Source organism: Amblyraja radiata, chromosome 22 (genome assembly GCF_010909765.2).
Source record: "Amblyraja radiata isolate CabotCenter1 chromosome 22, sAmbRad1.1.pri, whole genome shotgun sequence".
Classification (NCBI taxonomy): Eukaryota; Metazoa; Chordata; class Chondrichthyes; order Rajiformes; family Rajidae; genus Amblyraja; species Amblyraja radiata.
Window position 1 is genome coordinate 37,114,286 of NC_045977.1, and position 56,661 is coordinate 37,170,946.

General features: G+C 42.3%; 3 protein-coding genes across 4 annotated transcripts; 2 read left to right on the forward strand and 1 right to left on the reverse strand.

The window, feature by feature from the left end:
• Positions 1-8,832: 8,832 nt before the first annotated feature.
• meiob (meiosis specific with OB-fold) lies at positions 8,833-31,175 on the forward strand. The gene is made up of 14 exons (XM_033041065.1): positions 8,833-8,901; positions 11,862-11,942; positions 12,748-12,805; positions 15,495-15,626; positions 16,012-16,084; positions 17,179-17,374; positions 19,673-19,773; positions 20,952-21,004; positions 21,114-21,209; positions 22,153-22,245; positions 22,745-22,898; positions 24,625-24,814; positions 26,240-26,326; positions 29,780-31,175. Exons 2-14 carry the CDS (start codon positions 11,874-11,876, stop codon positions 29,906-29,908), a joined length of 1,431 nt encoding a protein of 476 aa, XP_032896956.1. The 5' UTR covers positions 8,833-8,901; positions 11,862-11,873; the 3' UTR covers positions 29,909-31,175.
• A 1,331-nt stretch (positions 31,176-32,506) lies between these two features.
• Positions 32,507-33,844, reverse strand: fahd1 (fumarylacetoacetate hydrolase domain containing 1). Its single transcript, XM_033041071.1, has one exon. The coding sequence runs from the start codon at positions 33,650-33,652 to the stop codon at positions 32,975-32,977; it is 678 nt and encodes a 225-aa protein (XP_032896962.1). The 5' UTR covers positions 33,653-33,844; the 3' UTR covers positions 32,507-32,974.
• A 111-nt stretch (positions 33,845-33,955) lies between these two features.
• hagh (hydroxyacylglutathione hydrolase) lies at positions 33,956-55,674 on the forward strand. 2 transcript variants are annotated; one of them, XM_033041070.1, is made up of 10 exons: positions 33,956-34,105; positions 44,534-44,700; positions 46,497-46,561; positions 47,537-47,654; positions 48,377-48,485; positions 51,239-51,342; positions 52,014-52,115; positions 53,163-53,242; positions 54,023-54,129; positions 54,743-55,674. In XM_033041070.1, the coding sequence occupies exons 1-9, from the start codon at positions 34,042-34,044 to the stop codon at positions 54,120-54,122; spliced, it is 909 nt and encodes a 302-aa protein (XP_032896961.1). In that variant the 5' UTR covers positions 33,956-34,041; the 3' UTR covers positions 54,123-54,129; positions 54,743-55,674. The 2 variants fall into 2 exon arrangements, with proteins under 2 accessions (XP_032896961.1, XP_032896959.1); XM_033041068.1 differs by having other exon boundaries at positions 54,023-55,006.
• The last annotated feature ends 987 nt before the right edge of the window (positions 55,675-56,661 follow it).

A 56,661-nucleotide genomic window follows, 5' to 3' on the forward strand; every position in this document is an offset into this window, starting at 1 on the left:
TTAAATGTCCTGACTAGCAGAATGTAAAAAGATTTATGAAAGCCACTTCAAAGACCTTTTCCACAATTTTTCTTAGTTTGGTGTCAAATCACAACAGAATCTCTGTATATGTTAGACGGAAGGCAGGTCTTAACTGACTGAAACACTCCACCTAAAACAGGGTAGCACACCCTTGATAATTTGAGTATATGTTAAACCTTTGTATAGTTTAGTTTAGTTTACTTTTGTTTAGTTTAGAGATAGAGCATGGAAACAGGCCCTTCGGCCCACCGAGTCCATGCTGACCACAGATCCCCCACACACTAACGCTATCCAACACACTAGGGATAATTTACAATTACACCACGCCAATTAACCTACAAACCTGTGCGACTTTGGACTGTGGGAGGAAACCGGCGATCCCGAAGAAAACCCACGCAGGTCACGGGGAGAACGTACAAACTCCGTACGGACAAGCACCCGCTATCAGGATTGAACCTGGGTCTCTGGCGCTGTAAGGCAGCAACTCTATCACCGTGTCACCCTTTGGAGTGGGTTATGAATTCACACCAATCTGTATCAGTGATAGGAATGCTACTACTCAGTACAACTTAAAAGATATATTCATCAGAAACCATCAGTAACCACACCTGTAGGCTTAATCTTCAGTTTTCTCGTCAATCTTTCTATTGTAGCTGTTTTAATCAAGACTTATCTTCATAATTTCATTCTGTGTAAAAATAATCACTTTGATTACAACTTAACGGATATCTGGTAAATAAATTAATATTCAAAAGAAATAACTTAAATGTAAAGAGCATCATTTAAGGTTTCATTGATTCCATTTCACTGAACTAATATACACATTAGGTTCATTGCGCATGTACAATTAATATAAATTGTTGTGTTCTATTGCAATTATCATCATGGTCATCACATCAACATTAAGGTGAAATCATTATGCTGATATGAATTTTCAGATATGTTCAATTCACTGAAAATACTTCATAAATGATAACGCAGCTCAAAAAAAAATAATCAGAGGAAAATTGAGTTAGCATGCTACATAACAAGTTGATTATTTTACTATATTGTACCCAAATTATAATGAATATCTTTGTTCGTGTTTTCAAGATGTGTTTAGAAGGATTCATTTTAACTACAAGTTGCAGTGACATCTAGTGTTCATGAGCTACATAAAAAGCTATTCTTCCATCGAGAGAATTAGAATAATGGGGTGAGAATAAGTTGTTGTGGATGCTACATCATAGGAGAACTAGAATAGTCTTGTAGATAGTGTAATCTAGATTTACCAAAATGATATCTAGACTCCAAGGAAAGATTCCACAAACTAAGATTGGGAATTCAGAAGGTGATAGTTTAAGGATCAAAAGAAAAACAAAGTACTGGAGTAATTCAGCAGACAGGCAGAATCTCTGGAGAACATGGAGAGGTGATGTTTCAGGTTGGGACCCCTCTTGAGATTCTGGTCAGCACAGTGACACAGCGGAGGAGTTGCTACATTAGTGTTAGAGACCCGGGTTCAATCCTGATCACAGATGCTGACCGTACGGGAGTGTGTACATTCTCCCTATGACCGCTTGGGTTTTCTCCAGGTGCTCCCCTTTCCTTCCGCATTCCAAAGACATGCAGGTGTGTAGGTTAATTGCTTAACGTGTACTTGATGTTGCATTCCAAGAAGCACACGGTCCTTCACAAATCAATCAACTAATTCCAAAGGCAAGGGAACCAAGACGATTGGGGCTGATAGATCTGTTGCAGCCTTCGTCCGCCTTCACAGCCGTTGAGTTCAAGATAACTTGGTCCGCCGTTGAGGTTTTGCAGGTTGGATCGTTCTTAGTCTGGACCCTCATCCTCGACCGTGCCGCCATGGGTGGCCCGACCAGAAGCTGATGGGAAGGCAGAGAAGGCAGGTACAGGATACTGAGTTGGATGATCAGCCATGATCATATTGAATGGCGGTGCAGGCTCGAAGGGCCGAATGGCCTACTCCTGCACCTATTTTCTATGTTTCTATATTTCTAAGCTGGTGCTTCAGAAGGCATCGCTTTCGGAATCATGGGGTCAAACAAGCCTCTTCACCACGACAAGGTCAACGATCCGAAGAGGCCTTGAGTTATAAGGAGAGACTGAATGGGCAGGAACTTTTTTTTAAATTCTATTTACTTTTTTTTCCCCTGGATCGTTGGAACTTAAATGGTGAGCTTATTGAGGTTTTTAAAATCACAATGGGTATAGATAAGGTGCATGGTCACAATCTTTTACCCAGGGCAGGAGAATGAATAACTGGGGGACATAGGTTTAAGGTGAGAAGGGGAAGATTTTTGGGGGCAGCTTTTTCTATGGAGGGCATTGGGTATATGGAAAGACCACACGAGAAAGCTGTAAACGGGGGTTTAAGAGACATTTGGATTATAGACCTGGATGGATATAGACCAAACGCAGGCATATCTCTGCCTTAGAAATTGGCTTGGTGTCAATGTACAATTTCCCCTAGTGTGTGTAGGGTAGTGTTAATGTGGGGGATCGCTGGTCGGTGTGGACTCGATGGGCCGAAGGGCCTGTTTCCGCCCTGTATCTCAAAACTAAATTTTTAAAAATATATTCTGCACCAATTTTACATCAAAAATGGACATCACTGACCCATATTTCTATTTGTGCATTCAGTTCTCTTTGTGTAAAACATAATGTTCAGTGTTGTTAAGTTTTCTGAAATTTAGATGATTGAACAGATGAATTTCATTGATCAGAACATTTATATAAGCCTCAGCAAAATAATTAGCAAAAGCAACAAACTATGACATGAAGCAAAAACTGTGATAAACGGCAACAGTGCCACACCAAGGAGTTCTTGTGGATCACAGTAAACAAATGCAAGAGTTAAATAAATATGAAGGATATGTAAGGTCATAAGGTTAATATATAAGGTCATATGTAAGGTCATAAGTGATAGGAGCAGAATTAGGCCATTCTGCCCATCAAGTCTACTCCTCCATCCAATCATGGCTGATCTATCTCTCCCTGCTGACCTCATTCTCCTGCCTTCTCCCCATAACCCATGACACCAATACTAATCAAGAGTTTATCTATCTTTGCCTTAAAAATATCTCTGCCTTAAAAATGTACTTGATGGGGTTATCCAGAGTCCACTCCCTGGGTTCATATCATTATTATTTCAAACTGAGAGTTAAAATAACATTTTAGAACATCTTTTTTTTTAGGTCATTGCCTAGCAGACCTGAACTAAGTGCATACCATGCAGGCTTTGAAGTCTGATGTGTGATGAAACCTGGGTTAAACCGATGACACAGACAGCTGTTTACCAGCAGGAGCTCATTATCATCCTGGGAGCACAGTTTAAGATAAATATATGACGTTGGCCTCAGAATTCTTTGAGAAAATATTACATAGAAGAAATACTGAGTTTGCATTTGGAAAACAGCCATTCATTTATCAAAGACAGCTTCAATGTTCTCATGCCCATATTATTTTATTAGTTTAGTTTAGTTTAGTTTAGTTTAGTTTAGAGGTACAGTGCAGGAACAGGCCCTTCGGCCCACCAAGTCTGCGCTAACTTGCGATCCTCATACACTTTCACTATACTACACACAAAATTTACAATTTTTACTGAAGCCAATTAACTGTCAAATCTGAGCGTTTTTGGAGTGTGGGAGGAAACCGGAGCACCCAGGGAAAACCCACGTGATCACAGGGAAAACGTACTAACTCCGTACAGAATGCACCCGTAGTCAGGATCGAACCCAGGTCACTACCACTGTAAAGCAGCAACTCTACCGCAGCGCTACCATATTCATTAGACAACCATGAAAATATTGATTATAGACATAATGAAATTATAATGTATGAACTAGGCATTTACTATTAAATGTCATTGGTGAAATAATCAAAAACGACTTCAATCGTATCGTATATTTTTTGCAAAGTCTGACTATTACAATTTTTTCAAAGTGGTAATTGTTTGTCACAAGCATTTTGGAACCAACTATCTGGTAATTTAGTCCAGACTCACCTTGGTTTTCAGCTTGGTTTGTGTTTTACACTGTCAGAAATCACAAGCCAAAATAAATTTTACTGTCACTGAGAGGTTGAAAAAGACATGAAGTTAAATATAATATCATTTTTTATTTCAAAAACGTTAGTTGGATTGTTTTACTTTGAGATACACTGACTGTAAAGACAAGTAGTATCATAGGAAACTGGAGAAAATATTGACCAAATAGCTCATTAAGTCTGCCCCAGAGACACACAATGACATAGGAGCAGAATTAGGCCAGTCAGTACATCGAGTCTACTCCATCATTCAATCATGGCTGATCTATTTTTCCCATTCTCCTGCCTTCTGTCCGTCATGTTTGATGCCCTTCACGAACCTATCAATCTCAGTCTTAAAAATACCCAATGACGTAGTATGTGGTAATGAATTCCACAGATTCACGAGCCCCCTTATAAAAAGAAATTCCTCCTCGTCTCCATTTTGAAGATACGTCCTTTTTTTTTAGGCCGCGCTCTCTGGTCCTAGACTCTCCCATTACTGGAAACTTCTTTCCCACATCCTAGATACATAACCAAGATGGATCTCCATCTCATGGGGAAATAAAAGTGAAAATGTGACTGAAATTCAAGAACAATTAGTACATTACCAAGTAAGCAAAATTAGATTCAGTGCTAAAACCTTCGGAGTTAATTTACATTGGTTGTAAAAACCTCAGCACCCATATGCCCTTTAAAGTGTATTTAAAGTGTCACTTGTCGCTTCAATTGTTTTTACCTTTTTATTAGTTTTATCATTAGAACTAAAGAGGAACCATCTGGGCCAACAATTACTTCCTTTGTGCTTTCTCCCCTTTCAAAAAAATTTCAATAAATTTGTTTCCAGGTGAATGGATTCTAAACAAGAGTATTGAATTAACAATAGTTGACCGGGGTTTAAGAGGAGACCGTAAGATCAAATATCGAACTGTGCATATTGCAACTGTTTCATGAAATCAACACCTACTGTAGATATTTGTCATCAAATGTTGAGGGTATCCGTCAATTCCCCTCACTCACAAACAGGTCAGATATCACCTAACAAACAGTGAATAAATTCAATCATTACTGCAGTTTCACAGCCTAAATGTTCAATTAGAGAGAATGATATCCATTGTCTGATGTCTATCAGTAACTCCTCAATAACTTATGGAGCACGGTAGAGATACGGTATGGAAGCAGGTTCTTTGGCCCACCAAACCTGCACCGACCAGCGATCATACATACACCAGTATGTTCTACATACTAGGGACAATTTACAGATACCATTTAACTTACAAACCTGTAAGTCTTTAGGATGTGCGAGGAAACTGGAGCACCCAGAGAAAACCCACGTGTTCACAGGGGGAACTTACAAACTCCGTATAGACAGCACTCGAGGTCAGGATCAAACCGGGGTTTCTGCTGCTGTGAGGCAGCAACTCTACCACTGCGCCACCGTTCTGTCCAGAGTGGTCCTTAATTTCAATTATATGAAAGAGAACAGAGATAATTAATTGGAAAAATAGTAGAATATAAATAATGAAGAAAAATAAGATATATATTAATACCAAACAGAAAATTTTACGTGAAATTCTTTGCCTTTCTGGTTAGAAGAGGGTACCGCAAGAAATGAATGAAAATATTAAATTAAAGAGGCTTAAGTCATAGCCATTTTTAAAATGTAATTCTCGTCTGGAAAAAAATAGTATAGGGAAACAAAAAGATTCCAATCTCCAAGGTTCCAATCTCCAAGGTTCCAATTTTTTTGGATATATCTTGGGATTTTGCAAAGTACTAACAAAGGAAAAGGATAGTTTATTAGTGAGTGAGATAACAGAGACAACGTGTACTTGAAAGCAAAGTACTATTGACAATAAAGTTTGAATCTGAATCTGAATTGTTAATCGGTATTTTGAATCAGCATTCGTGGAACTATGAACTATGGTAGCTTGTACTTGAAAGGAAAGGACTGATGGAATTGTTAATAAATATTTTGAATCACCATTAATGAAAGAACAGTAGGCCAGAAGAAAAGTAAAGTTATAGTTCTGTTAAATATCTGACCAAAACTTAGTAAATTATTAGCAATAAAAGATGAAGCAAATCATAAATATGTCATGCATGTTAACATTCTGTATGATTTGCCATTGCAATTTATAGAGACATTGCCGTTTTAATCTTCAAGTCTCAATTACTGGCAAGGAAATTCTTTAATGCCAATCTGAGTTTGTCAGCTGTGAACCTCATGAACACTAATCATTGTCAACCTACGAACCGAAAATTCTGCTAAAAATCATATGTCATAAAAGTCATATGAGTCAGATAATACATTTGACATAACAGATATAAAAGCAATGGGGATATTAATTTTCATTGTAATAACTGCTGTAATGAAAGATCTTGTAACATGAGGTTACTTGAAACAAAATATCAGTCAATATAAACATTTGTCACACCAATAATCTTAGAGCTATAACCTTCACCTGGGTAGTATCAACAAAAAAAAATCTGTTCATTTTGTTATGGTTTAATTATTATTGATTTAAACCCTTGAGGCAATGAAGAACGATGGGCCATGGCTCTTTGCTCTACTGTAATAGAATAGTGCCATACTCATTTTCTTGGGAATTAAATGACACCATAGCAATAAACAAATCAATTGTATATTATTTCTTACGATTCGACCAATAAACAAAGGATTGGCCTATATTAGATAAGATATGTAAACCGATTGGAAAACTATGAAGCAAAAAAAAGAAAAGCAGTGTATGATTGGCAACATTTCAGTTTCAATTTGGTTTATTGGCACGTGCAACAAGATACAGTGAAAAGCTCAAATCAAGCAAGATTTCACAAGATTAGTACTGTTTAAATCCTGGAAAGACTGATTGAAACTGACAAACATATGACCTACAACAGAAGTGGCTAATACTGAGACAAACCGAGAAAGTGAGTTATCTGAAGTTGCAGAATTTGTTGCAGAGTCTGGAAGGTTGTAATGTGGTCTGTCCTCTCTAGGGACTGAAAGCAAGTGCTCCACAAAGTAGTTTTCCAATCTACAGTTGATTTCACTAACGTACTTTGATACCCTATCATGAGCACCAAATGCAATGTACAAAATTGGAGGAAATAAAAGTGAATCATTGCTTCTCCTGGATGGGTCGTTTGAGTAGGAAGTGAAGAGGTTGGTGTTGCATCTCTTGCATAGGAAAGTCCTATGGGAAAGACAATCGTTGGTGGAGATGGAACAACGGACCAGGCATCTCAAAGGGAGCAATCCCTTCAGAATGCTGAAAGGAGAGGGAGGAGGAAGATATTGCAAGTGGTACAAGTTTGATTAAATTTGCACATTGCAAAGGAAATTGCAAAGTGATAAGCATCCAGTGCTTGCCATTTTAATTCTCAACTCCATTCCCAATCTGATTAACTTGGTTGTGGCCTCCTGTGCCTAGACAGAAGATGAGAAATACCACCTCACATTCTGCCTGGGCACGTTGCAGCCGTCTGGAATCAATATTGAAATCTACAAGTTCAGGATGTTACTTTTTCTGCATTTATCAGAATTGTCCAGTTCTGCTGTTACAAAGTCATACATCCCTAAGCACAGAAACAGGAGCTAAACGCAACTCGTCTATGCTGCCCAATATATGCCCATTCTCTTATGGAATCACCGTGTTCAACCTAGATCATTCTAAATCTTTCCTATCCACACATCAGTCCAAATGCCTTTTAAATGTTATTTCACCTCTCAATATTATGTGTAGGAAAGAACTGCAAATGCAATAAATGCAGTCTGAAGAAGGGTCTCAACCCCAAACAGAACCTATTCCCTCTCTCCAGAGATGCTGCCTGTCCCACTGAGTTACTCCAGCATTTTGTGCCTATCTTGCTTCAATACTACCATTGTCAACTCATATTGCCCTCTTTGCAAAAAAGTTGCCCCTTTGATTGATCATTCTTCTGTAACATTGGGTCAATTATTCTCCCTCCATGAGCACAATTTGACTTGTTGAGTATTTCCTATAGCTCTGCATTTTGCAACTGTTAATGCCTTTGTTTGTGTTTTCACCTTCCAGCTGCCCTTATAATATAGTTTTTATATTGCTTTATTCACACCCACCTCTCTTAACAATTATCAACTGAGGGGGACCTCATTGAAACGTGCCAAATAGTGAAAGGCTTAGATAGAGTGGATGTGGATAGGATGTTTTCACCAGTGGGAGAGTCTAGGACTAAAGGTCATAGTCTCAGAATTAATGGACATTCCTTTAGGAAGATGAGAAGAAATTTCATTCGACAGGGGGTGATGAATCTGTGGAATTCTTTGCCACAGAAGGCTTTGGAGGCTGTGTCAAATTATATTTTTAAGGCAGAGATAGATTCTTGATCAGTACGTTTGTCAGGGGTTATGGAGAGAAGGCAGGAGAATGGGGTTAGGAGGGAGAGATAGATCAGCCACGATTGAATGGCGGAGTAGACTTGATGAGCCGAACGGCCTAATTCTGCTCCTATCTACATGACCTTATGAGCCTGTGATGGACTGGGTTGTGTTCACCACTCTCTGCAGGTTCAGACAGTGAAGAGGAGAGTAGTTGCCACACCAGGCTGAGATGCTTCTTGCCAAAATGCTCTCCACATCACAGTATATTTCCTTTTTCCTTCGCTCCATAGATGCTGCTGCACCCGCTGAGTTTTTCCAGCTTTTTTGTGTACCTTCGATTTTCCAGCATCTGCAGTTCCTTCTTAAACACAGTATATTTTGTATTATTCTGTGGTGCTTCGGTCACGTGCTCCAGGGCGCTGACGTCACTGCATAGCAACGGCCGCCATTACCGCCGCGTCTCTGACAGACCCACAGAGCAGTCACAGGTAACCCCCCCCCCCCCCCCCCCCTCACACACACACACACACACACACAACACAAAATAAACATATGTACCTCCTTGCCCGGTAGATATTAAAGCTCCCTGAGGCGCCGGGTAAAGATCAAAGGACGTCGTTAACCGACGAAGCGGCGGGTGGTTAGAATTGGCGGGCGCGGGGTCTGGCGGACGGCCCCGCGCGCGTTCACGTCAGCGTTTGCGCGTTCACGTCAGCCTCGGCGCGCTCACGTTAGGGGATTCGCGCGTTCACGTCAGGGGCTTGACGCGTTCACGTCAGCGTTGGCGCGCTCACGTTAGGGGATTCGCGCGTTCACGTCAGGGGCTTGGCGCGTTCACGAGAGAGAGAGAGGCTTCATGCGGCCCCGCGCGTTCACGTCAGCGGTTGCGCGCCACCCGGCTGAGGTGAAGCGGGTGCTCGCTGCCGACGCTCAAGGTCCATCAGTCTGAAGAAGGGTTCAAAAGGGAACTGCAGATGCTGGAAAATCGAAGGTACACAAAATTGCTGGGGAAACTCAGCGGGTGCAGCAGCATCTATGGAGCGAAGGAAATAGGCGACGTTTCGGGCCGAAACCCTTCTTCAGAGTCTGAAGAAGGGTTTCGGCCCGAAATGTTGCCTATTATGTCCTTCGCTCCATAGATGCTGCCTCGCCCGCTGAGTCTGTCCAGCATTTTTGTCTACCTTCGATTTTCCAGCATCTGCAGTTCCCTAAACAAATCCATTGATCTCCTCCTCACTTATGGAGGAAGGAACAGCAGCAACTCATCCCCATGTGCCTAACAACCTGTGTGTTTGTACACAAAGCGACTGAGTAACTCTAGGTGGATACAAAGCGCTGGAGTAACTCAGCGGGACAGGCAGCATCTCTGGAGAAAAAGGATGGGTGGCGTTTCGGGACAGGATCCTTCTTCAGACTCACTTCTTCAAAGCAGGCAGACCTTATGGCGATTTTACAGTGGAGCAGACAACATGTAGAAACAAAGATCTGCAGAGGAAAGAACTGCAGATGCTGGTTTAAATCGAAGCTGACAAAATGCTGGAGTAACTCAGCGGGACAGGCAGCATCTCTGGAGAGAAGGAATGGGTGATGTTTCGGGTCGAGACCCTTCAGTCTGAAGAAGGGTCTCGACCCAAAACATCACTCATTCCTACTCTCCAGAGATGCTGCCTGTCCCGTTGAGCTATTGCAGCTTTTTGTGTCTATCCAAAGATCCGCAGATACTGGTTTGTACCAAAGATATACACAACGCACTGGAGTAACTCAGTGGGTCAGGCAGCATCTGTGGAAAAAAAGGATGGGTGACGTGTCAGGTCGGGTCTGACGAAGGGTCCCGACCCCAAAGGTCACCCGTCCCTTTCATTCTACCCTCTGACCTTTTTTATATCTCTCAGCATCTTAACAGAGTCCCTCCCTCACAGGTTGCTATGACAAGTATTCTAAGAGGAGACTAAACAGGGAAGAAGAATCCCAAAATAAAAATCTTCACTCTGAAGCTTATACTCAATTATTGGAAAAATAATGTGACAGCCATGCCATCAGTCATAATATTTCACCCTTGCAATCTTCTGCTGCGGGGAATTGTTTTTTAAAGGAGTGGAATCAGTTACTACATAGTGATAGGAATGTGTAGGAAGGAACTGCTGGTATAAACTGCAGATAGACACAGAAAGCTGGAGTAACAGCTGGACAGGCAGCATCTCGAGAGAAGGAATGGGTGACGTTTTGGGTCGGAAGAAGGGTCTCGACCCGAAATGTCACCCATTCCTTCTCTCCAGAGCTGCCGCCTGACCCGCTGAGTTACTTCAGTAATTTGTGACTATATAGCGATAATCAGATCATTCTGTGAACATGGTGACATAAAGAGTTTAACATTACTAACCTTCAGGTTAGGCATTGCCAGGCAAGCAACAATGCCAACCACTGTTATACCAGTGTCATTTAAAATGTGCAGAAATATCTCCACTAAATAACAACATATTTGCACATCATTATATAGAATCATTATTTATTGCGCATCATTATTTATCATCACCGTCTTTGGCCTCCCCACCATCGAAGGCATCTATCGAAGACGCTGCCTCAAAAAGGCAGCCAATACCATCAAAGACCCACACCATCCTGGCCACACACTCATTTCACCATTGCCATCGGGAAGAAGGTACAGGAGCCTGAAAACTGTAAAGTTCAGGTTCAGGAACAACTTCTTCCCTGCAGCCATCAGGCTATTAAACACGACAACAAATAAGCTCTGAACTGCAACAGACTATCATTATTATTGCACTATGTTTGTTATTTATTGAGGTTAAGTATGTGTGCATGTGTATACACACACTGAATGTTTTTTCTTCTCCTGTTATGTACTGAGTTTACATATTCTGTTGTACTGCAGCAAGCAAGAATTTCATCATCCTATCTGGGACATATGACAATAAAACACTTGACTCTTGATCATTTAGAATAATGGAAAACCCAACAGTACACAAATGGAAAATAATGGTACTTGTCTTTAAAGTTCCATGTCCTATTTATCAACCTCATAGATTGGTGGGTTACCGCCTTCACACAAACTCCCCAAAGGCACCCTTGACGCTCTTAGCTAGACACAAAATGCTGGATTAACTCAGCGGGTCAGGCAGCATCCCCGGGTGAAAAGAAGAAAAGCTCTTAGTATGGACGGCCTAGCTTCAGAATGCTGCCCAGAGCCATTTAGTGGAATTACATGGAACTTGTCTTTATGCAATAGTTTTATTTGTTAGTTCCAATGAGGTAAATTAGCTGGGAAACAAATCTTTTTCCTTAGCAAAAATGAAATTGCTGGAGGAACTCAGCAGGTCAGTCAGAATCAGTGGAAGTATGTTTTAAACACAGCCTTGGGAGAAAATGCATGGATAGGAAATAACTAGTTGAATTAAACATATATAATATCAGAGCTTTTATTAAATTTCAGACAAAGAAGACAATGGATTTTGGTTCCGTTGCCCAGAACTTGGTTCCCATCTCCGATCTTCATCCAAATTCATCACGCCCTGTAGGTACCAATTATAGAGCCGTTTTATACAATTTCAAAAGGCTGTTCAGGAAAGTTTTCAGATTAAGCCAGATATTTAATATTTGCTTGAAATTATTTGTTTTCTTATAAAGCAAAATAATTTCAATTTAAGATTTTTATAGATTGATCTAAATTTCATCCATGTTAAATCTTGCTCCAGAAGTGGGTGAATTGTAGAAGCAGCGGTAATGGATGGAGGAGGGAGCTGTAAAAGGCATTGTACTGTTTAGACTTTGGAGACACAGCTAGATGCAGTGCGGAAACAGGCCGTTCAGCCCACCAAGTCCACGCCAACCAGTGATCTGTACACCAGCATTAAGGATAAATTTTTTTTTTTACCAAAGCCAATTAACCTACAAACCTGTATGTCTTTGGAGTGTAGGAGGAAACTGGAGCACCTGGAAAAAGCCCACAAGGTCACAGGGTGAACGTATAAACCGCGTACAGACAGCACCTGTAGTCAGGATCGAAACCGGGTGTCTGCCGCTGTAAGTCTGCAGATCTACCACTGTGCACAGTGCCACCACTGTGCCACCTAAGTCAATTCAGTAAAAAGAGCAAGATATCTTAAACTAGTGGCATGGCCAGTCATCCAGACAAAACGCCTTTGACCTGGAATAAAAATTATATGCAGACTTCAAACTATACGTTGGTGCCAATAAATTTGATATTCCTGTAATGTAGTGCACCGCTATTTCTTATAGTTATTTAAACTCTTATATCCTTACATATATTGATGTTAGTATCAGATTCTGGATTAATTCTGTTGTTTTGTGCATTTCAGAGTGTAGCTGGAATCGTGATTGGAAAAATTGATCCAAAAGGATTTCCTGACCGAAAGAGTTGAGTATTCCAGTTACTATTTGTGTTCTTCTGAAATAGGTCATAGATTAAACATGATTCAGTCGTACGTGTACAAGTACCATAGATAATTCTGCAAAAGCAAATATCTGTTTTGGAGCCTAACACTACATCCTGTGAATGAAAGTTAAAAAATACTGACGCAATATTAATGTGTTAGTTTCCTTATCTTTCTGTAAATAACATGTGAAGTTTTTGTAAACTATAATAACCCAAAATGAATGTTAGCTCCAACCTTTAAATTAACAGGCTGTCTAAATAGATAGATATCTATGAACTTTTGTAGGCCATTTAATCGTAATGTCTATTGACAAATGACATGCTAGATGGGTAGAACACACAATGTTCGACAGGTCAGGCAGCATTTCTGAAGGATATGGACAGGCGACGTTTCGGGTTGGGACCCTTCTTCAGACATTGTAGTGGGGCAGAAAAAGCTCGAAAAGAGCTATGCTAGATGGTACATCGGTAGTCTCATTTGTGTTTGAATTATTTGCATTTAAATCATGCTTTTGTTTAATGATCCTATTACTTTAGATTCAAATTATTGGCAACTTCAGAAAAGTTATTGGAGATAAATTGTCAATTTTGTGTACTCAAGTCAAAACCACCCCAGTCTCCATTTTTGAAATACTGTTCAAGAGCGTGTGCCCATACTATGTTGCCTAAGTTTTAAGTTAACCTTTGTTCTCTTCAGACCTTGATTTTAGTTTTGCTGGACTTTTACTTTTACTGGACTTTTTCATTAAAATGGAAAAGTACAAACTTAACCAGAACTGAACAAGATATATCTCCACATAATCTAGAATGATATTGCAGTAAAGAACGGAAGGGGCACTGTTATTTGAGGTGATATCCAATGGTTGAGATATTTTACCTATATGTCTCTTTTTTTCAAGTGGATATTAATAAGCGTATAGTTCATGAAAATGATTAATGCCTAGAATTTAAACTGAACAATGCTAATATTTTTCAGAAGTGAACCTCAAGATGTTAGTTGTCATACATAAACATGCATACACTTGTATAAAATGGACAGTTTTTCTTTGACTAATTAGAACAGCTTCCCCACTGGTGCAATGTATTTTATGTATATGCAGCATTTAGATTTCAAAATTATTTATATATTTTCCAAAATTCACTTCTACTAAACCTTTTGGTATTAGAATATTTGGTTTAAAGTGGAAGTAGATTAATTGATTGACACTGAAAGACATTAATTATAATTTAAAAAAAATTCTGCAATTCATTTCTGAGATGACTGAGCGACCTCTTAGCAATCATTGATAGTGTTTAAATTATTGTTAACTTCTTGATGTTTTACCTATTTAGTTTTTTAGCTGTGCTCTCAATTCTGATGTGTAGATCAGAATCATGTGCTGCTCTGATAATCCTTTCCACTTAAGCACTTTATTAGATGTCTGCCATAATACTGATATTAATGAAGGAACGTAAGCATTAATAATGATATGATAATAATGAATAAAGTACAAGTGGCATATGGATATGCAGGGAATTGAGAGAGTGCCTGGAATGCGCTGCTGGAGATAAAGTAGTGGTATTTTAGAGACTTTATAGGCACATGGATATGCAAGGAATGGAGTGATATGGATTATGTGTAGGCAGATACGTGTTGGTCTTGGCGTCATGCTTGGCACAAACATTGTGGGCTGAGGGGACTGTTCCTGTGCTGTACCGTTCTGTGTTCTAATGATTACAATTCGAAAGTCTTAACACTTCAATCTACAGAAAATAGAATTGAACTGAGTGAGTGTCACATTTATTTGCCTTTTTAGCATTAAAGCCTGATCATTTTAATTTCAGGCAACAGCTTTTCTACATGTGTTAGCAATTTGCAGTTGCTAGTAACAGGGCTGACTCAAATGCAGTGAGGCAGTCTAGTCGTTTGAAAATGGAGAGTAGATATAATACAGCATGAAGGGAGTTCAGTTTTGCTCACTCCCTAGTCATAATCAGAGAAGCAATTTCTAGTTCTTGTTGAACTATTGAAATAGTAACTGCTAAAACCCACTCCCACAGTCTTTTTTCTTTGACTTATTGCAAGTGAATTGCAACTGAAGTTTCATGCTTTTCATTTCAGTTTAATCTATATTTAAAGGTATTTTCAGGACATTCAATATTTCTGAAATGGCCTGTCTTGGTGCATCTTGAGACCCATGCTTGATGCCATGAATGAGTATCATCATGCACTTGAATCTCTCACCCTCTCCCTCTCTCTCTATCTCTACCTCTACCTCTGTACCAGCTTACTTTTTCTGTTGCTACATTCGTCTGTGGTTCCACTTTATCCTTCGCCACATCTGGAGATTTTCTTTTATCCTTTTAGATATCACGGGTTGCAAACTACAACAACTGAATTCAAACATAATCTTACACTTTAAACTATTCCTTCTGAGCTTCCCTCTTTGAACTGAATGATGAGCCCTCCGCCAAGCCCTCAGTTCCCTCCCCCCACCAAGTCTTCATCTCAATGAATTCCATGCTGTGAACATGAACTCCTGGCATGAACAAGTTGGGGTGAAGGGTTTGTTTCCGAGCTGTATAACTCTTTGACTCCTAACAGAGCTTCATTAGATTTTATTGATATTATGTAGATATTGAATACATTTATCTTGGAGTATAAATATATATTCTGTTTAATTTCTTTAGACATTGGAACAGAAAGATATACTTTCACTTTCACAATTCGAGATGATACAGTTTACTTCATCAATGTAGGTTCCTGGGGGAGAGAGGAATATGTGAGAAGTCTATCTAACAGCTTCAGAATTGGGGATTGTGGTATGTTTTATTGAATTGATTTTTTATAATTGTAAGACATTTTATAAGTAGTGTACTCAATATTGTTCTGTAATCCACAGGCACATTGGCTCATTCAAACATTATTTCCTTAATTACTGTCATAATCAGCTACTTTACCCTTTTGTTAACCCCTTGTCACCCCTTCTTTGGGCCCATTTTACACTCAAGAGCTTTGAACCTAAAAAAATCAGTTTCAAGGACAGATTTAACAACATTGAGAAATCATGGTATATTATATATGATAGAAAATACACAGAACTCACATCAGTTCACTAGCTGAAATACTAATTTATCAATTGATGTTCATAATTAACATTGATAATTTGCAACATTACGTATTTTTAATTTTGATATTGTCTTGTAGTTGTGATTGAGAATCCACTAGTGCAGACCAAAGATGTAGAGAAGGAAGAAAAATTCAGCCCATCTACTTCAAGGTATATTAAAGACACGTCATAATAATCCAATTGTCATACATATATTTGCAATCATTTGTTATAATTACAATTGCTAAATTATTAATTATTTAATTGATATAGTTATAGAGTCATAGAGCAATACAGCACGGAAACAAGCCTTTCGGCCCCAACGTGACGATGTTGACTAACATTCCCCAACTACACTAGCCCAACCTGCCTGTGTTAGGCCGATATCCATCTAAACCTATCCTATCCACGTACTTGCCCAGTTATAGACAATAGACAATAGGTGCAGGAGTAGGCCATTCGGTCCTTTGAACTCACTATGATCATGGCTGATCATCCACAAACAGCACCCCGTTCCTGCCTTCTCCCCATATTCTTTAAGAGCTCTATCTAACTCTCTCTTGAAAGCATCCAGAGAATTGGCTTCCACTGCCTTCTGAGGAAGAGAATTCCACAGATTCACAACCCTCTGTGTGAAAAAGTTTTTCCTCATCTCCGTTCTAAATGGTTTACCCCTTATTCTTAAACTGTGGCCCCTGGTTCTGGACTCCCCCAACATCGGGAACATGTTTCCTGCCTCTAGCGTGCCCAAACTCTTAATAATCTTATATGTTTCAATAAGATCCTCTCTCATCCTTCTAAATTCCAGAGTACACAATCCCAGCCGCTCCATACTATCAACATTTGACAGTCCTGCCATTTCGGGGATTAACCTTGTGAACCTATGCTGCACTCCCTCAATAGCAAGAAATAAACCTCTCAAAATTATCTGCATTGCTTTGTCTTCACTGGGGTGGGGTTGGGCTCCACAAAATTACAACCACCGTAATTTTGATTTCACACCGAGATGCCATTCTTTTGGTTTCACTCTTGCATAAGAACACAAGAAATAGTAGCAGGCAGTTTGATTATGTACACTTATTCTGAATTTCAGTAAGAATACAACAGATTTAATTACTAATTAATTAGAATAAAGAAAGTGCATTTTTCCCCATTTAAATTTTTATGATTTGAATAGTTTTGAAATTAATGCTTAGAATTACTTAAGATTATTTTCTCTGCAGATAAACATTTGACATTAATGTTATTTGTTGTTTCAAATTTAGTAGCTATAAGCTTTTGGTCAGTGAGAACTTCTCAACGGTCAAGTTATGCCATGATCCGGAGGTTGAAGCTAGGCTTCTCTCCTTGCTGCATTTGCCAGTGAAAAACCACCAGGACTACTACTCACTTGGAGATATTGCCCACAATGGGCAGAGCCTAAATGGATCCCTTATCAATATTCTGGCATCAGTCAAATCGGTGGGTTTCTTGTAGTTAAATCAAAACATATTTTTTCTTTTGCCATGATGGCCAGCGGCATAAATTAATTGATGTGTATTTTGTGTTAGATTATCCGAGTTAGTAATCTGAGTTTCACTGCACCTTAATTGGTACACGTGACAATAAACAGACCTTTGAACCTCTATTACAAGAAAACTTTGCATTGAAATTCATTATTCCAATTGGTAGTACGAATTATGCTTTGTACTCGTCAGTATTGCATCCTTCCTTATCAATTCATTTAATTGTTGTTAGTGAATGAATTCGAAGGCCAAACACAATGTATTCAAAAATCTACATAGAGAGTTCAGCCATTAGCCAGGGATGAGTTTCTTGACTATTATTTTTATATCTCTGAAATTTCCCACAATTAGAAATTTACATGAATAGCAACCTACACTAGAAATTCATTCATACAACACCTTTGTTTACCATTATGCAAATAAATTTGCATGATTTTATGCATGAATCCAAAAGTTTAGTCTCGCACTTTCATGCGCTGTACATATTAAGGCGTGTAAGTAAGCTTGTCAAAAAATAAGCTGGTGGAGGAACTCAGTGGGTCAAGCAGCATCTGTGGAGGGAAATAGACAATTGACCTTTCGGTTCAAAATCTTTTCTCAGTCCAGTTTCTTTGCTCCAGATTTCAGTATCATCTCCAGTGTGTCTCCAAGAGGCTTGACGGAAAGGATGCTGAACTAATAATGTCACTTGTAATGGAAAAAGTTGTTAGCAGCATTTGCAGCTGAAAGTAGGTCAGATTTCTCTAGTTCAGAAATATCATGGGAACCAATTTTTATACTGTAGTTCCTTCATTTGCTGCAGTAATTCAATTTAATGAGCTACTCAACACTATGATACTGGCTTCTGAAGAGTTGGGGTACTGCCTGTGGTCATGATAGGTGGCTATAAGCTGCATCCGATCTGCACAACCAGTCTTCAAGTTATTACATCTTTACCTCGATTGTTTGTTTGACGGTCCCGCTGAGTGTTCTGCACAACAGAAGCATTGGAGGCAGAGCAGACATGCCCAGGGGGTATATAGGGGAAGCAAAAGCTGGTCTCGAGTCAGTAGTTAATATTTCCACTTATGCTAATATTGCGCTTACTTCCAGCTTCCTGAGGAGCTGTGCATCTACAAGCCAAGCTGTTCTACGTCAAAAATGGGCATGCATCCACGCCTGAACTGGTCTGCCTATAAAGATCAAAGTCACAATCACCCTGCCCATGTTGGCCTACAGATCATTCTGAGTAGTGAATGATCATCATATACTTCTCAATTTCCTGCCCATTGTAATGTTAGGAAGGTCACTGGCCTTCCTACTCCTAAAAGATTTCTTGAGCAGTAATCAGCAGGTGGATTTGGCAAAACATTTTATTAGTACGGGTGTTGGGTTATGGGGAGAAGGCAGGAAAATGGAGTTGAGAGGGAAAGATAGATCAGCCATGATTGAATGACGGAATATACTTGATGAGCCGAATGACCTAATTCTGCTCCTGTGATGTATGAACTATGAAGATTTCAAAATTTCAAAGTTTCCTAAATTTTAAAGAATAATAGTGTGCTTCATGATCCCCAGAGGAACCTTGAGTTGTACAACTAGCGCACAACCATAGTAAGAATGTTTTCATGGTTGGTATCACAGTTGGGGAGCTTGCTTGACTCTTTCATTTTGAAGCAGCCCATATTCCTATATATGCATGATGATTAGTGTAAACAGCCAAGGACAGATTTCTGTTTACAATTAACATCCATACCAATACAGACTTGGGTTTTATTTTACTTTTCGTGTTCATAACTTTATGTTTAGTTACCACAGCATATTAAGCTTTAAGCTGCAGTTCCTTCTCTCTCCAATTACTCATTCACCATTACATTCTTTAAGCTGTCTCTTTCCCAGTTCTAACTAATCTCTGCTTGTCTGGTGACACCTCCTTTTTCAATTGAAACTCTTTCAGTGTATCCCTATCTGCTTTAGTGCTCTTCATAAATCAGAAGAAGCAGCAGAGGGAGTTGATCTTGTTGGATGAATCTAGCAGTCAGCAAATTTATATATCAAAAATTAATGTATTTATTACTCTGATGATAATGCCTTTTTCTTGGTTTTAAGTAATAGCTCGGGAAATATGCCGAAGTGAAATTCAATTTCAGGGTGAGATCTTCGATTTAAATAAGATTGGATCTCCAAAGAGCACCACTTTAATAATAATCTCTCGATATTTATATTGAAGGTGTAATTATGACATTATATTAGTTTAAAATACTTTTGTTTTAAGATAGGGGAGCAGAAGCATTTTACTACAGCTGACAAAAGAAAAGGGCAACGATGTGAAGTAAAACTGTTCGATGAAACTGTACCTTCATTCTTAATGAACTGGTCAGTGTATTTTTCAGTAGATTTATCAGTAAGATTGGAAGTTTCTAATGATGAATCCTAATAAGGGTGGCACAGTGGCAGAGTTGCTGCCCCCTTACAGCGCCAGAGACTCGGGCTCGATCCTGACTATGGATGCTGTCTGTATGGAGTTTGTATATTCTCCCTGTGACCGTGTGTCTTTTTTCTTTTATCCTCCCACATTCCAAAGACAAGTAAGTTTGTAGATTTATTGGCTTTTGTAAATTGTCCCTGGTGTGTAGGATACAACTAGTGTATAGGTGATCATGGTCCAAATGGCCTGTTTCCACGCTGTATCTCTAAACTAAACTAACCTAAACTAATTAATTAGAATGGGTTGTCGACAAAAATGCTGGAGAAACTCAGCGGGTGAGGCAGCATCTATGAAGTGAAGGAATAGGTGACGTTATTCAGTCTATTTGTAGATTTTCAGAGTAACAATCCTTCCATCCTTGCACAAAATTATAAAAAGGTTGAATGCCTTGCCACAGCAAGTGAATACCTTTGTGTTAATTAATCTGCACAAAGTACTTTCAAATTCCATGATTCTCTTGGGTGATTTTGACCTCTGTCCTACTCGATAGTAATATGTAACATTTATTAAAATTAATTAACTCCTTATCTGTTCTGTGAATTCTTTTTAGTGACATTCTTTTCGGGTTGACAAATCCAACCGTGTCAATTTAATCTAATTGTTTTCTCAGATTCTAGGATCCAACCTCAATTACTTCTCTGCAGTTCGTAAACTGAAAAATCTTATTATTTTTTATGTAACCCCAAGCAGAATTGAGCAGTGTCTAGTGATACGTGGTTAACACACAGTCCAATTTTAGTATTATTGGTGGATTATCTGTGCCTGATTGCTTAGCAATAATTTCTGGTTTTATTGCAAGTTTCCAGTACTCTTGCTACTTTGTTGTTTTACAAGGGGCTGTTTTCACCCTGTATCTCTAAACTAAACTAAACTTTTAAGGTTACTCCCACCCAGTGAATTAGAGGATAATTACTAGGATCATTTAGGATTCTATTTCAATTCATAATATTTAAACCATCAGGCCTGATAGTGGCTAATTCTGTAAAACAGAAGAGAAAATAGCTTTCACCAACATAAACATTCAGTTATCTTTTTAATATCTAACTACTATTTGTGATTCTCATAGCTGGGATAATGAATCTATACAGCTTGCACAGACATGGCTACCCAGGGAAACAGGTATTGTATATGTTAATTTGAATGAAGGATATCTTCCTTATCTCAAACTTCATAATTCTGCAGAATGCCTTAACATATTTTATAGGTTAGATCTTTATATCTTTTACAGTATTGTTCATAGCCGATGCTCGAGTCAATTACGATAATTATCGCAACTGCATGACTGCTGCAGTGGTTGCTAAAACCATTATTACAACAAATCCTGGTAAGGTTTTTCAGTTTTAATGCCAACATCAAAAAAAAACCAGTGAATATTTGAAGTCTGATTTTCACATGCAACTTAAACATGTAACTTAATTGGATCCTTGCCCTGCCCATCAAAGTAACTAGCACACACAGCTGATACTGCACGTGGAAGAAACCTACATTAAGGGATCCAGATTGATTCCAGATTTGTTTTGATTGAAAAATAAGAACAGAAAATGTTGGAAACACTCAGCAGATGGGACATATCTGTGGAAAGCGAAAATGTTAAACTTTTAGGTCAAAGATCTTAAGATCATCAACAAAGTCGATCAGCTGTGTATCTCCAGCATTCTATGGTTTTATTTTAGATTTTTTCATTAACGATGATCAGTGATCCTGAACTTATTGGCTTCTAGATAATATCTAGCTGGTATCTGCCGTAGTCTCCCAAGGACCTGCACACCACTAGTTCTGTGACAGAGGAGAGGGACCTCCTCAAGGAGAGGAGCGTTAATCTACTTTTCCTGCAATTGAGAGCAGCTAACACCATGAGTTTATGGTTTTAATTATAGTATACTTTAAGTTCAACGTGTGAATCTCGAACTGTTCATAACAAAAACATCCATCAAAATGTTTATGACAGATAACAAACTTCTAACTGGTTTATCTTTAGCATCTTTTAGTCTGTAAGTTGCTTAAATACATTTTTGCCAGTTAATCTCTGGTAATGTGTAGAATTTTTTTAATTTTTTGTTGGAACAGCTACCAGTATTCTTTATCATTTCATCAAGAAATTAGAAGATCAAGTTTTTCCTTCGTGTATTGTGATTGGATTGGATTATCAGCTAAAGTATAAATTCTTTTTTGGAATGGACCTTCCAGAAAATGTTATTGTAATTATTTAGAATATTTACTTCATGAATTAATGTTGAGTATTGTCTTTCTGCCCTGGGAATATCAAGACACAAAAGAGGCCAATCTGTTGTTTAATTTTGCCAAAGATCATGCAGGAAATGATGATGAAGATCCTGAACAAATTGATGAGTTGATAAACTGTAAGTCGTTGAGTTTTATGTATGAAGTATAATTTAGTTTAATTTAGCAGGCGGCACGGTGGCACAGCGGTGGAGTTGCTGCCTTACAGCACCTGCAGCTACAGAGACCCGAGTTCGATTCAGACTATGGGTGCTGTCTGTACGGTGTTTGTACGTTCTCCCTGTGACAGCGTTGGTTTTCTCCGAGTGCTCTGGTTTCCTTCAACACTCTAAATACATACAGGTTTGCAGGTTAATTGGCTTAGTATAAAATTGTCCCTAGTGTGTGTAGGATAGTGTTAATGTGCGTGGCTCGCTGGTCGGTACCGACTCGGTGGCCTGAAGGGCCTGTTTCTGCGCTGTATCTCTAAACTAAAACTAAACTCTTTCATTATTTGTGATTCAAAAATTGTATTAAACAATGGATAGCTGGTACGTCACTTCTGAAGTGTAACAGGGAATGTTTTATTATCTTTTGGAATTATCCCATGCTTTACGTATTTTCATTTTATGTTTGCAGTGCATTCCATTGTGGATGTATTCACTGTTCAGCAGTTCAAAAACAAAGCAATAGACCACTGTGGCAAGTCTGAGCCTATTTATGGAATCATGTATGCTTACATTACAATGTTTAACATTGATTCTGACAATTCAAAGATAATAAAATCCAGATGGTAAGAATGATGATTTATTTTTATTCGAACTTTATTCATAAATGTTAGAGATACATTTTTTCTTGGTATTGTAATTAATTTGTTCTTGATAATACTCTAAATGTGTTTGGTCTAATATGTTTAGTACACAGTTCGGAATCATAGTTCCTTTCAATCGCTTTCTAGCGAAAATATTTAAGAAAATGTCGATTCTGAGCCATTCCCCACCATGCAATTTGCAATTCCAACTGTTTATCCATTTGCAGAATTATTGCTAAATCATGGAATTTCATAGTTTCATAATGGACTACAGATAGAGATCTGGAGCATCGATCAAGAAGTATTAGTTTGGATCCCAACATGAAAGCTGAAGTATTTAAATTTAACTGCAGCTACTATTTTGTATAAAAACATCAGATTCATTGATGTCCTTCAAGGAAGGAAACCTATTATCCTTATACATGACCATGTAATCACAAAAGCAGCACTCAGCTGCCTCAGGCACTTAGGAATGGACAATACATGCTAGATTTTTACTCTGACATGTGCATCCATGATCAAATGTTTAAAAAACAATCAGAATTGACATGATATGCAAAGAAATGATTTGGACCATTTAGTTCATATCAGGTCCCCGAAGGGCAGTTATTTCAGTCCTATTTCCTTACTTTTCCCCCCATCTAAATTACTTTATTCAAGTGCCAATCCTATTTTATTTTGAAAGTCCTGATTGACTCAGTTTCCTCTACTCTTACAGGTAGCTAGTTCCAGATTATTCCCATTCTCAGTGTAAAAACACACATTTTTTTCATATTTCCTGTGTTGTTTACTCTTCAGATTAAATACATATTCCATTGTCTGCTTCTACGTTCTGTTGTATTCATAGACATAGAAAATAGGTGCAGGAGTAGGCCATTCGGCCCTTTAGGTCTGCACCGCCATTCAATATGATCATGGCTGATCATCCAACTCAGTATCCTGTACCTGCCTTCTCTCCATACCCCCTGATCCCTTTAGCCACAAGGGCCACATCTAACTCCCTCTTAAATATAGCCAATGAACTGGCCTCAACTACCTTCTGTGGCAGAGAATTCCACAGATTCACCACTCTCTGTGTAAAAAATGATTTTCTCATATCGGTCCTAAAAGACTTCCCTCTTATCCTTAAACTGTGACCCCTTGTTCTGGACTTCCCCAACATCGGGAATAATCTTCCTGCATCTAACCTGTCCAACCCCTTAAGAATTTTGTAAGTTTCTATAAGATCCCCCATCAATCTTCTAAAATCTAGCGAGTACAAGCCGAGTCTATCCAGTCTTTCTTCATATGAAAGTCCTGCCATCCCAGGAATCAGTCTGGTGAACCTTCTCTGTACTCCCTCTATGGCAAGAATGTATTTTCTCAGATTAGGAGACCAAAACTGTACGCAATACTCCAGGTGTGGTCTCACCAAGATCCTGTACAACTGCAGTAGAACCTCCCTGCTCTTATACTCATATCTCATGTTAGGAATCAGAAGTTTTGCATAATAATCTTTATCTGTAAGAGTCTTATTGATGCTGCGTTACTTTTTAAAATACTATTAAAATCCAGGTATGGTAAGTAAGAAAATTCAGATATGATCAGAAAAAGGGTAATAGTGATAAAAGAGACAAAAAATGCAGATTTGCAGAGGTACTAATTATGAAGTCATGTTCCAAAAACATTCCATGAACATTTTAAAACACATCAATTTTGTTTATTGAAGTGGTAGGTGCAGAATTTTGGTCGATATTGGTTCAGACGTATGCACAAATCCTTCTTGTTCATTCGGCGCAATGAACTCTTCAAATATCATTACCAATTTTGATTTCTGGGTGGATGTGTCCGACCATACAGGCACTCTTCCGTCTTGTAACTTAGCAGGAAACACAGCTGAAAAAACTCTTGGCTACACAGTGAGTATTTAGTACTTAGAACTTTTAGATTAAAGTTGCAGTGTAATAGTTACTGTGTTTTCTCGAGTGCTTTATGCTGCAACACACATTTGAGATAAGCTTTCATTGTATGGACCAGTCAGTCAGGCTGGGAGAGGAAGACACGTGTTAAGGAAGCACGCAGACTGAGCAAAATATCGTACCTTGAAATCATCTGCAACAATTAATTTACTTGCTCATCCATCTCAAGACATGCAGGAATATTTAACTTCTGCATTTTTATAACCTGTTTATTCAAAAATTCCATTTGATGTTTATTTTTCCTTCCAAAATTCTTACATGATCCCACTATATTTAGTTTTGTTATTAAAAAGAACCAAAGTAGATTAAATAATTAGGTACAGGCTGAGAAAGTCCCAGGTTGTAGAATTCAGAACTGGATATCAAGTTCAAGTGAGTTTATTGTCATGTGTCCCTGTATAGGACAATGAAATTCTTGCACACAGAAAATAGTAGGCATTTACTACAAAACAGATAAATGTGTCCATATACCATGATATAAATATATACACACATGAATAAATAAACTGGTAGTGCAAATAACAGAAAATGGTTGCTAATAATCAGAGTTTTGTCCGAGCCAGGTTTAATAGCCTGATGGCTGAGGGGAAGTAGCTATTCCTGAACCTGGTTGTTGCAGTCTTCAGGCTCCTGTACCTTCTACCTGAAGGTAGCAGGGAGATGAGTGTGTGGCCAGGATGGTGTGGGTCCTTGATGATACTGCCAGCCTTTTTGAGGCAGCGACTGCGATAAATCCCCTCGATGGAAGGAAGGTCAGAGCCGATGATGGACTGGGCATTGTTTACTACTTTTTGTAGTCTTTTCCTCTCCAGGGCGCTCAAATTGCCGAACCAAGCCACGATGCTACCGGTCAGCATGCTCTCGACTGTGCACCTGTAGAAGTTAGAGAGAGTCTTCCTTGACAATCCGACTCTCCGTAATCTTCTCAGGAAGTAGAGGCGCTGATGAGCTTTTTTGATAATTGCGTTAGTGTTCTCGGACCAGGAAAGATCTTCAGAGATGTGCACGCAATGGAATTTGAAGTTCTTGACCCTTTCAACCATCGACCCGTTGATATAAATGGGGCTGTGGGTCCCCCTCCTACTCCTTCCAAAGTCCACAATCAGTTCCTTGGTTTTGCTGGTGTTGAGGGCCAGGTTATTGCGCTGGCACCATATGGACAGTTGCTCGATCTCTCTTCTGTACTCTGACTCATCCCCATCAGTGATACGCCCCACAATAGTGGTGTCGTCAGCGAACTTCGTTGAAACTGTAATCACCCTTCCCACCTTTGGGGTTATTTTTAACAACAAGGAATGAAAAGGATATAATTAATGATTTTGGATTACAAAACTGATGTTATGTATCTTATGCTATGATTCCTAGATTGAAGAGTTTTGCAGTTTAACAGAAGAACAGAAAACATTGTTAAAATGGAAGTTTATTTTGGAGAGATGTAAAATCTATCTAAAGGTTTGGATTTTATGTATCCTAACTAAACTATGTACTCATGAAAATATATATTTTTAAATGATTTACAATTTACTGAATAACACTACTTCTCACACCTTTGGGCTGAATCTTGTTGGCTATGGCCAACGACTCCAAAGGGAATTGCAGGCTTCAATCATTCCAACGAAAGCGTTGGACACCCCGTAGAGTATAACACTGAAGATAGACACAAAATGCTGGAGTAACTCAGCGGGTCAGACAGCATCTCTGGAGAAAAGGAATAGGTGACGTTTCGGGTCGAGACCCATCTTCAGACTGAGCTCAGTTTGAAGGATCTCAACCCGAAATGGCACCTTTTCCTTTTCTTTTTCTCTGGAGATGCTGTCTGGCCCGCTGAGTTAGTCCGGCATTTTGTGTTTGTCATCGGTTTAAACCAGCACCTGCAGTTCCTTCCTACACACAGAATATGACACAGGTCTGGTCTTGTGAGGATTCCAGACCATTATATTAGGAATGGCTCTCAGATTGTGTGTCTGACGAGACAACACATGAACTGGAATCCTCATTTATTTTAGTCAAGAGTGGTTTATTGTCATATGTCCCGGACAGGACAATGAAATTCTTACTTGCTGCAACACAACAGAATATGTGAATATGTAAACATTGTAAATAATGGGGGGAAAAAAGAAATGGTTCAATAAATAAAATATAGTGCAAATAACAAATAATAATATAGTCTTTTGCAGTTCAGAGCTCATAGCTTATTCATTGTGTTTAATAACCATATAACCATATAACAATTACAGCACGGAAACAGGCCATCTCGGCCCTACAAATCCGAGCCGAACAACTTTTTTCCCTTAGTCCCACCTGCCTGCACTCATACCATAACCCTCCATTCCCTTCTCATCCATATGCCTATCCAATTTATTTTTAAATGATACCAACGAACCTGCCGCCACCACTTCCACTGGAAGCTCATTCCACACCGCTACCACTCTCTGAGTAAAGAAGTTCCCCCTCATGTTACCCCTAAACTTCTGTCCCTTAATTCTGAAGTCATGTCCTCTTGTTTGAATCTTCCCTATTCTCAAAGGGAAAAGCTTGATCACATCAACTCTGTCTATCCCTCTCATCATTTTAAAGACCTCTATCAAGTCCCCCCTTAACCTTCTGCGCTCCAGAGAATAAAGACCTAACTTATTCAACCTATCTCTGTAACTTAGTTGTTGAAACCCAGGCACCATTCTAGTAAATCTCCTCTGTACTCTCTCTATTTTGTTGACATCCTTCCTATAATTGGGTGACCAAAATTGTACACCATACTCCAGATTTGGTCTCACCAATGCCTTGTACAATTTTAACATTACATCCCAGCTTCTATACTCAATGCTCTGATTTATAAAGGCTAGCATACCAAAAGCTTTCTTTACCACCCTATCTATATGAGATTCCACCTTCAAGGAACTATGCACGGTTATTCCCAGATCCCTCTGTTCAACTGTATTCTTCAATTCCCTACCATTTATCATGTACGTCCTATTTTGATTTGTCCTGCCAAGGTGTAACACCTCACATTTATCAGCATTAAACTCCATCTGCCATCTTTCAGCCCATTTTTCCAAATGGCCTAAATCACTCTGTAGACTTTGGAAATCCTCTTCATTATCCACAACACCCCCTATCTTGGTATCATCTGCATACTTACTAATCCAATTTACCACCCCTTCATCCAGATCATTGATGTACATGACAAACAACAAAGGACCCAACACAGATCCCTGAGGCACCCCACTAGTCACCTGCTTCCAACCCGACAAACAGCCATCCACCATTACCCTCTGGCTTCTCCCATTCAGCCACTGCTGAATCCATCTTGCTATTAGTGCATTTATACCCAACAGTTTAACCTTCTTAACCAACCTTCCATGAGGAACCTTGTCAAAGGCCTTACTAAAGTCCATATAGACAACATCCACTGCTTTACCCTCGTCAATTTCCCTAGTAACCTCTTCAAAAAATTCAAGAAGATTAGTCAAACATGACCTTCCAGGCACAAATCCATGTTGACTGTTCCTAATCAGACCCTGTTTATCCAGATGCTTATATATATTATCTCTAAGTATCTTTTCCATTAATTTGCCCACCACTGAAGTCAAACTAACCGGTCTATAATTGCTAGGTTTACTCTTAGAACCCTTTTTAAACAATTGAACAACATGCGCAGTACGCCAATCCTCGGGGACTATTCCCGTTTCTAATGACATTTGAAATATTTCTGTCATAGCCTCGGCTATTTCTACACTAACTTCCCTCAATGTCCTAGGGAATATCCTGTCAGGACCTGGAGACTTATCCACTTTTATATTTTTCAAAAGTGTCAGTACTTCTTTTACTTTGAAACTCATAGTATCCATAACTACTCTACTCGTTTCCCTTACCTCACATAATTCAATATCCTTCTCCTTGGTGAATACCGAAGAAAATAAATTGTTCAATATCTCCCCCATCTCTTTTGGCTCTGCAGATAGCTGCCCACTCTGTTTCTCCAATGGACCAATTTTATCCCTCGTTATCCTTTTGCTATTAATATAGCTGTAGAAACCCTTTGGATTTACTTTCACCTTCCTTGCCAAAGCAACCTCATATCTTCTTTTAGCTTTTCTAATTTATTTATTAAGATTCTTTTTACATTCCTTATACTCCACAAGCACCTCATTTACTTCATGCTGCCTATAATTATTGTAGATCTCCCTCTTTTTCCGAACAAGATGTCCAATTTCCCTTGAAAACCAGGGCTCTTTCCAATTTTTACTGTTTCCTTTCAACCGAACAGGAACATAAAGATTCTGTACTCTTAAAATTTCCCCTTTAAATGTCCACCATTTCTCTTCTACATCTTTCCCATAAAACAAAATGTCCCAGTCCACTCCTTTTAAATCATCTCGCATCTCATCAAAGTTAGCCTTTCTCCAATCAAAAATCTCAACCCTAGGTCCAGTTCTGACCTTCTCCATAATTATATTGAAACTAATGGTATTGTGATCACTGGACCCGAAGTGCTCCCCAACGCATACCTCCGCCACCTGTCCCGTCTCATTTCCTAACAGGAGGTCCAGCACTGCCCCTCCTCTAGTAGGTACCTCTATGTATTGCTGCAAAAAAAAAAATAGCCTGATGGCTGTGGGGAAGAAGCTGTTCCTGAACCTGGACGTTACAGTTTTCAGGCTCCTGTACCTTCTTCCCGATGGCAGTGGTGAGATGAGTGTGTGGCCAGGATGGTGTGGGTCCTTGATGATTTTGGCTGCCTTTTTGAGGCAGCGACTGCGATAGATCCCTTCGATGGTGGGGAGATCATACATTTATTATGTTAGGTATCAGGACTACAAGCTTTAAAAAAAATTGGAATTTCCCTTGTATGTATTTGTCTATATCATTATAAAAATAAAAAATCTTTTCTATCATTGCATGCAGTTGGTTCCGTCAAGTAACGCAAGAAATGGAATAAGAACAAGTTTTCTATCCTGCCAAATAGCTGATCCTGAAGAGGCTAGTCAGACTTTGTCCAGCATATCAATTTCTTCCAGCAGCTGTTTATTATAGATGAACCCCAGATCAAATACTTACTTCCAAGCAAAACTGGTAGACAAAATCTTAACCAAAAATTCAGCTGCCAGTTTATATTAATATTTAGGTGTAAATGTTTACTGTTTTGATTATGATGCATTATTAAATTTCAAAAAAGTGTGCAGAAGTTTGTCAAATCAGTTGACTGTTCATGCATGGCAAGGGAATGACATTGAGTTAAGGTAGAACATTTTATTTTAGATACTGAAACTTATGGTTATATTTTCTATGTTTGCTCTTTTGCAAAAGGCCCTCGACACATTGGCTCAGGGTTAAATGTTTACAGTTAATCCAGAGATCTCTTTGTTGGTCCTTCTTCAATTATCTAACTTATCTGCACTTTTCTTGCTCATAAATCTTCTTAATTGAATATATATTATAAAATACCGATTGTAATTTATCATTATTAACACAAAATGTCACACTTTTTCAGTAGAGCAGTTAGAAATAATCTTTTTTTTAAGTTATGCGAAAGATGACAGTTATTTTAAAACATGTGTGATAATTAAACTCTTGTGACATCACAATAATTGCTTGTCATCTTAAAGAACTGCATGGAATTTGTCGGTTTATATTTAAGCAGTCAGTGATGATATAATATAAAGTAGGTGGAATTTTCCTATGCTAAATTTGCCTGTTTGTCATCCCATTTTAATAGCATCATTTATATGGGTATGAATACTTTTTGAGACATGTTTAAGTAAAGTTACTTGCTTCAAACGTTTGAATTTCCTGTTACTCTCAAACACTGCATTTGTTGCCATGTTATCTTATCACATTTTCATTATTGTGAACCAGTCTCAAATATATCTTTAAATGACAATAGAAATGTAACTTTAAGTCCACTTGGAGATATAATTACCAAAACGTTACAAGTAAAGAGTGAAAAATCACAGTTTAGTGGTTTATTTCACACTTTCATTATCCTTGTCAGCTTGTCAACGAAATCTTGGCAAATGTATTTCCTATGGTGGTATTTATTTTGTAAATAGCTTTGAAAACAATCCTGGAATACCAGCATTGGATTTTGTTGTGTAGTACATTAAAAGTCTTCTGTTGTACATACTTCCTGCTAGCTTCCTTAATATTACATTTCTGTGTTAATATTTATAGTGGAATCTATTTCCGTACCAGATTGTAATAGATGCTAAAACCCAGTGGTAATATCAGTGCAATTCCACCGTTGATCTGAGACTATAGTTATAGAGTGTGACAGGCATGTATTTTCATTATAAGAGTGGACAAAATAAAATATAATTATAAAAACAAGTTAAAACTGTAACAAAGAATACAATTCAACATGTGTGTTCTTTAGTCTAGTTATATATTTTCTTATACAATGATGGTTCTTGTGGTCGGGGTATGATATTGACCAGGCACTGCCCTTACACACACTTGTTTTTCTTTGTCAGTCATGCACACAATATGCTGTCATTGTGTGCATGTGTGTGTGAGGGAGAGTGGGTGGTGGTATTTAGACCACATTATTCCAGAAGTAACCACACTTGAACATCCCCAGGACAATCAGCCTTTACAATGTCATCCTGGAATGAGACCCAATAAGATCCCACACTGCCAGGCAACACCTCCCATCGGCCCACCATGCCACCTCTAATCCCTTTTTTCACCCTCTTTCAACTTGCTAGTCAGCTAAAACTGATTCAGAGGCTTTTTATAGGCACATGGATGGGCAGGGAATGGAGGAATATGGATCATATTTATGCAGAGCAGATTGGTTTAATCTGGCATCATGCTCAGCAGACATTGTGGGCCGAAGCACCTTTTTGTGTGTCAGAAGGAACTGGTTTATACCGAAGATAGACACAAAATGCTGGAGTACCTCAGCGGGTCAGGCAGCATCACTAGAGTTGAATGGGACCTTTTGGGTTCAGACCTTAAATCCTTCATATCCTCCCCTACCCATTCCCTCTCTCCAGAGATGCTGCCTTTCCCACCGAGTTATTCCAGCATTTTGTGTCTATCTTCACAATCATTGGTAAAGTCTTGACGCAATTATATATAGCAAGGAAAATGTTTCCGTACATTGTGCCATTGACAAGTTCGTTCAAAGGAATTTCAGTTCAGTTTAGTTTATTGTCACGTGTACTGAGGTACAATGAAAAGCTTTTGTTGCGTGCTATCCAGATAGACACAAAATGCTGGAGTACCTCAGCGAGTCAAGCAGCATCTCTGGAAAAAATGAATAGGTGACGTTTCAGGTCGGAAACCTTCTTTGGCATTTTGTGTCTCTCTTCAGTCTGCTTATGTGGTGAGTACATAGTACTGTATGTACTATGTTAAAATGCACATTGATGGTCATAGCCTCCACAATGACCACACTGGCCCCTGGCAATTCACCTGTTGATCACATCAGCAAACCTGATCCACTATTGTCTCAGGCACAATGCTCTAATACCCGATTCCACTCCTCAGCCTGCAATCACCAACCCTCTTGCCCTTACATTTCATGCAGTACTCTGGTGCAATGTCGTTGCTTCAACGACACCGATCCACCCAGAAAACATCACCTTTGGTCCAAAACTTTGTAAATAATTGACAACTATGGCAGACGTGAATTTGTGCCAGGCTAGTATTTAATTATCAAAATACCATTTTTGAAAGCTTCAAATACATTGATTGGTCCAGTTGCTGGTTGCTTCTCATTGTTGATCCAATGTAATTGGTTAGGGGATGCATCGTTTGAGGTTGTGTCAGGCAGCTGCCCTTGAGTCGGGAATGTCATTGTGCCGAGGAAGATACTTTCTTCAGCGAGTGGTAGTGTAGTAGAATAGCCTTCAGAAAGAAGTCTGAAAACTGTAACGTCCAGGTTCAGGAACAGCTTCTTCCCAATAACCATCAGGCTATTGAACACTAGAAACTCCAACTAAACCACTGAACTGCCTGGGTTGCATGAGGAACTTTGGGCTTTGATTTATTTGTTTGTCAGTCTGCTGCTGCTGCTGCTGCTGCTGCTGCTGCTGCTGCAAACAACAATGTCTCCGTTTCGGGACATTTGACAATAAAACACTCCCGACTCTCAAGTCACTGCGAGTAACTGGGTGAGTTCCCCTCCACTGTGAACTTCATGGTGATGAGGTCGTCGATGCCAGCTTGCAGCTCGTCGTGTTCCTGCACGGCAGAGACTCCCGCGGGGGTGCCGGTGAGAATCAGGTCACCTTCTTCCAGCCGGATGATCCGGCTGATGTAGTGGACGAGGAAGGGGACGGGGAAGATCATTTGCGAGGTGCTGCCTCGCTGCCTGAGCTGCCCGTTCACCTTCAGCCACAGGGTGAGGCGCTGCGGGTCGGGGACTCTGCCCTTGGGGATGAAGTCGCTGACGGGGCAGGAGCAGTCGAAGGCTTTGGCCAGGGTCCAGGGGTGCCCCTTCTTCTTGCACTCGTCCTGCACGTCTCTGGCCGTCATGTCCAGGCACAGGGCGTACCCCCCGACATGGTCCATGGCGTCCCCCTGCGGGATGTGGCTGCCTCCCTTGGCCACCACCACCCCCAGCTCCACTTCGTGGTGCACGTTGCTGCTGTAGTGGGGGAGCCGCAGCGGGGAGCCCTCTCTCAGGTAGGCGCTGGGAGGTTTCAGGAAGAGCAGCGGCTCGCTGGTGGACACCGGGTTCTCCAGCTCCCGGGCGTGCTCGGCGTAATTCCTGCCCACGCACACTATCTTTCTCCCCCACTCCCAGAAGCAGCTCAGGTTCCTGGAACCCATCCTCGCAGCCGCCCTGGTGTCTGTCGGCACAGACTTGCAACCCGGCAGTGACTCTGACTCTGACAGCCCGGCCAGCGAGGGGTTAATCACCCGTCGGCCCTCGGAACCTGTTTGTAATCTTGTGCATCTTCATCTTAATTTTCTGCAACCCCCCCCAAAAAAAATCATCGCCTCTGCTGCACTTTAAAACAAAATATGATTGCAAATAATATTTGCGTATTGACGTTTGCAACAGTTGGTGGGTGGGGAAAAGATTGCAATTGGTCGCCGATACCGAGCGGGGGAGGAGTTGATGGGGAGAGTTTGGAGGTTAAAGGCTGTCCTTGCTCAGATGGTTGGTGCACTTTCCCCTTCTCCTCCCCTTCCATCCCGGTCATGTACCGCTGACTATGGTGGAGCTCTTGCACCGACTCTGTGGTGTCACTGCGCTGGGAGCCGCTGCTCGGAGACTCGGTAGGACACTCACTCAGTTCAATTGTGGATCCGTTCCTGACCAAAGATCATTAGAGCTCTATAATCTAAATCTTTGCTCCTGACTCTCTCTCTCTCTTTCACCACCTCCACCATGTATCAAACTTGCACAACAACCATAAATTTTGTGTACCTTCGATATTCCAGCATCTGCAGTTCCCTTTTGAACCATAAATGTATCATTGCAACCTCTCCCCCCCCCCCCCCCCCCCCCTCCCCGCCATCCTCTGTAAACGTTGCCTCCTTTTGCTGTCGCCGTCCCCATTTGCAACACCCCTGCGTTTGTCACTTTAAATCCAGAATATCGGATACATATTTATCTGTGGAGTTGTGTGTGTGTGTATATATATATATATAAATCCACCCCAACGATCTGCTTTTTTAACACCCCCCCCCCCCCCTCTCAAATGGATTTAGGAGCCATTTTTTAGCAATTCGAATTAATTTAGTAAAAGACAGATGCATATTTCGGTGGTTGTCATTCCCTCGGTGACAAACATACTTGTTTATAGTGTGGGCCTGTCAGCTGGCAGCCTCGGCTGTGTTGCGGAAGTTACCTGCACCGAGCGTTTTTGTTTACAAGTCATGTCTGCGGGTGGACACAGTATTTTTGAGGGCCACTTGTTTGGGTTCCCCGCTGTTCAATTAAATTGACAACACTCTCTGGAACTATGTTTACAATTAAAGCTCTGGCTCTTTTAACTCGGAAGGAAATAAATGCGTGCACTTTGGAATCAGATGTAGCAAGCAGCTCTTTGGAAAATTAATTGTAGTGTGAGATATATTGTTTGTGCTCACAATCACTACTCAGAGACTAAATCGTGGAAACAAGAAATGCTTTATTTGCGAGTCTGCAGAATCGGGTGCCTCTCCAAGTTGAGACACACCGAGCAAAGGAAAAACGTCTTGTTTTATACAATTCAGTATACAGTCTTTATTGATCGGACGCCTCCCCTTCTGACCCCTTCCAATCAGGGTACCGAGGTTCACAATCTTCCAACCCTCTCCTCCGTGCGTCATCAATCATTCCCTCTCCTCCCACATCATACATCGCATGTACATTTAAATTAGGTTCTTTGTCATGAGGGGCGTAAAGTTAATATTCATTTAACTGATTAAGCATGCGCAGTATCTGTGCCCTAACCTACTTAATTGCCTTTGACCTAAAGAATAGCTTCTGTGTTGTCAGCTACATTCCTTACCTCATCTTGTTATTCTACAATGTTATCAACAGCTCTGAAGGTCTGACTGTTTGTTCGAATCACAAGGTTGGTGTTTCCAGTTACTCGGCCCATCACAAGGTCGGTGACTCCAATCATTCGGCCCCTCACAATGGTGGTGGTTTAATCATCTTATCCCTCACAATCCTCCCTTTTTCTTTTGCTACGCATCCTGTATTAAACCCCATTCCTAGACTTCCTGCTGTTCCAAAGCTAATAACATTCTTTTTATCTCTCTTTCCTCTGGGTCCTCTCTCGGCCTCATTATCATTATCTTCTGGACGCCCCCTTTCTCCCCCATGGGGACTACAACTGCCTGCATTTGGCTTATACTTCTAGTTATAAGAACCCTGAGACATGGTATACAACAGGGGATAATGATCAATGCAGCTAATGCCCATAAAATCACCAGTCCCACCGCTTTCCACCAGGCTCCTCCTAAGATGTAATCCCACCATCCTGCTCCCATGATTGTGTTCCATCTCTGTACCGGGACATGTGCTATTTTTCTGATTCCTTCTGATATATCCATTACTGCTTGCCCGTTGTCATCTATGTTTAGGCAGCAATTAGAGAGGTTGAATTTTCCGCATACTCCTCCCTCTTCGGCTAGTAAGTAGTCTAAGGCCAAACGGTTTTGGTATATCGCTGTTCTCATCTGTGTCTGCTGCTTCGCCAACATCTCTAGTGCAGATGCAGTCTGGTTAGTAATTACTTCCAGCACTGCCTGTAGTCTTATGATCCGATTTAACATATACACTGGGACCGGTAGCCCCAGGATCCGTCCTGTGCCCAAGTGGCTGGTCCATAATATGAGATGATTCTTGCAGGTGGCCACTCATCATTTTCCCATTTTCCGATGTCCATTCCTCTCTTCGTTCGGTGTAGATCGTCAAAGATGGGTGTGCCTAGCGACCGCCCCTCCTCAGTGGTCAACAGAAAAAACCCTGGTTGTACCAGTCCAATTAAACAAGTCCCACTCCATTTTTCTGGCAATACCGAGTATGCCTTGTGTCCGCATATCCATAGCAGTCCTTCAGGGGCCGGTCCACTAGAGGTAACATTGTCCCATATGTCCTGCAACACTGGGATTCCCTGGTAAGGGTTGTTCCCGGTGCAATTCCATAATCCAGTCGATTCGCTTCCATCAGTCTTCATCCAGATAGTACAGTTTCCTTCATCCTTTACAGTGGGATACCATTGAGGTTCCTCTGGCCACCACACTCGGGATTGATTTGGCCACTGGGTGATGATGCGCTGGCAGGGGCTGCTGCCTACTAGGATGGCATCCTTTGCCCAGGGCCTGGCGATACACTCAGTTCCAACCGGGGTGTGTGTCAGGACCCATTCCTGGGGACTTCGATCTCTTCCCACCGTCAAATTCCACTTTATCAGGTCCCATACCTCAATTATAGATCCTCTCCATGGCCACCGTGAGCTCATCAGCGGTCCTCCACAAACCCAACAGTTAGTCACATTCAGGGTTCTGGCTATCCGGAGGGCCAAGTCCACAAACAGGTTTCTCCCCACTTCCGGGATCTCAATCTGCTGCTTTATTTCATCATACATAGTCTGGTGCAGTTGAGACTGGGAAGGTGGGGGAGGTTTGTTGACTACTGCTTCTGCTAACTTCCCTATCACTACCTCCTTCTTTTTGTCTAATGTTTCCTCCCTGGCTCGGGAAGGGATGCCTAACTGTCCTCTCTTGGTCATGCAGACCCATTTCTCCCCTTTTGGGCAGGTAATGTGCCCAAAACTTCCTACATGTCCCTTATTTTCTACTACATAATACCCCCTCCCTTCGTCCTGACAAACAGCTCTAGTCCTTAGGTCTTAGCAAACATCACTTACATGGGAATGATAGGTAAATGATTTGGTTGTTCGCCCTCCATATCTGATAGGATGGTAGCACTTATCACAGTTATTAACACTTCTTATAATGGTTACATACATAGTTAGTAATACTACAACTGCTCCTTTCATGCTGTTAGTTTCATACAGTTAATGCCAGGGGCTTATTCCCTGGTTTTACCGTCCACTGATCGTCTTTCTCAGGAACTGACGGCGGGTCAACGGGTCCTTTAACCCGGGTCGCATGTGTCCACCCTTTTTCATTTGTTCGTACTGCTGTCTCCGTTGTCAGCAATGCCAGGTATGGGCCAGTCCACCGGGGCTGCAGTTTCTCCTCCTTCCAACTTTTAATCAGTACCCAGTCACCGGCCTTTATAGCGTGTATTGGAAACTCGAGTGGTGGACTTTGTGCCAACAGTCCTTTTATTTGTAATTCTGCAAGGGAACGAGACACTGCCAGTAAATAGTTCCTCAGGAACACATCGCTGCCTTCGAAGGTCGGCGTGCCCTCTACCTTTCCAAGATAGGGCAGCCCAAACAACATTTCGTAGGGAGACACCGCAATATCTTTACGGGGTGCCGTTCGTATTCTTAATAATGCAATTGGTAAACACTTAGTCCAGGGTAGTCTGGTTTCCTCCATTAACTTAGTTATCTGTGTTTTAAGGGTTGCATTCATCCTTTCCACTCGCCCAGAACTCTGGGGGTGCCAGGGTGTATGCAATTTCCAATTTATTCCCAAGGTACTGCAAACCAACAGGTGAACCTTAGAGGCAAAATGTGTTCCTCGGTCGGAATCTATGGATTCGATGACCCCGTATCGGGGAATGATTTGTTCTAATAATATCCGGGTTACTGCCTGAGCGGTGGCATTTATCGTGGGAAATGCTTCCACCCACCCGGTGAAATGGTCTACAACTACTAGGAGGTACTTCCACCTTTGTATTCTTGGAAGTTCTGTAAAATCTACCTGTATTCTCTGGAAGGGTCTTATAGCCAATTATTGTCCTCCACCAGGGACAGCTCTCATTACCTTCTTGTTAACCCTCTGACATAACACACAACCGGAGACTGTCTGCTTAGCCAAAGTATAGATACCTCGGCAAGCGTAGGTCCGTAGTAGTGTGTCACACAGGGCCTGCGCTCCCCAATGTGACTGGGAGTGCAGTTGTGTCATCAAATCCCGAGTTAATCCTTTGGTTAACATTTGTTTCCCATCCGGCGTCCACCACCTCCCGTCAGTGGAACGCCGAGCCCCTAACTCATTCATTTTATCCTCCTCCTCCTGTGAGAATACAGGCATCTTTCCTACTCCTTCCCTTAATGGTATTAAAGACAACATCCTCACTGTTCCTTCTGTCGCTGCCTTTTTGGCGGCTCCGTCTGCCGCTTCATTTCCCCTTGCTTCTAATGAGTTCCCCTTTTGGTGTCCCGCCACATGGACCACCGCTATCCTTTCTGGCAAATGTAATGCTTCCAGCACCTTCTCAATTAATTGCTCATGTGCCAACTCCTTTCCTCTTGCTGTAATCATCCCCCTTTCTTTCCATATTCTCCCAAACGTGTGCACTACTCCAAATGCATATTTGGAGTTGGTGTACACCGTTCCTTCCTTCCCCTCCAACAATTCTAACGCCCGTATTAAGGCATACAATTCACATGACTGAGCCGACCAACTACCTGGCAACCTGCCCGCCTCCACTCCTTCAAATCCTTCTCCTCCTATTATGGCATACCCACTATATCTTTTTCCATTTATACATCGGGAAGAACCGTCTATAAACCACCTTTCTCCCTCTACCAGAGGCTGCTCCTCCAAATCCTCCCTGCTCTTGGTCTGTAGTTCTATAATTTCGCTACAGTAGTGTTCTGGTCTCTGCCCTTCCTGCTCGTCGTCCGCCGAGTATAAAAACTGGGAAGGGTTTAAATTCATATCGGTCAGAATGGTCAAATCGTCTTTTTCCATAAGTATCACTTCGTACTTTAGGATCCTGGAGTCAGTCAACCACCGGTTGGACTTCTGTGTTAGTATTGTCCGGACCGTGTGGGGAGTGGATACTACCAGGTCACCTCCAAATGTCAATTTTCTACTTTCTTCCACTAATATTGTTGTTGCTGCGACCGCTTGAATACATACAGGCCACCCTCGTGATACCGGATCCAAGAGTTTAGAAAGGAATGCGACTGGCTGTCGCTTCCCTCCTCTCTTTTGTGTCAGTACCCCCAACGCAATTCCATTCTCCGCATTAACAAAGAGATGGAATGGTTGATCGATGGACGGGAGGGTCAGTACTGGTGCGGTGATCAGGCTATTCTTTATTTCTCCAAATCTCTGTTCGTCCTCAGAATCCCATTGTACTTTATCAGTCTCCTCACACAATTTATCATACAAGAACTTGACTTGTCGGGTGTAATTGTCTATCCATAATCTACAGTATCCAATTAACCCGAGAAACCTCCTGATTTCTTTTTTGTTCCTTGGCATCGGCAGCCTGGTGATCCCAGCTATTCTTTCGGGGTTTATTCTCCTTTTCCCATCACTAATCAGGTGTCCTAGATATTTAACCTCCTGTTCTACAAATTGTAGTTTGTTTTTGGACACTCTCAATCCCTTTTCCCCTAAAAAGTTTAAGAGGGTTATGGTTGCATCCCTTACTGGCTCTTCTTCTCCGCCTGAGAGTAACAAATCATCTACGTACTGCAATAATTGTGTCCCATTGGTCCTGGGAACATCCTCTAATACTTGTTCTAATATTTGCCCGAACAGGTTCGGGGATTCAGTAAATCCCTGAGGGAGCACAGTCCATCGATACTGTTGCTTCCTCAGTATGTCTGGGTTTTCCCACTCGAATGCAAAGAGGTCTCTACTTTCCTCAGCCAGGGGGCAGCTCCAAAAGGCGTCTTTCAGATCTACCACACTGAACCACCTATGGTTAGGGGGTATACATCCCATTATGGTATAAGGATTTGGGACTACCGGATGTCGAGCCCTAACTACCCTATTCAATTCTCTTAGGTCCTGGACCAGTCGGAACGTTCCGTCAGTCTTTCTTACAGGGAGTATTGGCGTGTTGTAGGGGGACATACAACTCTCCAATACTCCATCCTTCAGTAAGTTTTCTATAATTGGCTGCAGCCCTTTCCTTCCTTCCATTCCCTCCCCTATTTCCCTCTCTTGCCCACACCTGTGAGACTATTCTTTCTTCATCTTCGGTCGTCAATTTATATAGTTGTACTATAATCTGTCCACCTACGGGAGCTGTGCCCATTCCTAATTGAACTTGTAAGTCCCTTCCCATCAGATTTATTCCTGCCTGGGGCACCAGGATTAAGTCTTCCATGGCCTCTCGATTTTCATATCTTACCATTACTCCTTCTATCTCGGGAGCTGTCATTACCTTTCCCCCTACTCCAGAGATTTTGACTTGCTTTCCCCCTAATTCCATTCCCTCTGGTATCCTGGTTACACTTGATCTTTCCGCCCCTGAGTCCACCATAAATAACGTGTCTTCTCCTTGGGGACCTAATTTTAAGTTTACCAAGGGTTCCCGTGTACGTCCTACACACCCCAAGGAGGGGAACCCCTGACCCCCCTATTCCTCCATCAGTGTGTACGATTGTACTTCATGCCTTATCTTTGGACATTCTCTTTTAAAGTGTCCTTCTTTGTTACAATGATAACACCGGGATGGCCCGGTACGCCATCCCCCTGATCCTTGTTCTTTATTTCCCGGGGGACCCCAACCTTGGTCCCTCCATTCACCCCTTCCTCTTTCTCTTCTTTGAAAGTTTGGGGTCCCTGGTTCTTGCCCCCCCTCACGGGAGGGGCAGATGCCCTGACCACGGGGGTTCTTTGGGTTGGGTTCCAACGCCACTTATTTCTCAATCCGACAACTCTTCGGATGTCTCAATAAGCCAGACGCACACCTCACCCCCCCCCCTCACCCCTCATCCCATCCGTGCAACATCCGCCCCAATGGACTATCAGGCGGAATGTGCGGCTCTTCACCAGTTTGAGCCTTTTTCCCCGGGCCCTTACTTTGCCCGTTCCGGTTACCCATCCCTGTCAGACCTTTTCCCGTCCAACAGAACCCAATCGCCCGAGTAATACTTAATAGTCAATATTCTTACCCGAGTCCTGTGCACAGAAATTGCTCGATTGATTGATCCCTTTCACCGGATTCCCTCTTGTTTCCAGAGTCTCTTGTCCGAATATCACTCGCTCAAACCGCTGACGGTAAGCAAGGAGCTCAGAGACTGCTGAAATCAGCAGGGTGCACCTTCCCTTCCTTTCGTGCCTCCGTCAAGCGGCCGGAGTGGCGATCGCGGACGAGCCCCCAACTTGTGAGATATATTGTTTGTGCTCACAATCACTACTCAGAGACTAAATCGTGGAAACAAGAAATGCTTTATTTGCGAGTCTGCAGAATCGGGTGCCTCTCCAAGTTGAGACACACCGAGCAAAGGAAAAACGTCTTGTTTTATACAATTCAGTATACAGTCTTTATTGATCGGACGCCTCCCCTTCTGACCCCTTCCAATCAGGGTACCGAGGTTCACAATCTTCCAACCCTCTCCTCCGTGCGTCATCAATCATTCCCTCTCCTCCCACATCATACATCGCATGTACATTTAAATTAGGTTCTTTGTCATGAGGGGCGTAAAGTTAATATTCATTTAACTGATTAAGCATGCGCAGTATCTGTGCCCTAACCTACTTAATTGCCTTTGACCTAAAGAATAGCTTCTGTGTTGTCAGCTACATTCCTTACCTCATCTTGTTATTCTACAATGTTATCAACAGCTCTGAAGGTCTGACTGTTTGTTCGAATCACAAGGTTGGTGTTTCCAGTTACTCGGCCCATCACAAGGTCGGTGACTCCAATCAATCGGCCCCTCACAATGGTGGTGGTTTAATCATCTTATCCCTCACAGTAGAGTAGCAGAGGTTTGCTTATCGTCTAATTAATATGCAAACAATGTTGTTAAAGCCGAAGGTACACAAAAATGCTGGAGAAACTCAGCGGGTGCAGCAGCATCTATGGAGCGAAGGAAATAGGCAACGTTTCGGGCCGAAACCCGTCTACAGACTGGTGGGGGGAGCGGGGAGAAGAAAGGAAAAAGGAGGAGGAGGAGCCAGAGGGCTGAGGAAGGGGAGGAGACAGCAAGGGCTAACAAAATTGGGAGAATTCAATGTTCATGCCCCCAGGATGCAGACTCCCCAAGCGGAATATGAGGTGTTCTTCCTCCAATTTCCGGTGTTCCTCGCTCTGGCCATGGAGGAGACCCAGGACAGAGAGGTCGGATACGGAATGGGAGGGGGAGTTGAAGTGCTGAGCCACCGGGAGGTCAGGTAGGTTCTTGCGGACCGAGCGGAGGTGTTCGGCGAAACGATCGCCAAGCCTCCGCTTGGTCTCACAGATGTAGATCAGCTGACATCTAGAGCAGCGGATGCAATAGATGAGGTTGGAGGAGATGCAGGTGAACCTCTGTCGCACCTGGAACGACTGCTTGGGTCCTTGAATGGAGTCGAGGGGGGGGGGGTAAAGGGACAAGTGTTGCATCTCTTGCGGTTGCAAGGGAAAGTGCCCGGGGAGGGGGTGGTACGGGAGGGAAGGGAAGAATTGACAAGGGAGTTGCAGAGGGACAGAAAATAAATGGGGCGAGGCACAAAGTGCTGGAGTAACTCAGCGGGTCAGGCAGCATCTCCAGAGAAAAGGAATATGTGACGTTTCTGGGCGAGACCTTTCAGACTTTTCTCCAGAGATGCTGCCTGACCAGCTGAGTTACTCCAGCATTTTTGTGTCTTGTCTTCTATCTAACTGCAGCACACAGCATTGATTGGTTCCATATTCTCCAGAGATGCTGCCTGGCCCCCTGAGTTACTCCAGCACTTTGTGTCCTTTTGCGCAAACTAGCATCTGCAGTTCCTTGTTTCTACCTGGTATTAGACGTTTTCTGGAATCCTGCTTAAAACTCCACCTCTACATCGTTAAAGAGCACATGTGAACACCCCCCCCCCCCCCCCCCCGTTAAACGTAAACTGTGTTTCTAATTAAATCACATCTAGTGTCTCAATGTGTAACAAAAGTCAATTTTAAATCTTTAACTAATCTTCCATAGTTTATTCATTGACATTTGTAAATCCATCCAAAGGTACAATGCAAATTGAAAGACCGCTTTAGTGCCAGTGGAACTTTAATTAACTGCCTCTGATTGGCATCACTCAGTGTCGCCAGTTCCTGATCACACATTAAATGTAATTATAATATAGAATTCATGAATGTAAGCAGTTATGGGGTGAAGGCAGGAGAATGGGGTTGAGAGGGAAAGGTAGATCGGCCATGATTGAATGGCAGAGTAGACTTGATGGGCCGGAATGGCCTTATTCCGCTCCTAAAATTTATGAACCTATGAATGGCTCAGGAGGCGGCTGTTTGCTATGCTCGGATTGAGCATTCCACATGAACCACTTACCTAAAACTGTTCTCCTAAAACTGCAAATATTCTCGCGAGAAGTGAAAAAACTTATTGGCCTTAATCAAAGTGAGGAGATGAAAGAATTCTTCCTTCACTAAAATATGATCTACTTTTAAAGACTGAATATTTTTGGATGAGCCTGACATTAGCCCTATGTGTAGCCGGTTGATAGAAATGGTCTCAGCACCTTTAGCTAGGTGAACTCTATGGGCCCACCTCCACTGGGAATGTTTAGCCTAGCTCTCGGAGGGGGTACATTCACCGGAGTAAAGTTTGATTCCCCACAGAGTGAAGTGCTGCCATTGATGGAAGACAAAATGGAAGAGCAGACCCGTTCTTCTCACAGTCCCCACACAGGGAGGATCGAAATAAAACCCAAGTCCCTACGGAAAGTCTGTACAGTTTTGTGAATGCTGGTAAAGAACTTGAGGGAGATGGAAATGCTTGGGGCAGGGTTTTACAGATGTGAGATGAGTGGGTTCCTGGCACCAGCAAAAATTAGGCTAGCAAAATTAAACATTCAGATAAGGGAGAGTGGGAAGATTATGCCTGGGAATCAAATACCCGAGAGAATAGTCAGTCGTTCAACAGTGCTTTATTTTTCACGTCTACAAGTACACAGTGAAATTAGTTTTACGTATATTACACATGCGGGCGCCGACATTATTGGCGGCATTATTCAAATGTCATCATACCTGATTCAGCTCAGCTTGATTTCATCTTGCAATCAATGGCCCTTACACAAAACAAAATACTTTGTCAATTAATAGCTGGAAATTATCCATGTTAATGCATAATATTCAGGAATAATATGTACATAATATGTTTCACCTGTGTTTATTTCTGCTTCTACCTGCAGGCTCATTGTGTTTTTACTCTAGAGGTGCCATTAGGCAACCTGAGACCCTTCTCAAGGCAGGGATGAAGGTTGAACTGTTGCCAGCACTGCAGGATAACTATATGTATCTCCTCATTGATAAGGATTCCGGAGAGGCCGCGATAGTCGACCCTGTGGAGCCACAGAAGGCAAGTAGGAAAAAAATATGTTGTTATTAGTATTAAATTATAATAATAATAAAATATTATTGTCATGTGTATTGAGCTATGGTGAAAAAACTTTAGTTTAGTTTAGTCTGAAGAAGGGTCTCGACCTGAAACGTCACCCACTTCTCTCCAGAAATGCTGCCTGTCCCGCTGAGTTACTCCAGCATTTTGCGTCTATCTTTAGTTAAGTTAAGTTTAGTTTTCAGATACAGCGCAGAAATTGACCCGTAGACCCTTCGATCACCAAGTCCGCGCCGACCAGCGATCCCCCGCATACCAACACTATCCTACACACACCAGGGACAATTTACAATGATACCAAGCCAATTAACCTACAAACCTGTACGTCGTTTGAGTTTGGGAGGAAACCGGAGATCCCGGAGAAGAAAGATTGGAGATAAAGCATGGAAACATGCCCTTCGACCCACAGAGTCCACACCAACAATGGGTCACCTGGGTCACACTGGTTTTATGTCGGTGGTGCTCAACTAAGATCCAGACAGCAGCGGACACGTGACATTCAGTTTTTAGGTTTAGTTTTATGGTCTGGGTGTTCCAGAGTTTAGCTTGGGGCCATGGAGATGTCATCTGCAGTGGACCTGTTGCGACGGTAAGGAAACAGCGGTGGATCAAAGCAGGTTGGGAGTCTGGAGTTAATGAGCGCCAACACCAATTTCTCGAAGCACTTGGTCATATTGGATGTCGGAGCCAGTGGACGGTAGTTATTAAGGCATGCTACCTTATTTTGAAGAAGGGTCGCGACCCTAAACGTCACCCATTCCTTCTCTCCATAGATGCTGCTGCCTCACCCACTGAGTTACTCCAGCATTTTGTGTACCTTTAACCTTATTTTTCTCTCTTTTAATAGTAAAGATTTCTACCTGCAGTTTAGTATTGGAATATTATTGTCCACCAAGATACAGTGAAAAGCTTGTGCTTAGTTTAGAGATAAACCACCGAGTCTACGCCGACCATTGATCACCAGGTCACACTAGGTCAATGTTCTCCCACTTTCACATCCATCCCCCGCACACCTGAGGCAATTTACGGAGGTCAATTAATCTGCAAACCTGCATGTCTTTGGGACTCCGTACAGGTAACAACCGCAGTCAGGATTGAAGCTGGGTCTCTGGTGCTGTGAGGCAGCAACTCTACCGCTGTGCCAGCGTACCGCCCCTTCATTGAAGAAATGCTGAGCTGCCTACTGTATAGCATGCGAGGGCAGCTAATCAGACCATGATGACCAACAATTTATTTGGTGTCAAGGAAAGCAATAAAATAACTTGAAGAACATTGAATATTCTGGTGAATTTCAAAAGTGATATGTGAATACCATTGATACTCTTAATTTCTGCCGAACATCATTTATGATCAACACTTGTTTCCGTTATAAATCAGCAGTAGAGTTGCTGCCTTACAGCGCCAGAGACCCGGGTTCGATCCTGACTACGGGTGCTGTCTCGAAGGAGTTTGTTCTTTCTCCCCGTGACCTGCGTGGGTTTTCTCCGGGATCTCCGGTCTCCCCCCCCCCCCCCCCCACCATTCCAAAGACGTACAGGCTTGTTGGCTAATTGGTTTGGTAAAACTGTAAGATTGTCCCTAGTGCGTGTAGGATAGTGTCAGCGTGCAGGGATCACTGGTCGGCGCGGACTCACGCTGTTTCGCGCTGTATCTCTAAACTAAACTAAATTTAGTTGCCGAATTTGTGAAGTTTATTTTTGCAAATAAATCCTATAAAGTTTAGCTTTGAATGAATTATTTTGTTTTTTTTCTTTCAGGTGGTCGCTGCAGTTAAAAAGCACGGTGTAAAGCTGACCACTATCCTCACCACACACCATCACTGGTAAGCAAGTTCCCGAAAGCATAGGAGTGAAAAATAGACGTGCCTCGCATACGTCTTCAGCTCTGATCTCCCCCATGCCAACGTGACTCTGAAGAAAGTTCCTGACCTGAAACCTGCCGCCTGTCTATTCCCTCTACCATTCTTCTGAGTTTAGATAGGGAGAAAGTCGGGAAAAGACAAAGTTTAAATCAGGGACAGAAACAATGAATGATCATATGTTCACACGTCATTGGAGCAGTATTAGGCCAATCGGCCCATCAATTCTGCTCCGCCATTCGATCATGGCTGACCTACCCTTCCCTCTCAGCCCCGCTCTCCTGCCTTCTTCCCCATAACGTTTGACACACTTACTAATCGAGAACCTGTCAAAATCTCCGCTTTAAAAATACCCAATGGCTTGGCCTCCACAACCTTCTGTGGCAATGGATTCCACATATTGACCACTAAGGAAATTCCTCCTCATCTCCTTTCTAAAGGCATGACCTTTTATTCTGAGGCTGTGCCTCTTGCCCTGGAGAGTTTAGTGGAACAAACACAGTAACCCAAAGGGATTTATTAAACAATGTTTGAACAGGAATTAGTTGCTGAACAAGGATTTACAAAAGAACCATCCAAATCTTATCGTCTGACTATCTTGTGCCTATCTAAAAGCCTCTTAAATGCCATTATTGTATCTGCTGTATCCCTGTATCTGCTCAGTCAGTCTGAAGAAGGGTCCCTCCCGGACTCATAACATTGCCTGCCCATTCCCTGCAGCGTTCCTCCAGCACTTTGTGTCTTGCTCAAGACTCCAGCCTCTGCAGTTCCTCGTCTCACCATTATTATTTGCCTGGTGCCATGACCTAGTTCAACGAGAGTCTTATTGTCATAGGTCTTGCCCATTTCCCTCATACTTTTGCAAAGATGGCTCCGTTTATTTCCCTGTGTTATTCAGGTCTGGCTCTGCTGCTAACGGTTCTGTTGCCTTGTTTTCAGGGACCACGCTGGGGGAAATGAGGATTTGGTGAAGAAAGTGCCTGGCCTCAAGGTCTATGGTGGCGACGATCGCATTGGAGCTCTCACCTGCAAGGTCACACACAAGAAGAAGTTCCAGGTAGTCAATGAGATTGCGGAAGAATCGTCTGCCCCCATAATAATGACACCTCAAGCGTTCACTTACAGCCAACATTCTCCTGCCTTCTCCCCTTAACCCCTGACACCTGTACTAAAGAAGAATCTATCAATCTCCACCTTAAAAGTAACCATTGCCTTGGCCTCCACAGCCTTAAGTGGCAATTAATTCCGCCCCCTAGCTAAAGAAATTATTCCTCATCTCCTTCCCAAAGGTAAACCTGTATATATGTTTAATTATTTAGGCCACAGTTTTAGGATAAGGGGTAGGCCATTCAGAATGGAGATGAGGAAAAACGTTTTCGCCCAGAGAGTTGTGAATCTGTGGAATTCTCTGCCTCAGAAGGCAGTGGAGGCCAATTCTCTGGATGCTTTCAAGAGATAGTTAGAGAGAGCTCTTAAAGATGGCAGAGTCAAGGGATATGGGGAGAAGGCAGGAACGGGGTACTGTTGGTGGATGATCAGCCTTGATCACAGTGAATGGCTCGAAGGGCCGAATGGCCTACTCCTGCACCTATTGTCTATTGTTGCCGAATGATTAAAAACAACATGGTTTTGGAAAGAGTTACTGCCATTTTATCTAACAGTCGTATCTTTTTCATCTGATTATCCTTTTATTATTTCATCGACTGGTGATTCTAAGTGAGTAACAACGTATGTAAAATTTAAACTAACAGCCTGACGTGATGTGCTTGACCCATTTAGGTTGGCTCGTTGAATGTGGAGTGCCTGTTTACTCCTTGTCACACAACAGGACATATCTGCTACTTTGTGACAAAAGATAATAGTACCGAGGCCCCCGCTGTGTTCACTGGTAAGTGTATCTGGAACATCCCTCATCAATATGGGACGGTCACGGTGGTGCAGCGGTAGAGTTGCTGCCTTACAGCGAATGCAGCGCTGGCGACCCGGGTTCGATCCTGACTGCGGGTGCTTTTTGTACATTCTCCCAGTGACCTGCGTGGGCTCCCTCCGCCATCTTCGGTTTCCTCCCACACTCCAAAGACGTGCAGGTTTGTAGGTTAATTGGCTTGGTAAGTGTAAAAAAAAATGTCCTTAGTATGTGCAGGACAGCGTTAACGTGCGGGGATCGCTGGTCGGCGCGGGCCCGGTGGGCCGAAGGGCCTGTTTCCGCGCTGTATCTCTAAACTAAACTAAAATATAGCTGAATGATTTTTTTATACGCAGATAGACTTTTAGACGTTAGCGATACAGCGCGGAATCAGCCCAGCGAGTCTGCGCTGACCAAAGATCACCCCGTACACTAACCTACACACATTAGGGACAATTTTACAACTTACCGAAGGAAATTAACCTTCAAACCCACGCATCTTTGCAGTCACGGGGAGAACGTACAAATTCCATACAGACAACACCTGTAGACAATAGACAATAGGTGCAGGAGTAGGCCATTTGGCCCTTCGAACCAGCACCGCCATTCAATGTGATCATGGCTGATCATCCCCATGGGAACATGGATAGGTGATGTTTTGGTGCGGGGCCCTTCCTGAGAGTTAGGGGCCTGTCCCACCTGGCGATTATTTTCGGCGACTGCCGATGTCAATTCAGTGTCGCCAAAAGATTTTGAACATTTCAAAATCCAGCGGCGACAAAAAAATGATGCGACACTTGAAAAAACACCGCGCGTCATACGTAATCGTGCCGCAAATTGTTCGGCGACCGGATACGTCAGTCAATGATGCCGGCAGTCGCCGAAAAAATCACCAAGTGGGACAGGCCCTTCAAGATCTCCACAGATGCGGCCTAACCTGCTGAGTTCCTCCATCGCTTTGTGTTGTCCATCAGTGCATTTACCTGTGTCGACCATCAGCCATCTTTTTCATTGCCAAGAAGATAAGACACAAAATGCTGGAATAACTCAGGGGGACAGGCCGCATCTCTGGAGAGAAGGAATGGGTGGCGCTATGAACCAAGACCTGAAACGTCACCCATTCCTTCTCTCCAGAGATGCTGAATGACCCGCTGAGTTACTCCAGCTTTTTGTGTCTTATCTCCGGTTTAAACCAGCATCTGCAGTTCCTTCCTACACACTTTTAATTGTCTTGTTTCGTTCTCTCTAATGTTTCTATCAAAACCCTTGTGTCCCCCCCCCCCCCCCCCCACCATTCACCCACACACTCAGGGCAACTTTACAGTGACCAATTAAACTTCAAGTCCGCACATCTATGTGAAACTGTAGCACCCACACAAACCCTGGACAGTCACAGAGAGAATGTAAAAGCTCCATGCCGGCAACACCAGAAGTTGCGACTGAACCTGGAGCTGTGAGATAGTGCGTTTGCAAGCCTCTGCCTCTGTGCTGGAAGGAATATCATGTGTTAAACAGCTGAAGATGGCTGTGCCTTGAATGCTGCCACAAGGACTTCCTACAACTGCACTCTGGAGGCTGAGATAATAGACCAATCATCACAACCAGCTTCCTTTGCGCGTAGCAGGCCGACATCTGTTAGAATTATTTTTTTCCTCTTGATATTCTTTGTCTTCAGTTTTACCAGAACACCTTGACTGCCGAGTGTTGGCCTGAGGACAGGCGTTCTCTCTCTCTCTCTCTCTCTCTCTCGTCCTCTATAGAGTTCAGCTCGGTGGACAAAGGCTGTTGCGTGATCTAGGTCAGCCTAGTGGAGTCCAGGCCCAGCACAGTGTGTGCGGGGTTACCTGGGAGAGTAGGTGCTGCATTATAGCACCGTTGATTCAGCTGAGAGTAGATTGTGAGGTTGTTAGCTGGGTCAGATTTAGTTTAGAGATACAGCATGGAAACAGGCCCTTCGGCCCACCGAGTCCGCACCGACCATCGATCACCCATAAGCACGATTAGTATCAAACAAATTCTTGACCAATTTAAACACTAGTCATATGGGAATTTTAGTGTAAGTTGAACTAAATGCATCAAACTTCATCGATCACCGTTTAAATATTTTGACTTTGTTTATTGTTGTCACATGTACCGAGGTACAGTGAACAGCTTTCATTTGTGTGCTGGCCAGGTGAAGACTATACGGGAATACGATCTAGCTGTCCGCAGTGCAAAGATAAAGGGTTCATCTTGGTTTTGCTTGTACTGTGCCCTTTCCACCGCTTCGGTGAGTTGATGGGGCTGATCCGCGTTTCCTTCAGATGTGTGGCGGCGCGGTGGCGCAGCGGTAGAGTTGCTGCCTTACAAGCGCTTGCAGCGCCGGAGACCCGGGTTCGATCCCGACCACGGGCGCTGTCTGTACGGAGTGTGTACATTCTCCCCGTGACCCGCGTGGGTTTTCACCGAGATCCTCGGTTTCCTCCTCCGCTCCAAAGACGTGCAGGTCTGTAGGTGAATTGGATCGGTACAAGTGTAAATTATCCACAGTGTGTGTGTGTGTCGGGTAGTGTTGATGTGCGGGGATCGCTGGTAGGTGCTGACTCGGCGGGCCGAAGGGCCTGATTTCACGCTGTATCTCTAAAACTAAAATTATAAACTAAGATGTATATACTGTATAGACTGTTTATAAAATCTGTTTTAAAGTCCACGGTATGGTGTGCAGATTGATAGGTTGGTTCTGTGCTTGTTCACAGGTGACACACTCTTTGTTGCTGGTTGTGGTAAGTTCTTTGAAGGGTCGGGCGAGGAGATGTATCGAGCCCTGATCGACATCCTCGGCAGCCTGCCACATGAAACCGTGAGTGGTTTAATTTTCATCAACGATTGGAAACGCTCCCTCCACCTCCCAATGTTTACTGTGTGTCTGCATTATTCCGTGCCATCTATTTTTTCTATTGTCAGATTTATGCAAAGAAGTACTTACAAATAAAGCATTTAATTTAGTCCCTGCCTCTTGCTGCCCATATGTTGAAGCCACTGCTTGAACATATTGGCACATTTTTATCTTCTAAATGCAGAGATAATCGCCAGAACGTACAAACTCCACACAGGCAGCACCCGAGGTCAGGATTGAACCCTGGTGTAGAACAAGTGTGAACGGGTCGGCATGGACTCGGTGGGCCGACGGACCTGTTCCCATTCTGTATCAGATGCAGGAGTAGGCCATTCGGCCCTTCGAGCCAGCACTGCCATTTAATATGCTCATGGCTGATCAACCAGAATCAGTACCCCGTTCCTGTTTTCTCCCATATCCCTTGATTCCGTTGTCCCCACTATCCTTCCAAGCTTCCAAACTCATTCTCTTCAATTGTGCTTTATCACTACATGATGGAAAATGTCATATTTTAGGAAACTAAAGTGTTACAATAACACGACTCCCTCTGTGGCGGCTTGCCGTGGCTGCCATTGCTGAATTGTGTGTTTTATTCGGTAAGAAGTTGGTATTGACTGAGCGTTCCTTGTTTCCAGAGGGTGTACTGCGGCCACGAGTATACAATCAACAACCTTAAATTTGCACGACATGTTGAACCAAAGAATGCAATGATCAAACAAAAGCTAGCTTGGGCTAAGGTAGGTTTGGTGCCACAATATCCAGCCTGCATTTCCAGCGCGTGTGTAACCGCCTGCTTCATCGTATGACTCCGCCTGCTTCGCTGGTCAAGAGTGTTTTATTGTCGGCCTGGCACGGTGGCGCAGCGGTGGAGCTGCTGCCTCACAGCGCCAGAGACCCGGGTTCGATCCTGACCACGGGTGCTGTCTGCACGGAGTTTGTACATGCCCCGTGAGCGCGTGGGTTTTCTCCGGGTGCTCCGGTTTCCTCCCACACTCCAAAGACGTGCAGGTTTGTAGGTAAATTGGCTTCTGTAAAATTGTACATTGTCTCTAGTGCGGGTAGCATAGTGTTAGTGTACGGGGTGATCACTGGTCGGCACGGACTCGGTGGGCCGAGCAGATATCGAGGATCGAACCCAGATCTCTGGCGCTGTAAGGCAGCAATTCTACCGCTGCACCACCGTGCCTCCCTTTAAATGGTTAATATGAATATTTTCAGGACAATTGATTCATCCATAAATTGTGTAAATCCTCAAAACACTTCAATTCTGTTGAGATAAGACTGTGGATTTCTCTTAGAGCTGCTCCCATGTATATAAAAATTCAGTGTATTCTGTATTAAGTTATAATGCAAAGATCGAGGACCAGAGGACATAGGTTAAAGATGAAGGGGAAAAGATTTAATGGGAATCCGAGGGGTAACTTTTTCACAGGCAATAAAGCTTCTATATAAATCGAATCCAGTCTGAAGAAGGCTTCCAACCCGAAACGGCCGCCAATTCCTTTTCACTTTGGGTGTATGGAACAAGCTGCCAGAGGAGGTAGTTGAGGCTGGGACTATCCCATCGTTTAAGAAACAGTTGAGCAGTTACATGGATAGGACAGGTTTGGAGGGATATGGACCAAGCGCAGACAAGAGGTAATAGGGAAGCTGGGACATTGTTGGCCGTTGTGGGTGAGTTGGGCCGAAGGGCCTGTTTCCACACTGTATGACTCTATGACTTTATGTCTTGTGTTGGCAAATTTGAATTATAGATTTTGATCAGATTCTTTAATCTGTTTTAGGAACACTACAATCTTGGAAATCCTACCATCCCATCCACCATTGGAGAGGAGTTCAGTTATAACCCTTTCATGAGAGTCAGGTATGACTAAATCCATGTTAACCATCTCAGGGAGAGACTGGACAGACGTGGATTGTTTTCTCTGGAATGTTGGAGGTTGCGGGGGAGACCTGATAGAAGTTGCCTATTCCTTTTTCCCAAAGGAGTCCCAGGTGTAAAGTATATTTACTAAAGAGCCTGTCCCACTTAGGCGAGTGCAGGAGACTCTGCGCTCGCCTCACGGTCGCCACATGCTCGCTGGTGGCCTCTGGTGAGTCTCCTTCATGGTCGAGAGATGTTCCCGCATTCTGACAATAGACAATAGGTGCAGGAGTAGGTCCATTTGGCCCTTCAAGCCAGCACCCCCATTCAATGTGATCATGGCTGATCATCCCCAATCAGTACCCCGTTCCTGCCTTCTCCCCATATCCCCTGACTCCGCTATTTTTAAGGGCCCTATCTAGCTCTCTCTTGAAAGCATCCAGAGAACCTGCCTCCACTGCCCTCTGAGGCAGAGAATTCCACAGACTCACCACTCCCTGTGAGAAAAAGTGTTTCCTCGTCTCCGTTCTAAATGGCTTACTCCTTATTCTTAAACTGTGGCCCCTGGTTCTGGACTCCCCTGGAAGGCAATAAAGATTCTAAATAAATTGAATCCAGTCTGAAGAAGGCTTCCAACCCGAAACGCCCGCCGATTCCTTTTCTCCAGAGATGCTGCCTGACCGGCTGAGCTTTTTTTTGCCTGTCTCAAGTAGTTGTCAGTATTAACATTTGAGAATAGAGAGGTGTGGTAAACAACAAGTGTTTTTTTTTTTTAAACAGGGAAAAAAGTGTGCAGGACCATGCTGGGAAGAAGGATGCAATTTCCACAATGGATGCAATCAGGAAAGAAAAAGACCGTTTTAAAGCCCCGGTGGATTAATTGAAAGGTGCGACCAAGTCACGGGCTTTCAATACACATTGACTTCTGCACCTACTATAATGGTGTAAAATATATTCAGTAATAAATCTTCTAAATAAATTGAATTTGCTTTGCTTTGCGGTCACGGTGGGGCAGCGGTAGAGTTGCTGCCTTACAGCGAATGCCGCGCCGGAGACCCGAGTTCGATCCCGACTACGGGTTCTGTCTGCATGGAGTTTGTGCGTTCGCCCCCGTGACCTGCGTGGGTTTTCTCTGAGATCTTCAGTTTCCTCCCACACTCCAAAGACGTACAGTAGGTTAATTATCTTGGTAAATCTAAAAATTGTCTCTAGTGGGTGTTAATGTGCGGGGATCGCTGGTCGGCACGGACCCGGTGGGCCGAAGGGCCTGTTTCCGCGCTGTATCTCTAAGCAACTCTAAACAAATGAAATATGTACAATATATGTTGCAAAACATACTTGGCTAATAAAGTATGATAATTATGATATCTAATTTTCATGTGTTGTAGATGAATGAAAATTGTAACATGTTCTTTCACTTCTGGCAGAGAGGTGATTTTCTTTTGCTCCATTTCTCTCTCCATCTTTTAGTCTGCTTTTAACTTGCTGCCATTTTCTTAGAAGCCAAGCGATTTAAGTGACTTTATACCTGAGCAAAAAGTCCCAGTCACTTCCCACTGACACCTGTCTGCCCTGTTTTACCGAAGCATGGAAAGCAAATGTTACATCATAAATGAATTGCCAGGGATTGAAAGAACACATCTCTGCCGATGACCGCACAGCGTCGCAATCTGAAAGTAGCCGCGGTCTCCCGGGCTCTCTGGACAAAGATTATGGAGCAAAGGATCACTAAATGTGTAAATAAATGAAATCAGATTCTTTCTATAGCCGCATGCAGTCACTTTATTTTAGAAACATAATTCTATTCCTGCTATGTTCTGGGCACTGAAGCCCGTTTGCACAGTGGCGCAGCATGTAGAGCTGCTGCCTCACAGTCCCGGGTTCGATCCTGACTTCAGGTGCCGTGCTGTCTGTGTGGAGTTTGCACGCCCTCCCTGTGACCGCGCGTGTTTCCTCCGGGTGCTCCGGTTTCCTCCCACGACCCCAAGACGCGCGGGCTTGCAGGCTAATCGGCCACTGTAATTTGTCCCCAGTGTGAAGGGAGTGGATGAAAAAGTGGGATAGCATAGAACTAGTGTGAGCGGGTTGAATGGTTGACGGGTTCGATGGTCAGCATGGACCCGGGGGGGCTGAAGGCTCTGTTTCCAGGTGCTGTATCTTTCAATCCCTTCGATCAATTTGAAGTAGCTTCAAGCTTCTGATTTACAAAATCCTAAATACAAAAATATATTTGTATCCTACTGGTCCCAATGCGAGTGTGAAAAAGAGTGAATAGTAAAAGTAAAAAATTAGATGATTTTGAATTAAATGTAATCATATTGAATTTTCGCAATTAATTTTTGCGATTCATTTAATATCAGTTAAGAATGTCGCTGTGGGAAGGAACAAAAACTGATGTCATTAAATAAAATCCAGAGTGAGTTTGAATGTGATACATGGACATGTTTCCCTCTTGTTCTCTGTGACACTAGAATTGTTCCACTGGACACATTAAAAAAAAAATATATATATGTTATTACAGATTTCATTTAGTCTTCAATGTCAGTTTATTGTCACATGTACCAGTTAAGGGCCTGTCCCACTGTACGAGGTAATTCAAGAGTTCTCCCGAGTTCTCCCCTGATTCGAGCTCATGTAATGTCCACGAGTAAAAAAATACTCGTGATGAAAAAAATGTTTACTTTTTACTTGTACGAGCCCCTAGCTGCCCGCTACGTATATTACACGAGCTCGAAACGAGAGAACTCGGGAGAACTCTTGAATTATCTCGTACAGTGGGACAGGCCCTTTAAGGTCCAGCGAAATTTGACTTCCATCTTGTGATTTTTCATTGTACAGTGGAATTGATATATCTAAAGTCAACAGCTGTGGGGACTGATAAAGAATGTAAGAACCCTTGTTTGTAGTCCCAACGAAAATGCTTAACACAAAGTGCTGGAGTGACTCAGCGGGTCAGGCAGCATCTGTGAAGAATGTGGATAGGTGACAGGTACAGGATACTGAGTTGGATGATCAGCCATGATCATATTGAATGGCAGTACAGGCTTGAAGGGCCTGGGACCCTTCTTCAGACTGATTCAGTACTCTGCTGTCTTTTTTTTGTAAACCAGCTTCTGAAGTTCCTTGTGTCTTCACAAATATTTAGTTCCTTTCAATGATATGACCTAGAATTTTAAGTGTAAACAAAATAGAAACGCTGTGTATGTGCTGGACCAGCTTTGCGAAACCCAGATTTGTTCCCTGTCACAGTCTGAATAGAGTCCCGACCCGTGTTCTCCCGAGATGCTGCCTGACCCGCTGAGTTACCCCAGCACTGTGTGACCAAAACTAACCACTGTTTAACGCTCTGCTAACTTATAACTTTTACGTTCGGCTCTTCCAGAATGCAGTTTTGTTTTTAACCGAGATTGGCCACTTCC

Excerpts from the sequence above, each read along its gene's own strand:
- meiob (XM_033041065.1), top strand. The coding sequence starts at position 11,874 with ATGGATTTTGGTTCCGTTGCCCAGAACTTGGTTCCCATCTCCGATCTT. Across the intron at positions 16,085-17,178 it reads TTCAGCCCATCTACTTCAAG|TAGCTATAAGCTTTTGGTCA; the intron begins GTATATTAAAGA and ends TTTCAAATTTAG. Across the intron at positions 24,815-26,239 it reads AAAAAACTCTTGGCTACACA|ATTGAAGAGTTTTGCAGTTT; the intron begins GTGAGTATTTAG and ends TATGATTCCTAG.
- fahd1 (XM_033041071.1), bottom strand. The coding sequence starts at position 33,652 with ATGGGTTCCAGGAACCTGAGCTGCTTCTGGGAGTGGGGGAGAAAGATA.
- hagh (XM_033041070.1), top strand. The coding sequence starts at position 34,042 with ATGGTGGAGCTCTTGCACCGACTCTGTGGTGTCACTGCGCTGGGAGCC. Across the intron at positions 34,106-44,533 it reads AGCCGCTGCTCGGAGACTCG|GCTCATTGTGTTTTTACTCT; the intron begins GTAGGACACTCA and ends TTCTACCTGCAG. Across the intron at positions 53,243-54,022 it reads AACCCTTTCATGAGAGTCAG|GGAAAAAAGTGTGCAGGACC; the intron begins GTATGACTAAAT and ends TTTTTTAAACAG.